The 71,755-nt window shown below is 48.0% G+C and overlaps 2 protein-coding genes across 4 annotated transcripts; both read left to right on the top strand.

Annotated features, from left to right (window-relative positions):
• Positions 1 to 10,678: 10,678 nt before the first annotated feature.
• Positions 10,679 to 15,593, top strand: SERPINE1 (serpin family E member 1). The gene is made up of 9 exons (XM_063930162.1): positions 10,679 to 10,851; positions 11,124 to 11,368; positions 12,515 to 12,742; positions 13,034 to 13,228; positions 13,357 to 13,555; positions 13,676 to 13,776; positions 14,044 to 14,130; positions 14,512 to 14,595; positions 15,221 to 15,593. The coding sequence occupies exons 1-9, from the start codon at positions 10,835 to 10,837 to the stop codon at positions 15,256 to 15,258; spliced, it is 1,194 nt and encodes a 397-aa protein (XP_063786232.1). The 5' UTR covers positions 10,679 to 10,834; the 3' UTR covers positions 15,259 to 15,593.
• A 20,878-nt stretch (positions 15,594 to 36,471) lies between these two features.
• AP1S1 (adaptor related protein complex 1 subunit sigma 1) lies at positions 36,472 to 66,876 on the top strand. 3 transcript variants are annotated; one of them, XR_010180441.1, is made up of 6 exons: positions 36,481 to 36,677; positions 55,446 to 55,624; positions 59,746 to 59,854; positions 61,356 to 61,493; positions 62,775 to 62,971; positions 64,630 to 66,876. XR_010180441.1 is itself a non-coding variant. In XM_063930940.1 (5 exons), the coding sequence occupies exons 1-5, from the start codon at positions 36,675 to 36,677 to the stop codon at positions 64,648 to 64,650; spliced, it is 450 nt and encodes a 149-aa protein (XP_063787010.1). In that variant the 5' UTR covers positions 36,472 to 36,674; the 3' UTR covers positions 64,651 to 66,876. The 3 variants fall into 3 exon arrangements, 2 of the variants coding, with proteins under 2 accessions (XP_063787010.1, XP_063787009.1); XM_063930940.1 differs by lacking the exon at positions 62,775 to 62,971 and having other exon boundaries at positions 36,472 to 36,677; XM_063930939.1 differs by lacking the exon at positions 64,630 to 66,876 and having other exon boundaries at positions 62,775 to 63,457.
• The last annotated feature ends 4,879 nt before the right edge of the window (positions 66,877 to 71,755 follow it).

The raw sequence follows: 71,755 nt of genomic DNA, 5'->3' as shown, positions 1-71,755 counted from the left end.
GCCTGTCCCTCCCCCTGCAGGGTGACACAGTGACACAAACAGAACGGAACTATGAGCCTGTCCCTCCCCCTGCAGGGTGACGCAGTGACACAGATAGAAGGGAGCTATGAGCCTGTCCCTCCCCCTGCAGGGTGACGCAGTGACACAGACAGAAGGGAGCTTTGAGCCTGTCCCTCCCCCTGCAGGGTGACATGGACAGATGGGAGCTATGAGCCTGTCCCTCCCCCTGCAGGGTGACACAGTAACACAGACAGAAGGGAGGTATTTGCCTGTCCCTCCCCCTGCAGGTTGACACAGTGACACAGACAGAAGGGAGGTATGAGCCTGTCCCTCCCCCTGCAGGGTGACACAGACAGATGGGAGCTATGAGCCCGTCCCTCCCCCTGCAGGGTGACACAGTAACACAGACAGAAGGGAGCTATGAGCCCGTCCCTCCCCCTGCAGGGTGACACAGACAGATGGGAGCTATGAGCCCGTCCCTCCCCCTGCAGGGTGACACAGTGACACAGACAGAAGAGAGCTATGAGCCTGTCCCTCCCCCTGCAGGGTGACACAGTGACACAGACAGAAGGGAGCTATGAGCCTGTCCCTCCCCCTGCAGGGTGACACAGTGACACAGACAGAAGGGAGCTATGAGCCTGTCCCTCCCCCTGCAGGGTGACACAGTGACACAGACAGAAGGGAGCTATGAGCCTGTCCCTCCCCCTGCAGGGTGACACAGTGACACAGACAGAAGGGAGCTATGAGCCTGTCCCTCCCCCTGCAGGGTGACACAGTGACACAGACAGAAGGGAGCTATGAGCCCGTCCCTCCCCCTGCAGGGTGACACAGACAGAAGGGAGCTATGAGCCTGTCCCTCCCCCTGCAGGGTGACACAGTGACACAGACAGAAGGGAGCTATGAGCCCGTCCCTCCCCCTGCAGGGTGACAGTGACACAGGCAGAAGGGAGCTGTGAGCCTGTCCCTCCCCCTGCAGGGTGACACAGTGACACAGGACAGAAGGGAGCTATGAGCCTGCCCCTCCCCCTGCAGGGTGACACAGACAGAAGGGAGCTATGAGCCTGCCCCTCCCCCTGCAGGGTGACACAGACAGAAGGGAGCTATGAGCCTGTCCCTCCCCCTGCAGGGTGACACAGTGATACAGACAGAAGGGAGCTATGAGCCCGTCCCTCCCCCTGCAGGGTGACAGTGACACAGACAGAAGGGAGCTATGATCCTGCCCCTCCCCCTGTAGGGTGACACTGTGACACAGACAGAAGGGAGCTATGAGACTGTCCCTCCCCCTGCAGGGTGACACAGACAGAAGGGAGCTATGAGCCTGCCCCTCCCCCTGCAGGGTGACACAGACAGTAGGGAGCTATGAGCCTGCCCCTCCCCCTGCAGGGTGACACAGTGACACAGACAGAAGAGAGCTATGAGCCTGTCCCTCCCCCTGCAGGGTGACACAGTGACACAGACAGAAGGGAGCTATGAGCCTGTCCCTCTCTCTGCAGGGTGACACAGTGACACAGACGGAAGGGAGCTATGAGCCTGTCCTTCCCCCTGCAGGGTGACACAGTGACACAAACAGTAGGGAGCTATGAGCCTGTCCCTCCCCCTGCAGGGTGACACAGTGACACAGACAGAAGGGAACTATGAGCCTGTCCCTCCCTCTGCAGGGTGACACAGACAGAAGGGAGCTATGAGCCTGTCCCTCTCTCTGCAGGGTGACACAGTGATACAGACAGAAGGGAGCTATGAGCCCGTCCCTCCCCCTGCAGGGTGACAGTGACACAGACAGAAGGGAGCTATGATCCTGCCCCTCCCCCTGTAGGGTGACACTGTGACACAGACAGAAGGGAGCTATGAGACTGTCCCTCCCCCTGCAGGGTGACACAGTGACACAGACAGATGGGAGCTATGAGCCTGTCCCTCCCCCTGCAGGGTGACACAGTAACACAGACAGAAGGGAGCTATGAGCCTGTCCCTCCCCCTGCAGGGTGACACAGTGACACAGGCAGAAGGGAGCTATGAGCCTGTCCCTCCCCCAGCAGGGTGACACTGTGACACAGACAGAAGGGAGCTATGAGTCTGTCCCTCCCCCTGCAGGGTGACACAGTGACACAGACAGAAGGGAGCTATGAGCCTGTCCCTCCCCCAGCAGGGTGACACAGGCAGAAGGGAGCTATGAGCCTGTCACCAGGTATAAGATGATGGCACTATTTCCTGCAGGTAAGTGAGATGAGTTATTATTACAATGTACAGGTAATAATTACAGTAAGTGACAATAAATACATTACATTGAGATCATTTACTAAGATTGTAACATGTATTTCCCCCCGGTCTCCCCTATTTTCTGCTTCCAGACATTCTTGTCCTGGCTGTCTCAAGGTGGACCAGGGTTGGACATAACTATTTATAGCCTGTGCTGTGGTGATGATACAAACAGAAACCCACAGGAAATATCCCATATGTGTGCAAGACGCTGGGGCGGAAGGGGGGACAGGGAGAGCGGAGCCAGTGGGAGACACTCACTGTCAGTGCATTCTATTGTAGGGGCGGCAGACAAGTAACTTACAGTGTATCACACTCGCCGATAAAGGATTTATTATCATGTAGCCGCATCTTAACCACTTAACCGATAGATTCCCCCCCCCCCCAAAAAAAAAAACCGCTTAGAAATTGTCAGGTGTTTTTTTTATAAGTGAATTAGGTGAAGAACATGTATTTAATGTTATCCAAAATGATTTTATTTTTAAAAATACATATATTTTTACTATATTTGGAAAAAAGTCCCGCCCAAACATCGGAACATCGATCAGCACCATCGGAACATTGCGGCCATTGGAAGAATCAGGACCATTGCAACTTTCCGTTTGACCCCCCGGGACAGTCACCAGGTACACAGAGTGGACTTGGGAGGGGGTGGGGGTTAATTTACACTTCCCGGCAGCTGCTGTTGTCACACCCATTACAATATACTGCCGAGGTGGGTGTGGCATGGTTATATGATTGCCTCACCACTAGAAGAGGCGAATCGCGTTGTCGATCATCACCCTCCAGTACAGTGTTTTTATCTTGAAAACAGGACACACAGGGAATAAGTAAATATGAAAACAGGCTCTCGGCTCTTAGTTAAACACACTATAAAAATAAAAGTTAAATCAAATACAATGTATTCACATCTCATTCTGCCCCCCCTTCCTCCCCTCATTGTACCATCACATGACATACTGGACCTATTTCAGAGGTGGAGGATTGGTGAATGGCCATCTGAGACTTTCTGCAAATGCCGTCTGCATTTCCAAAAAACAGGGGCGGGTCGCAATGTTGATCTGATCCTGCATCTTCAGGATGCAGCACCCAGATCTGAGATGCCGGCAGGAGGCATCTTTTTCCTTCAGACACCTCCTGAAGCATTAGCATATCTTCACACAGTAGCTGCGCCCAAAGATTCAGCTAGGATCTTGCACCCCTCCCACCTGTCCTTGGTTTTTTCATTAGTATGGTTACTAAGTAAGCTACATTTGTCAAGAGACATTACAATCCCTTTGCTAGCTACATCCTTTTTGGAATTATACTGAGATACAGTGACATTCTTACAACCCAGGATTACTTGTGTACATACAATATTTGCCCTTTCTCCCATTGCAATGCAATGGCACCACAGGATTCAAAAAGAGCTCCAACGTTATTTGCTTGTGAAGATTATTCCAACTTGGTTAGGGAAAGCTAGGAATTTAGCTACTGTTATTATGAAAGTGTGTTTTTCATTACTCTTCTCATCACCACATTATAGCTTGTGATTGTAATATGCCAATATTCGTGATTCAATTTATTGTCTTTTGCATTTTTGAATGATCCAATTTGAGGTGAACTGTAGTCAATTGTAATCTCTTTATCTTATTTTATTGCCATATTCTTCTTGTGATTATTTAATATTTTGTGCCAATTACCAATCATCATCCTCAGTCCAGAGTTCATTGCGGATCAATAAAAAGACATCCTGTTGGAACTGCTGACTCACTCCTGTTTTGTATCAATCTATCCTACCTCTCTAAGCAAGGTACTACAAAACAAGTTACGGGGAAGAATATTTCAGGGGAAAGGTCTGTCACATAGCCACCCAACACCTGTGATACCTCTCTCAACCACTTAGACATACCCACCAACCTCGGAGTGTTACATAAATCCTGAATACATTTATATAATATGTCAGTATTAGGAATGGGTTCGGGGGGTGTGGGGCCCCTTTGATGGTGTGACCAGGCTGCTTTGGGGCATCATTATTGTAATACCTTATGTGACACTTTAAAGCACTTAAATTGCTTTTTACTTATGTAACACTTGTTAACACCTTAATTACTACTTCTGACCTATGTAATGCTTCTAGCACTCAGCTGCTACTTATTAATGTAACACTTTCTAACACATAAATTGTCATGTCTTACTAGCGTGATGCCTTTGAGTGTTTGCTTGTGCTGGCTCAGGAAGTTCCGCACTCTGAACTTTAACCTTAAAAATGTTAGGGACCCACCTGATGAGGTCACCTGGTCTTGGTAAGTGGGTCCATATGTTTGTATTTTTGGCCAAAATTATGCTAAGAACCTCGATTTTACTCCATGTTGTTACATTGCAGAGTTTATTATAATTGTTCTGATTGCCAGTTTTCTTAGTACCTAGAGTGTGCACCTGCATTGTCTCTTTTTTTTCTGTGTGGCACTACCAGTCTCAGCATGGTAGCACCTCTTATTATGTTTAGAATCAGGGCGTGTAGTCCAGCCCCCCCCATATACTTATATGTGACTCCTCCTGCTGCTATCACTGCTGCTCCCTTGTAAGCAGCAGCGATAGTACATCCAACCACATCGGAATCAGGCACATTACGTCTATCTACATTCAGTGTGTATAGGTCGGCAGTGTCTAGGTCAACAGTAAGTACAGTAGGTTGGTCAACCTGCATTAGGTTAAAAGGTCAAAAGACTGACATGGTCAAAAGGTAGACAGTGCTTAAGTTCATCAAGTACAAAAGGTCAACATGTCAATGCTCGACACACAAAGTTGTGACTTTTTTGTGTCGACCATTGTCATAATGACCTTTTGACCCTGTTGACCTGACCCACTGTCTACCCTTTACCTGTCAACCCTTTGACCATGTTGACCTTACCCACTTTCTACCATTTACGTGTCGACCGTTTGACCCTATCAACCTTTTGACCTAATACCTGTCGACCTAATGCATGTCAACCACATGGGGTTGACCTAATGATCGTCTAAGATGTTTCAGGGTAATTTATGGCTGAATGAGCGCTTATAGGTTTTACATGACCCTACAAGTGATGTGGGCTCTGGGATGAAGGGTTTCTTCTGGAAAAAATGGTACTTTCAGTACTACCTCCAGATATTGCTAATTAGTGGTGGGACTGGGCCCCTTACAGTGCAGGTGGAAAGTAGTCTTTGCAAAAGTGAATGAATACACAGCAAATATTTACAGATCAATCTATTTCATTATCCCATGAAAGGAAAAGTTACAAGACCTAGAACAAGTAAGAAAGGCTACGGACAGACTGAGTACACTGGCCGTGGTGACACATAGAGAGATGGTCAGTACACCATAGGCTGTGCATGATGCAGATTCTTTATGCCTGATTCAGAATATGAATGCGGTGATTCGGAGAGATTCCCCATTAGGCACTGTCATTTGCTGGGGGTTCACAGTCCTGTCTGAGTGACAGTCGTTGACTCAAGTGCCCCCCCTTCCCCCCCCCCCCACTACCACTTTCCAAACTTTCCATTTAGTTATATCCAAGTCTCTGAGAATGTGGTCATGATCTTCTATGTTCTCTCTTAGTGTCTATTAGTCAGCTTCCTACCCACCACAAAACCCTGTTTTAGTCGCTCTCATCATAAATAGCCAGACGTGGATTACTATTAAAAGAATATCAGACCTATCTCCCAGGACACATTTAATGAGTAGACTTCCTAAAAAGCTGCATTTAGCTGTCAATAATTTTAAAATAATTTCTTTCAGACTCTTCAGCGCATCACAAACGGCAACGTGTAAACAGTGTAATATGTGATCCCGGCATTGGAATGCTGTTGGTCACATGACTGACCGTGGCAGCCGCATCCCAACTTTTATAATGCCAACAGGGGATGGGTGTAATAAATTTTTTATAAATATATATATATATATATATATATATATATATATATATATTTAGGCAGGTTTGGAAAAAATGCCGCAATGTAAGAATGCTTTCAAAATCAGAAGTATTAATAGTTTATTTTTATCAATTAACAAAATGCAAAGTGAATGAACAGAAGAAAAATCTAAATAAAATCAATATTTGGTGTGACCACCCTTAGCCTTCAAAACAGCATCAAATCTTCTAGGTACACTTGCACAAAGTCAGGGATTTTGTACGATTATAGTCAGGTGTATGATACCAAACAGGTGATAATGATCATCATTTTCATATGTAGTTTGAAACACAGTCAATAACTGAAACAGAAACAGCTGTGTAGGAGGTTTAAAACTGGGTGAGGAACAGCCAAACTCTGCTACAAAGGTGAGGTTGTGGACAGTTTCATGTCACAGGTCATACACCAAGCTCTGTCTCAGGTCATGCGACTTCCAACAGGATAATGACCCAAATCACACAGCTAAAAGCGCTCAAGAATGGATAAGAACAGAACAATATACTGTTCTGAAGTGGCCTTCAATAAGTTCTCATCTGAATCCTATGGAACATCTATGGAGAGTGCTGATGCATGCAGTCTGGAGAAGGCACCCATCACACCTGAGACAGCTGGGGCAGCTTGCCAAGGAGGAATGGTCCTACTACCTGGTGACAGGTGCAGAAGTGTCACGGAGAAGCTACAGAAATCATTGATTGCTGTGATGGCCTCTAAAGGTTCTGCAGCAAAATATTAAGTTAAGGGTCCCATCATTTCTGTCCACCCCATTTTCATTGTTTTATTATTTAACATATTCTGTTGAATACAAAATACAAAGTCTGATTTTTATTAAATATGGAATAAAAAATAGTGGATGCCAATTCCTTTTGTCACTTCGAAGTTATTTCAGTGAAAAACATGGGTTCTTCTTTTTTCATTGAAGAAGAATACCAACAAAGTTGTCCACATCTGTACATTTCCAGGAAAACTGCTGGGACTATCCCTGGAATTTAGAAACACTCGGTAGCTACGGCTGCAACTTTGCATACATCAGACAATTCCCCTTGTTGCTGTTTTCCTCAAATCCCCCCCCTCCTTCCCTCATCCAACCTCTTCCCATTTCTCCTGCATTGTCTCATCACCCACAAAGAATTTACTCTTGTTCCAGCTCTTCTTCCGGAACCCGTCATCCCTAATTTGTCAGCCGTTTCCAATTTCTCTTTTATTCTTTCTTCCATCCCCTCTTCCCACCTCTTGTAATTCCTAATGCAAACTTGCTGCTGATTCTGAATAATGCAAAAGCCATATGCCAGGTATCTGAGCGGCGTGCCAAACACGTAAATAATTATTTATAAGGAGAAGCGTATTCAGGGCATAGCAGATATAAGCACGGTGAGGATACTGCCCCAGGTGCCATTTTTCCCAGACACGACCTACAGTAGTTGCAAAGCTAATATACGATTAGGTAGAGGCAGACTTCAAAGAGAATCCAGTTTCTGTCTTCTTTTTACTGTTGGCAATCTGGCATCATGATGTCCCGTGCGCTGCAGGGAATAGGGAGACAGGACCCGGAAGCTGGGTGCAAGTTGAGGATGGCTGGCACATTTTTAGAGCACCTGCCGTGTCTTCAAGTACCCGCAGAATAGGCATGGCAGCAGCACCCCCTTGAACCCTGCTCCTTGGGTGGTGGCACTGGTCTCACCACTGTTGGCCTCAGTGATGTCAGTGGTTCCTAGTAACTTATTAAGAAGCATTTGAATATTAGTTGAGCCTCCAGGATGGTCAAGAAAAGGCCCCTTAAGAATTAATTGTAGTTCAGGTCCCACAATTACTCTTTGCAATTACAATATAGCCCACCAGGGGGTGCAAAAAAACACCTAGCAAAGAACATACATAACTGAAAGTGTTGTAAAAGCATAATGCAAACAAATATGTAAAATAAAAATACAGATATAATTTCTAAAAGGAAAAAAAAGTATACTAATATTTACTAATAGCTTTTAACAACTCTTTAGAAAATCAACATTAAAAAAAATCTGAAGTGGTGTCACTAGTTTCTAGCCAATCGTTAGTCTGCATTCTTATGATGACTCGTCATTATGTCAGACAACAAAATGGCTGCTTTCCTCGTGGGTGTAGGTGACAAGTTGTAACTATTCATAATCATTTAGTCACAGGGGGCACTATTTCACTATAACCTATTAATGATATTAAAGAATACTCCCACTTTGTAATAAATGAACATACGAGAAAAAATAGACTTAAGGGGTCAATTTATCAAGGGCTCAAAATCGCAGGTTTTAGGGCTTTTGCGCATTTACCAAAGCCACCCTGTTGGGGAAGACCATCACCTGCTATAGCAGGATGTAGCCTTTACGGGGCATTACGCAATGCTTATCCATGGAAACCTGTTTTTCCGCTGATTGCTAATGATATCTGAGGATGACATTAACCTTGGGATGGGGGTGGGGGACGAGGAGTGCCCCTAGGACAAAAAATGCTTTATTAATAAATACTGTAAGGCATATATTTTTCCTTTTAAAAAATGTTTTTTTTTTGCTATTTTCTCTCCTTTTTTTTTTTTTACATAGTAAAGTTTATTTGATTTTTGCTGTTGTTTTGTTAATGGAGAATGGAACTGGTAGTCGGAGTCCAGTGTGCATGGCGTGGGAGCATAAGCTCTTTGACAACTAACTGGCCTGGGAGATGGTGAAACGACTCCAACCAGTGCCACCCAGCGTCTCTGGGGAGCTCATTCAAAAATAAGATTCTATATTGCCTTGATGAGCGGTGATAGAAACTCTCCTGACCCGAGGATTCTTGATCAATAAACCCAAGTGAAATATGGACCGAACTTAAAAAAGTACATATTTACTCATTAAACTTACACAACTTCCTAGGAGACATGATAATCTAGGTGAATAGAGTAGCAGGGTTCTGACCTTGCTTCCCTGCTAGGGATACCACCTTTTCCATTTCAGATACCAGCACAGGGGGTGTGACCAGGAGGCGTGTTCAGGGGAGTGGCCAAAACCGCGGTAGGGCTACCATTTCATTGTCAGATTTCAAACAATTTTCTTACCACTGCAATAAAGAGCCCCCTCACGCATTTAATGAAACGTATCAAAAAGTAACCTTGTGAAATAAGGTTGAAGGACAAATTTCAGAATTTTCCAAATGTGTGCAGAGGCTGCCTGGACTCGGAGCTCCACCCCACACAGTCACTAGAGGCTGGGCCACCAAAAGGGGGGAAAGCAAGTACCAATTACCAGGGCCCGGGCTTGTTGGAGCGGTCCAGTGGACAACTGCTGAGGTTGCAGCCACCAATGTCCTCTACGCAGCCGCAGCTGCTGCTTGATGGCGCTGGCAACGCTAGGTTTTTATTTTGAGTGGGTGTGGCCATGCCTCACTAGATCTGGCCACACCCCCTCAGTACCCGGGCCCTCTGGCGGCACAGCACAAATAAAACTACACTGCTCAGCTCCTCAGACCTAATACTGGGCAAACTGCATCCTGTATTGAATCAAAACGGGACGTAGCATTTTAGTTTGGAATCTGCGACAGTGGCAAACGCAGGATTTGCATGGGGGTTTTTCCAGAACTGGGTGGAGCCAATCACGGGGGTGGGAACTGAGGTGACCCATTATATACTGGGTCCGTAAAACTAGTGTGTCTGTGTGTATATATATATATATATATATATATATATAAATAATAAATATATACATATCTACACATATATATCATATATACACACATATATATATATATACATATACACATATACGTAGCATATTAAACATGCATACATATATATATATACACATGTATATATATCATATGTGTGTGTGTTTATATGTACGTATATACATGTGTATATATGTATGCACATGGATATATATGTACTATAATTAAAATAAAGTAGACTTTTATTAAGCACTAACGTGCCACCAGGAAGACAGCAGGCTGCAGAGGATGCTAGACAGCCATTAATAATACTCATGTGGAGGGGGGATTTCTGGGTGCTCGGAACCCCCCCCCCTGGGTGCGCCACTGTGCGATGATGCCGACTTATGGGTGGCAACCCTATACCAGGGTAACCCCAGCGGCAGCACTGCCAATTTATAAACCAAGTTTACTTATTGCTGAGTAAGGTCAGAGGTTACGCAGAGTGTATTACATTAAAGAAGAAAGTTGGAATTCGAATAAGTTTATTTTTTTATTTTATTTTTAAATCTTTTTATACATAGCTTAGTCATTAAAGCCGTGTTTTATTCTCTACAATGCACAGTACTGGATTTAGTTTATTGATATCCTGCCCGGCGTCTCCCAGTAAACAAACAGTGGTATACTAGTGTATACGGTGATATAATAACTGTCTAGCTACACACTTATTCCAGTGATGTCACACTTACTGACAGATTCCTAAATAGGGGTGAGTGAGCAATCGTACACACACAGAGGAGACTGCAGTTATTATTCACATCTGGGAATGTAGACAGAACACCAGGCTTCCTCATGTTATTGGGAAACACCCCCCGGGGGTGGCAGGAGGGTGAGTATGTATAAATTCAGGGCTGGGGCAGACTCTTAACACACAGCAGCTGGAGACGCCTGAGATCACACTGTAGTTATACTGCCCAGGAGTCTACTACCTACATTCTATTACAGAAAAATGGTCTGCAATATGAGGTAAGTATCCGGATCAGGGCTGGGATGTAGGTTCCAGCTCTGCATAAAGTGGCATACTGTGCTTCCCTGCAGTATATCATACCCTGGAGAGAGATGCAGCATAGGGTGATAAACTACCAACCAATCAGCTCCTAATTGCTGTTTGCTTGATACTTTATCTCGCTCCACTTTCTCTCTCTCCAAGGTATGATGCGTCTCCCCCTCTATGTGCACGTTCTTATATACAGGGAGTCCATTCAGTAGGTGCCAACTTTTTGTTCTTCTGTCCACAGGCTGTTGGTACTCTCTCTGATCTCCTGCACTGCCGCAGCCATCGGTCCAATGTCCCTGGAACACGTGGCCCGCAGAGACGCTAGCTTTGGGGTGCGTTTGTTCCGGGAGGTCCTGCAGGAACACAAAGAAAAGAATTTGGGCTTCTCGCCCTATGGGGCGTCCTCTGCTCTGAACATACTGCAGTCTGGGGCGGCGGGGAGGTCGTTGGAACAACTGCGCCAAAGCCTGAATTACGGATATTCCGGTAAGAGGGATAAAATCGTGGGCGGTTACGCTGAGTATCGTAGGGTCAGCCATTGCCAAAAATGTGCCCTGGTAGCAGTATACAGATGGAGCCCTGCTCATCTATCCCTTAACTGAGCCAGGGCAGTCAGACTTAATCCCCTGCTGTAATGATTTAAGCCCCTGCTGTATTGTTCTCTCTGTATTATATTGCAGCTGAGAACAATAGATGAAAGGCTTATGCTAATAAGACTTGGTGCACCTAGGTGCAGCAGGGAAGGCTAGATGACCGAGGCTCCATCTGTATATGAGCTGTTGGTGGACAGTAGGAATTGTTGTATTATATCGGTGGAATTTACAGACAATAAATGATTGCACACATCTGACCCTTGGGAGGGCAAATTTGTAAACACTTTCATTTTGACCCCCCCATTTGCTTTACTTAACCAATCAGCACTCAAGGTGACCACCAAAGCTCCCAACTAGATGTAGCGCAATACAGAGAATGGTGACGGTGCTGTAGGGGGCTTGCACTGACGTACTAACATTGCAAAGCATTCTTGGATAATGAATTGACATTAGTGGGAAACTCCTTAAAAATTATTTTTAAAACAATGACAAAAGTGATGCCGAGTTGTTTGTGGTTTTGTTTATTTCGAAGATATTTTTCTGCTTTTTGCTGGTAACATTAATGAAACAAATTATTATTATTTTTTTAAGTTTGTTTTGTCGTGTCAGTAATTCTTACTCCTGCCATAATATGTGCATTATTATAGCGTCATATTGATGGTAATTTACTCGACTATAATTTGTTTCGGCTTGTCTTATGACAGAATTCATTAAGCCGGTTTATAAAAAGCAGAATTATCTTACAAGATAAGGAATTCGTTGATTCCCCGTACAGATTCAGATTGATTAAAATCGATCTTGGGTTTCCAGTGCTAAACCACATACTGTATTTATTAAAATTTAGAAAGTAATATAAAAAATCATGTTAGTAAATGTGTGTTTTAGCCCTCTGGAAGCCCAACATCGATTAAGCTCGATTTGAATCAATCTGAAATTTATATAAATTGACCTTTAGTAATTATACCCTGCTAATTCTAGATTGCGTTGGGGGGAATTGGGTGTAAATCTTCCACTAACGGTTGTACTCTTGTACCCTCAGAGCGGAGGGTGTCTTCAATGCTCCGGAGACTTAGAGAGGCCATCTTAGGTGACGCAACATCTATACACGTCGCAGATGGGATGTTTGTGCAAAGGGACCTTAGTATAACCCCCGGCTTCCTGCAAAGATTTCACTCTACTTTCCAGCGCCATGTGACCCAAGTCAACTTCACCGACCCATCACAGGCCAGGGACATCCTGAACCAATGGGTGGAAAACCAAACAGATGGTAAGCATGGGAGCAGTTGGAGCCAACCTAAGTTTAGGTGGGGTCAAAATAAGATTATACTGGGGGAGTTTATCAAAGCTGGGAGAGATAAAGTGGAGACAAAGAACCAACCAACCAGCTCCTAACTGCCATGTTACAGGCTGTTTTTGAAAAATGACAGAAACTGATTGGCTGGTATTTTTATCTTTCTCCACTTTATCTTCCCCCATTGGTGTTGGTTGTTTACTACTCTCTGCTTCCTTCTGCTCCATTACGTCATTGTGACTTTTGTCTTCTTTGCCTATCTTCTAGGGATGATCCAGGACTTGTTGGGAAGTAACTCCATTCCTCCACTCACCAGACTGGTTCTACTCAGTGCCGTGCATTTTAATGGAAAATGGGCCATCCCATTCCCAGAGAAAGCCACCCACAAGAGGCCATTCTACCGTTCAGATGGGTCTCAGGTGCAAGCACCGATGATGGCCAATACTGCCAAGTACAACTACAGTAAGTGTCTACTTATCTCATACAAGGAGGTGTGAACAATGCAACAGCGTGCTCATTAAATAAGGTTGCCAGTTAATTGGAATCAGCTAATTGCTGGGTAATCATGCTCATGGTCATTCTTTTCCCAGGCGAATGTGAAACACCAGAGGGAGAGTTCTATGATGTCATTGAGTTACCGTATGAAGGGGAGGAATTCAGCATGTTGATAGCGGCTCCATACGAGAAAGGGGTTCCCTTGTCCACCATCACTGATATCCTGACTCCTGAGCTCATCCAACAATGGAAAACCAGCATGAAGCGCTCAACTCGCCTCCTTGTATTGCCCAAGTAAGGACAACGCCTTCCCATGATGCCATAGCATGATTCCATTAAACTTCTGTCCACGTAACATTCTCCAGGAGGGTGGCAAGCGTATTCTGACATACTTATCTCTCTGGTGTCCCCCAGGTTCTCTCTGGTGAGTGAAGTGAATCTGAAGAGTCCACTTGAGCGTCTTGGCATCACGGACATTTTCTCAGAAGAGACAGCTGACTTTAGACGGCTATCCTGTGAGTAGTTCAAACGTAAAATTAAGCATACACTTAGTATGTAGTCAAGATCCTCGCAAGGGGCTTCGTTGCGCTCGCCCCCCCCCCCACCACCCCCCCCCCACCGGCATTCTGGCCACCGGGATCCAGGCGTTGATATTCTGGCTGCCGGGATCACGACCGCCAGCATCCTGTACCCGACCCAGTGGCCAAGAACACAGTAGGCATCTACTAGGAGGGTTGGATGGTGGCTTGGTCTCATTCTAACAATGTAACCGTTTGTTTTAGATGAAAGGCCGCTGTATGTGTCAGAAGCATTCCAGAAAATCAAGGTGGAGGTAACGGAGAGCGGAACAAGGGCATCAGCAGCAACAGGTGAGAGACCGACCCTTCCAGGAATTGAAGACTATCTCAGTTTGGGACAGCAGAAGTCAGGAATATAAGAGAGATGAGGGGCACTTGAATAATTGAGGGTATAGCTAAGAAATGATAAGGTTATATGAATTGCAGAACATAGCATGGGATAAGCAAACCGACTGATCCAAATTTATTTGGACAAATGGAGATTGTCCAAGACAGCAAACCCTAGAAGCCTTGCATAAATTGTATTCCTAGATGTTACTTAGATGGGGACCTATTAAGCCACAGTAAAGCGAAGTTGTGTGGGATAATTATAACTGTGCAATCTGTGTAGATTACAATAACATACAGATTAGGGTTAAAACATTTGTGCTCACTCCTATATTGTCCTTGCAGCTGCCATTTTCCTGGCCCGAATGTCCCCTCTTGAGGTCATCATGGATCGTCCATTTTTGTTCCTTATCAGGCACAATCCAACAGGTGAGATCTCTCTCGCGTACACACACACACCCTAACACGTCACACACCCTAAATATAACATAGTCACTGCATACTGAGGCACAAGCTTGCCATTAAAACACTCAGATGTACTAAGCCTGGATAAGTGATAAAGTGGAAGGTGATAACGCACCAGCTAATCAGCTCCTAACTGACATTTTTCAAATCCAGCCTCTAATTTAACAGTTAGGAGCTGATTGGCTGGTGCATTATCACCTTCCACGTTATCACTTCTCCAGGCTTAATACATCTGCCCCTTGGGGACCTGTCCCTCAGAGTTTTCCCCATCAACTGCAAACAATGTCAACAAGTCAATGCAGCCAATCAGTTTACCAGGAACTAGTGACATCAAGCCTTAAGATACCTCATGCCTCAGTGATGTCATTAGTTCCTAGTCTACAATACTTCTGCCACCACAAATTGTGCTTTGGTGACAGGTACCCTTTAGATAAGCATGTGCCTTCCAGCAATAACTCAATACATATTTAACGCCACAGATAGTATACATGAATAAAAAGTTGACTTCACAAATAAAGACACAACCGCAGTACTTCATTGTAGTGCACAAAGCTGTCACACACTCATGACTTCTAATTCTTTCTTTTAGGTACGTTGCTGTTTATGGGACAAGTCATGGAGCCCTGAAACTAGCGCCATCTAGTGCCAACAAGCAGTACCTCGCCTCTTCCACCTTTGACCACTGTCAGCGGGAGTCACCTGAGCCAAAGCCCTTATGTTCTGTGGGGTGGAGAGACTTGATAGACTACTGGGGGGAGGGGTGAACAAGGAAACTCACGGGTAGTATGAATGAGTACAGTGCAGCATCAGCACAACAAGCAATGCAAGAGAGTGTGGAGTGTGTGAGTGGAGTGTAAACTATTGTGATGTTTAGAGAATATACTATAGAGAGTTCTAGAGATAATATGTTGTTTTTTTTATCTTTATATCTGGTGTATTTAATAAATATATTTATTTATATTAAGCATTGCCTGCGTCTTACATATTGTACGGATAAGTCATTATTCTGTGCACTGCAGTCATGTTGTCACTTGCTAAGGGCCAGCCTGAGTCTCATGATTAAACCCCCACCTTGTTTGTTACTTATGGTACAGAGTAATGTGAAACAATTAGTGATTTGAATGTAATGTGATATAGCAAAAATGAAAAAAATTAAATAAAATAAAAATAAATGAATAGATCACATAGGTCAGCGGTTCCCAAACTGTATGCCTAGGCACCCTGGGGTGCATGAGTCTCTTGCAGGGGTGCCTCGGGTTGCTGGTCCAGGACCAAAATCAAAATTATTTATGGTCAAAGTGATAAACAAAACCAGTCAAATATCTGAAAGTAAATATAAGCAAATAACTCACCCCACAACCAAAATAATAAAATGAAAATTAAAGTTTAAGAGTAGAGTAAATCATAAAAGGAAAATACATACCCTTGGAAAGGAGGCTGGGCTCCCCTAACCTTGGCCACAGGCCCAGGAAGTATACCGACTGTAGGACTGTAGTGTTCTAGGACCACTTGGGGTCCTAGAACAGTTGCACATTGCCAGCTGTGGTTCTAGAACAGATGTACACTGAAACTTCTGGTCCTGGAACAGTGGTACAATGGCACTTGGGGTCCCAGGATAGTTCTACACTGACATTCGGGGTCCTAGAACAGTTGTACACTGACAGCTGGGGTCCTAGAACATTTGTACACTGGCACTTGGAGTCCTAGAACATTTGCACACTGTTAGCTGGGGTCCTAGAACAGTGGTACACTGACACTTTGGGTCCTAGAATAGTTGTACACTGCTGCTTGGGGCCCTAGAACAGTTGTCACTGACAGCTGGGGTCCTAGAACATTTGTACACTGGCACTTGGAGTCCTAGAACATTTGCACACTGATAGCTGGGGTCCTAGAACAGTTGTGCGCTGATAGCAGGGGTTCTAGAACAGTTGTACACTGAAACTTCTGGTACACAGACACTTGTGGTCCTAGAATAGTTCTACACTGACACCTGGGATTATAGAACAGTTGTACACTGGCACTTGGGGTCCTAGAACAGTTACACCCTGACACTTGGGATCCTAGAACATTTGCACACTGATAGCTGGGGTTCTAGAACATTTGCACACTGATAGCTGGGGTTCTAGAACAGTTGTGCACTGATAGCAGGGGTCCTAGAACATTTGTACACTGATAGCTGGGGTTCTAGAACAGTTGTGCACTGATAGCTGGGGTCCTAGAACAGTTGTACACTGAAACTTCTGGTTCTAGAACAGTGGTACACTGGCATTGGAGTCCTAGGACAGTTCTACACTGACAGCTGGGGTCCTAGAATAGTTCTACACTGATAGCAGGGGTCATAGAACAGTTGTGCACTGATAGCTGGGGTTCTAGAACAGTTGTGCACTGATAGCTGGGGTCCTAAAACATTTGTACACTGATAACTGGGATTCTAGAACAGTTGTGCACTGATAGCTGGGGTCCTAGAACATTTGTAAAACTGCTAACTGGGGTTCTAGAACAGTTGTGCACTGATAGCTGGGGTTCTAGAACAGTTGTGCACTGATAGCAGGGGTCCTAGAACATTTGTACACTGATAGCTGGGGTTTTAGAACAGTTGTGCACTGATAGCTGGGGTCCTAGAACAGTTGTACACTGAAACTTCTGGTTCTAGAACAGTGGTACACTGGCATTGGAGTCCTAGGACAGTTCTACACTGACAGCTGGGGTCCTAGAATAGTTGTACACTGATAGCAGGGGTCATAGAACAGTTGTGCACTGATAGCTGGGGTTCTAGAACAGTTGTGCACTGATAGCTGGGGTCCTAAAACATTTGTACACTGATAACTGGGGTTCTAGAACAGTTGTGCACTGATAGCTGGGGTCCTAGAACAGTTGTGCACTGATAGCTGGGGTCCTAGAACATTTGTACACTGATAGCAGGGGTTCTAGAACAGTTGTACACTGAAACTTCTGGTTCTAGAACAGTGGTACACTGGCACTTGGAGTCATAGAACAGTTCTACACTGACAGCTGGGGTCCTAGAATAGTTGTACACTGATAGCTGGGGTCCTATAGCCAGAGACATTGCCAGATGCTCAAAGGACCTGAGCAGCGTACAATGGGCCTAATTCAGACCTGTTCGTAGGTGTGATAAATTTGGCACATCTACGATCAGCCACCCTGACATGCGGGGGGATGCCCAGCACAGGGCTAGTCCACCCCACATGTCAGACCTTACCCTGCCGCACAAGTACAAAAGCATCGCACAGCGGCGATGCTTTTGTACTTGAAGAGTAACTCCCTACCAGCGCAGCTCCTGCGTTGCCCGGACCACGCCCCTAAAACGGCAGCCAAACGCTGACGGGCCGCCCCCTCCTGCCCAGCGAACGCCTCTGCCTGTCAATCGGGCAGAGGCGATCGAAGGGCTGAGACGGCCGTCGGCTGTCTGGCATGCGCTGGCGCACTGCGGCGCGGGGGCATGCGCAGTTAGGAGCTGATCGTCTGAATTAGGCCCAATACCCAACAAGAAGCAAAAGCAGAACTATAATAATATACTGACAGATAAAGTGTATTCCGCCTACAGAATGAGAAACGATTCTTCATACGTATCGTTCTATTTTATTACCAGTTATTTATATAGCGCACACATATTCCGCAGCGTTTTCCAGAGAATATTTGGCCATTCACATCAGTCCCTGCCCCAGTGGAGCTTACAATCTATATTCCCTACCACATGTACACACAGACACATTCACGCTAGGGTTAATTTTTTTTGTTGGGATCCAATTAACCTGCCAGTGTATTTTTGGATTGTGGTAGGAAACCGGAGTACCCGGAGGAAACCCACACAAGTACGGGGAGAATATACAAACACCACACAGTTGGGCCATGGTGGGAATCGAACCCATGACCTCAGTGCTGTGAGACAGTAATGCTAACCATTACACCATCCGTACAGATTTTAACTACATTAGTAATATGCTGTTTAATAGTGTCTCTTATATAATCACAACGGGTCTGTACCCACACAGCTATAATATTACAGGTGATTATAGTAAGACATATTTCTTTGTATTTTAAGCTATTTTGTTATTGGAATCATCCAGCAATGTAACATAAATACATTGCTACATATCAACTAAATAATTATGAATACACTCGAGACTTAAGAGCTGGATCCCGGAACACAGAGCCTAGCAACGTCCCTGGATACATCTAGAATATACAGATTTACATCTAATCTACAATTGCATTTTTTGATGATCGGGTATTAGGCGTTCATGTCGTATGTAGGGGAAATAAAAAGGTTAATGGGTAAAAAATAAATTTTCGTGTAAGGTAAGATTGCTGGGTGTGGTTCATTAGGTCGACATGGAAAAATTAGTTTTTTTCTTTTTTTTTGGGTGTCGTCACGAAAAGTGACGGGGAACCCCAATTAGTGCACCTTGACCCCTCGCATGGCTCGCCATGCTTCGGACACGGTGTCTCGCTCCGCTACCGCTGCACTCAGCACAGGTTACCGTTCCCACTTGTAGTCCACGTGGATCGTTAAATATGAGAAAAATTGTGAAAAACTCATGTCGATCTTCTTCCATGTCGACCTAGTACACTTCGACCTAATGACCATGTCGACCTAGTGATCACGTCGACCTAATGCATGTCGATCCAAACGTGGTGGAGCCAATGTATGTCGACCTAACTCATGTCGAACTAATGACCGCCATCCAAGATGGCTGGCCAGTTCATTTGTCAATCCGAATCAATGGAATTCACTTAACAAAAAGAGAAATGCCTCCCGGGGAGAAAAAGGGTGAGACTGGAGGAGTCACGGGTCGAGAGGGCTGGCCAGGCAATGTGAGCCCAGTGGTTGCCGGTAGATTATCTTCCAGCAGCCGCTAGTGGTTTTGTAGTTTTCTCTCCGGGAGGAGCCCAGAGAGAAGATGCAGGTGGGCGGTGATGGGGGCCGTGCCAGTCTAGTCGTGTCATTAGGCCCCACTTCTTATTTGTCAAATTATGCAAATTGCAAATATTAGAATAGGGGGAGGGGCCAAATGACGCAATTATCACACAATCACATCACTAGGACCTACGCCTTCCTCGTGGACCCGATATTATTTTCCCCATTCTGCCCACTTCACTAGGAAGTGGACGGGATGTGGAGGGGTGCCCACTCTTCTGGGGGCGTGGGGGACTGCTGAGCTTCATGCTGGTTAAGGGAGAGTAGACAAGAGCATCACTGTGTCAGGTATAGCCTTTCTTGACGTGGCGGCATGTGATGTGACCGTGCCAGGCAAGTGGGTAAACATGCCAGACAGCAGAGCCCCAATTCTTACTATTATATAAAAAATAAAACCTCTAACATGGATTTTTATTAAACAACTAGGTGATTCATCGCGCCCTACTGCACTCTTCACACCGTTGTGAGGGGCTACGCCCCCTTAACCCTTGAACGCCCTTCTGGCGTGCAATATTTGTATTATATGGAGTATTACCTCCAATCATAATTGTGTGAGTGGTTAAATATTGCACAGACAAAAGGCGTGCAATGGTTAAAGGGTCATAGCCCCTTGCAACGGCGCAAGGCCTGATGAATCACCTAGTAGGTGCTGTGGTTGGGGGAGTGGCGGGTGCAGGGGAGACATGGATGGGGTCCAGGGGTGCTGCTGGTGGGGGAAGGGGCGGTTGCGGGGGTGCCGTTGGTGGGGCTGGTGCGGTGGTACCGCAGGTGGGGTGGGTGCATGGGTGCCATGGGTGGGGGTCTGGAGCAACCGCGGGTGGGGGAGGAGTGGTTGCGGGGTTGCTGCGGGTGTGGGAGGGGCGGGTGCGGTGGTGCCGCGGGTGGGGTAGGGGGTCTTGAGCCACCGCGGGTGGTAAGGGAGGCACGTGGGGGTGCCGCAAATGGGGCCCGGAGATACTGCGAGTGGGAGAGGGGCGGGTAATACTTCTCCTGCTTCTCCTCCTGGAAGCAGCTAAGCTGCTGTCCTCCCTTTGGCAGTGGCTCTCCCGGAGACTCGCACAGCAGCCAAGCAGCCAGTCACTATTGTTAGCGCTGGTGTCCCAACGCGCCGCATTACAGGGAAGAAGATGCACTCAATAAACTACAGTTCCCAGCAGGCCTTAGCACTGGAATGCTTCGGCACTAAGGGCTGCTGGGAGCTGTAGTTTATTTAGTGCATCTACTTCCCTGTAATGCGGCGCGTTGGGACACCGGCACTAACAATAGTGACTGGCTGGCAGAACTGACTGACTCGCTGAATCAGTGTAAAAGGTGAGAGTGCTGTGCAGTGTCAGTGACACTGCACAACCACTGCACTGCACTGCACTGTCACCTTTTACATTGATTCAGTGTCCAGACATTACACTCCGCGATATCACCCACTCTATCCGTTACATTAGCCATCTCGGGGCTTCCAGGCCGGCAGCCCAGGTGCTGTGTTGCGGAGTCAGGGCCTCCGGGGATCTGGGCGCGGTTGTGGTGGGGAGGCACTTCTGTGACATCATGCGCAGAGGAGGCTCCGGGGTTCAGAGAGTATGCGTGCAGGGAGGGCTATGAAAGCCTTCCGCTGCGCCGCTTTCATACACAACTATGCCGGTGGCCGCAGCAGCTTTTGTTCCACCTGCGCCGCGGCTAGGAAGTGGGGATTGTTGATGCCGGAGGGGGCAGACGGACTGGCAGCAGGACATAGGACGCTGCAGTAAAAGGATTTTTTTTTCACCTATCTACAGCGCAGAGACTTGCTGCAGATGCAGTGGCATACCCTCCAGCTGTACCTTTTTGGCAGGTACAGTACCTTTTTTTATGGTCTGTACCGATTTTTGGATCTCCAAACTTCCATTGAAACTTTACCCGTGGCCACGCCCCCTTTCCGAATTTGTATCAATGTTTATGTGTAAATTGTTGGAGGGTATGTTGCTGCAGGTGCAGTGGGCCTATTTTGGGGTGTGGGCCTGGAGCTGCAGCTCCATCAGCCCCATTGTTAATCCTGCTCTGGGAACACACAGCAGCCAAAGGGCAGAGCCTCCCATTGGATGTAACCTGTGTGGGAGGGCGTTTCTCGCCCAATCAGCTGTGGACTGCGTGTGATAGACCTGAAGCTAACCCAATAAGAGCTCCTAGCCACGGCCAACGTTATACACGCAGTCACTCTGGGCTATTATATAGGAGATTTTACTTGTTTGTAGTCACAGTATCTCTTTAATCTTAAATATACAAGCATGCTGTGATCCTACACTACGTTATATACTGTACAACTGTACTGCCGTCCTTTCATACAAGCTTGAACTTATTTACGGGAACATATATTTTCACGTTACGTTTTTCCCCCCCAGTTCATTTGCCCGCACTGACAATGGCCTGTCTCAAGGTGGCGCTCTTGTTCCTCTAATAGTCAATAGTTTCATATATTTGAAAAAAGGCGTTTATTCTCAAAGCGCACTTCAAGGTGCCCACTTACTCTCTGCTCCTTGGGGTTTTAGGGAATGCAGAAAAATCTTGGCACGCTCTGTACAAAAGTGTAAATGGCACTTACCTACATTACACAACTCACCTCCGGGAGATGTGAAGTGGAGGAATGAAGAGAAGAGGCTTGAGGACACGCGTGTAAATGATTTGCTAAGCGTGACATCACATCGGTGACCCCAAAGTATTTAGCAAAGTGGGCTTGATGACCCAATTTGCAATACGAAGGCATGCGCTCAACTTGAAGATGTAATTGCTGCTCTCTTAGGTGTACGAGAGGTCTCCCAGGCATTTGCGAAGTGTAGATACTATTGTGTAACTGTAACGTCCAACCACCAACATTACACCGACCACCCCATCTCCCTGTCTTCTGCAACTGCACGTGTGCAAAAATAGGATTTTAATTACCTACCGGTAAATCCTTTTCTCATAGTCCATAGAGGATGCTGGGGTCCACATTAGTACCATGGGGTATAGACGGGTCCACTAAGAGCCATTGGCACTTTAAGAGTTTGAGAGTGTGGGCTGGCTCCTCCCTCTATGCCCCTCCGACCAGACTCAGTGTAGAAACTGTGCCCGAGAAGACGGACATCTTCGAGAGAAGGATTTAACACAGACAGTGGCGAGATTCATACCAGCTCACACACAGAAGGCAAACCAAGCTAACAAGCTTGGAAACTCAGCAACCGCTGAAACAGTACTTACCAAATAACAATGCGTGCAATAAAAACAAAGTTGTACTGAACCAGAAAATCACTGCAGGAAAACGAAGCGCTGGGCGGGCGCCCAGCATCCTCTACGGACTACGAGAAAAGGATTTACCGGTAGGTAATTAAAATCCTATTTTCTGTTGCGACCTAGAGGATGCTAAGGTCCACATTTACCATGGGGATGTACCAAACCTCCCAGAATGGGAGGGAGAGCGCGGAGGCTCCTGCAGAACTGATTGACCAAACTTAAGGTCCTCAGAGGCCAAAGTATCGAATTTGTAGAACTTTGCAAACGTGTTCGACCCCGAAAAAGTAGCCACTCGGCAGTTGTAAAGCCGAGACACCCCGGGCAGCCGCCCAGGAAGAACCCACCTTACGAGTAGAGTGGTCCTTAACAGATGTAGGACACAGCAAGCCTGCCGTAGAATACGCATGCTAGATAGTGAACATGATCCAGCGAGAGATTGTCTCCTTAGAAGCAGGACATCCAATTTTCTTGGGATCATACAGGACAAACAGAGAGTCCGATTTCCTGTGACGAACAGTCCTCCTCACATAGATTTTTAGAGCCCTTACAACATCTAAGGACTTTGAAGAAATTGAGGAGTCAGGGGCAACTGGCACCACAATAGGTTGGTTGATATGAAATGCAGACACAACCTTCGGAAGAAACTGTTGACGTGTCCGAAGCTCAGCTCTATCTTCATGGAAGATCAAGTATGGGCTTTTACATGACAAAGCCCCTAACTCCGACACACGTCTAGCAGAAGCTAAGGCCAACAAAGTGACAGCCTTCCACATGAGAAACTTGACCTCAACCTCCTGTAGAGGCTCAAACCAGTCTGACTGGAGGAACTGCAACACCACGTTAAGATCCCAGGGCGCAGTAGGCGGTACAAAGGGAGGTTGGATGTGCAGAACTCCCTTCAAAAAAGTCTGAACCTCAGGGAGGGCAGCCAACTGTTTCTGGATGAAAATGGATAGGGCCGAAATTTGGACCTTTACGGATCCTAACCTAAGGCCCATATCCACACCTGCTTGCAGGAAGAGGAGAAAACATCCCAGTTGAAACTCCACCGTAGGAAACCTCTTGGACTCACACCAAGATACATATTTTTTCCAAATACGATGGTAATGTTTAGATGTTAGACGTTTTCCTAGCCTGTATCAGGGTAGGAATAACCTTGTTCGGAATGCCCTTCTGAGCTAGTAACTGGCATTCAACCTCCATGCCGTCAAACGTAGATGTGGTAAGGTGAACGGTCCCTGCCGCAGCAGGTCCTCCCAAAGAGGAAGAGGCCTCGGCTCTTCTAGCAGTAGATCCAGAAGATCCGCGTGCCAAGACCTTCTTGGCCAGTCTGGAGCAATGAGCATCGCTTGAACCCTTGTTCTACTTATGAGCTTTAGCACTCTTGGAATGAGTGGGAGTGGTGGAAACACGTACATCGACTGGAATACCCACGGAGTCACTAGGGCGTCCACCGCCACTGCTTGCGGGTCCCTCGACCTGGAACAACATCGCAGAAGCTTCTTGTTGAGACGAGAGGCCATCATGTCTATTTGGGGTACACCCCAAAGATCTGTTACCTCCTTGAACACCGCCGGATGGAGACCCCACTCCCCTGGATGGAGATCGTGTCTGCTGAGGAAGTCCGCTTCCAAGTTGTCTACTCCCGGAATGAAGATTGCTGACAGCGCCAACGCGTGTTTTTCTGTCCAGAGGATGATTCTTGTTAGCTCTGACATTGCAGCCCTGCTCTTCGTTCCGCGCTGTCGGTTTATGTAAGCCACTGTCGTTACATTGTCCGACTGCACTTGAATGGCCCGATTTCTCAAAAGATGGGCCGCTTGGAGAAGACCGTTGTAGACGCCTCTTAGTTCCAGAATGTTTATCGGCAGGCCGGCTTCCAGAATTGACCACCTTCCTTGGAAGGTTTCCCCTTGAGTGACTGCGCCCCAACCCCGGAGACTTGCATCCGTGGTTAGAAGGATCCAGTCCTGAATCCCGAACCTGCGGCCCTCCAGTAGGTGAGGCAATTGTAGCCACCAGAGGAGTGAAATCCTGGCCTTTGGCAACAGACGTATTCTCTGGTGCATGTGTAGATGAGATCCCAACCACTGGTCCAGGAGATCCAGTTGGAAGGACCGAGCATGAAACCTCCCGTACTGTAGAGCCTCGTAAGAGGGCACCATCTTCCCCAGAAGGAGAATGCACTGATGAACCGACACCCGGGCTGACTTCAGGACATCCCGGACCATTGTTTGTATCACCAACGCTTTTTCCTCTGGGAGTAACACCCTCTGCATTTCCGTGTTGAGGATCATTCCCAGAAAGGACAACCTCCTGGTTGGTTCCAAATGTGATTTTGGAAGATTCAGGATCCAACCGTGTTCCCTGAGTAGATGGGTCGTGAGAACTATGGACTGTAACAGCTTCTCCTTGGACGAAGCCTTTATCAGCAGATCGTCCAGATATGGAATTATGTTCACCCCCTGTCTGTGGAGAACCATCATTCCCGCCATCACCTTGGTGCATACCCTCGGTGCTGTGGATAGGCCGAATGGCAAGGCCTGGAATTGAAAATTACAGTCCAACAGTGCGAATCGGAGATAAGCTTCATGCGGCGGCCAAATCGGAATGTGGAGGTAAGCATCCTTGTTATCCAGGGATACCAGGAATTCCCCCTCCTCCAGACCTGATATCACCGCCCTTAGAGACTCCATTTTGAACTTGAACTGCCTCAGGAAGGGGTTTAGCGATTTTAAGTTCAGAATGGGCCTGACCGAACCATCCGGTTTCGGTATCACGAAAAGGTTTGAATAGTAACCTTTGCTTTGCATATGGGGAGGAACTGGTACAATAACCTGTGCATCCACCAACTTCTGGATGACTTCCTGTAGGCTAGTCCTGTCTGCCAGCAAAGCTGTCAAGCCTGATTTGAAGAACCGGTGAGGAGGGAGATCTTGAAATTCCAGCCTGTACCCCTGGGACAAATATCTTGCACCCAGGGATCCAGACTGGATGACACCCAGACGTGATTGAAATGTCTGAGTCTCACCCCCACCGGTCCCACCTCCAGGCTGCATGGTCCACCGTCATGCAGAGGACTTTGGCGTACCCGGAGTAGGTTTCTTTTTTTTTTTTTATGTAAACTGTTTTTATTATTAATTAAAGCAGCATAACATCAATACATTTCCAAAAGAAGGGGACAAAATCAGTACATATCATATACATCAATACAATACGTATAAAGCGCCAATAGTGTGTGTGGGGGGGGGGGGGGGGGAATTGTCTGCTTATTTTACACCAAAACATATAGAGGAGAACATTCTAACAAAACAGCTTAGGAAAAATAGGAAGAAAGAGAAAAAGAGAGAAAAGGAGAAAGGGAAGAAGGGAAAAGTTAAGAAATACAGGGTTAGGAGAGAGTGTCTGCGTAGAAAGGATGAGTCTTTTGGAAAATAAGGAAGGGAACTTTATCAATTAGGGATCTGAAACACATTAGAAAAACACATTACTCGGAATGGGAGAGGAACTATGTAGACATATAGGACCGATACACAGGAGACTCTTTAAAGTCACACCAGGGAAACCAGACAGCTGTGAAGCTAACGGTTTTCCCAGATGAGAAGGAGATAAGGTCTTCCATGTCTAAAAAGTAATCGATCTTTGTAAACCATAGTTTAATCGAGGGAGGTGAGGTGGATCTCCAAAGAGTTGGAATAACCGCTTTTGCTGCATTGCTAAGATGTCTTAATAGGGAGCATTTATAGGATTGTGGGCTCGCGAAGGTGTGATTAAGGAGCCAAAACCCCGGGTCTTTCGGGACTACATCTCCCACTATCAGTTCGGAACATTTAAATACCTCTGCCCAAAATGGAGTTATAAGAGGGCAGTCCCACCATATGTGCACAAAGCTCCCTGGGGCGTTTTTACATCTCCAGCAAAGATTCGAGAGAGCGGGAAACATTTTATTAAGAACAAGAGGAGTCCTGTACCACCTATATATGAGTTTATAGAGGGTCTCTAGTGTTGATAAACATAAAGAGCTCGCCTGGGCGTTACTAAATACGGAATCCCAATTGATCTGTGTAGGTAACCCAGGCAGTTCCTTCTCCCAGGAAGACATGAAGGTAGGAGGTTGCGGAAACAAGTCCTCCATGATAAGCGCATAAATTTGTGATATAGTATGTGTGGGAGAACTGGGAGAAACGCATAGTTTTTCGAACTCGGTGAGGTCCCTAGTTATATCAGAAAAGTTCTTAGAAGAAGTTATAAAATGGTGCACCTGCAGGAACTTCCAAAAATCTCTGCCATGTATATTCCAATGAGACTGAATATCTGAAAAGGAGCGCACCCTACCCGAGCTCACCAGCTGACCGACCCTGAAAATCCCGGCCTCTGCCCACGGAGCAAAAGCTGTCCCATGGAGACCTGGAACAAATTCAGGATTATGGAGAAAGGAGGTTAAAGGGGACCATTTGGAGGATATATGGCTCCGAGATCTCAGCGTGGCCCATAGTTTAAGCGTGGGGGAGACTGTGGGGTGGGTAGTCCTCGGAAGGATAGAACCCATTGTTTGCGATCCTTAGCTCGTGACCATTCCAGAATCCTATTCAAGTGTACTGCATGATAGTAGCTAGAAATATGTGAGAGTTGTTGTCCACCTTGTTGCTTTCTCCTAAATAAAATGCTGTGCTTAAACCTAGGTGTTTTACATCCCCAAACGAATGCACGAATAAGAGTCTGGACATCTCGGAACCAAAGTAGGGGGATGTGTATAGGAAGGGTCTGGAGAAAGAATAATATCCTAGGGAGGGCATTCATTTTGACAACATTGATCCTGCCGAACCATGATAATCTTAATTTCTTCCATTTCTGGAAGTCTAGGCAAAGCTTCGCCAACAGGGGGCTAAAATTCAGGGAGAATAATTTGGATAGATCGTTGGACAGTAGTACCCCCAAATACTTTAGTTTATGGTCGTGCCAAGTAAAAGGGAAGGCGCGTTTCAGACCTTCTACTACGTCAGGGGAGGTAGTTAAATTCATGGCAATAGATTTGGAATAATTTATTTTGAAGTTAGAGAGGGCTCCGAACTTCTCGAATTCTGCCATCAGATTTGGTAAAGAGGTGACTGGTTTAGAAATTATAGCGAGTAAATCGTCAGCATATAAGGCCAATTTGTATTCAATCCCCTTCATTAGCAAACCCGAAATATTCGGATTGGCCCTAATGCTTCGAGCTAATGTTTCCATACAAAGGACAAAGAGCAATGGGGATAGTGGGCAGCCTTGACGTGTGCCATTGGTAATAGAAAAGGAATCAGAAAGGGAGCCATTAATCCTAATTTTGGCGGTCGGGGAAGTATAAAGAGATAGGATTCTTTGAAAACAGGTATTGCCTAGCCCTAGATGTTTCAGTATGCCAGACAGAAAGTCCCAATCCACCCTATCAAACGCTTTTTCAGCATCTGTCGACAACATGATTGAAGGGGACGTATGCTGGCCAGCATAGTGAATCATGTTAAGCACTTTAGAGGTGTTATCTCTGGCTTCTCGACCTAAAACAAATCCAGCCTGATCTCCATGTATCAAACTGGGCAATAATAGTTTAAGGCGATTTGCAATCAGTTTGGCAAAAAGTTTTATGTCTATATTCAATAGCGAAATTGGCCGGTAACTGGAGCAAAGACTGGGGTCTTTGCCTTTCTTGGGTAGGACTGCAATATGGGCTTCGAAAGATTGCGGGGAAAAAGTCGAGTGTTCTGATATAGTGTTAAAGGCTCTCGTGAGAAGAGGAACCAATTTCTCCTTGTAAGCTTTATAATAAGCAATGGTATACCCATCAGGGCCTGGACTTTTGCCGTTGGGAGAAGATTCAATAACTTTCATAACCTCCTCAGTGGAGAAAGGGGCGTCTAGATCTTCTGCTTCCTTTGTGGAAAGCGTGGGAAAGTCTAAGGTCTGTAAGTAGTCAGCAATGGCTGATTGGTGGGACAGCGTATCTGCTCTTCCGGTCGGACCGGAAAGGTTGTACAAGGTGGAATAATATGCCCGAAAGGCCCTAGCAATGTGAGGTGTCTCATGTTGGGATTGACCTTGACTATTTTTAACGGTATGAATAAAAGTAAGTGCCCGTTGTTCTCTAAGGGCTTTGGCTAGTAATTTCCCGGGTTTGTTACCCCATTGGTAGTATCTGCTACGGCACTTCCGGTAAGAAAATTTGACTCTGTCAGAGAGCAATTTATTCAGATCGGCCCTAGCAGCTTCAAGATCAGCATAATATTGTGGGGTTTGGGATTTCTTGTGTACAAGCTCGAGAGCTTGTATCCTAGACAATAAATCACCTCTGAGTTTCTCCCTCTGCTTTTTACGGATAGATCCTATCTGGACACAAACCCCCCTAATGACACACTTATGTGCTTCCCATACCGAGATCTTAGAAGTGTCATCTAGGTCATTGGTACAGATATAGGAATCTAAGGCATTGTCAATTCGAGACCGACAGTCGGCGTCCTGTAAAAAAGTGTAATTAAAACGCCAGGACCATTGGCGATGTGTAGTGGGCGGAAGGCGTAATGTGAGGTTAACAGGGGCATGGTCCGACCACACAATTTGTCCTATAGAAGTATCAGAAAGAAGGTGTAGGTGTCGGTGGCTTAGAAACAGGTAATCTATTCTAGAATATGTCTGATGTGGATGTGAGAAAAATGAATAATCTGTCTCGGCAGGATGTGTCAGTCTCCATGAGTTAATCAGCTGGTGGTCGAGCAGGGTGAGTCTCACTCCCCTATGCTCCCTCTCCGGCCTGCAAGAAATCTTTTTGGAATTATCATGAAGGGGATCAAGAGTCCAGTTTAAGTCGCCTCCCATCACCACCACCCCTTCTAAGAGAGATTCCGCAGTTTCTAAAACCGAGGACAAAAAGGAAGGTTGTTTAGCATTGGGAGCATATACGTTCAAAAAAGAAAAGCGTTGGCCGTATATATCACATTTTACCAGCAACCCCCTACCTTCAGCTAGTCTATGGGAGGTAACATTAAGGATAGGTAAGTGGCGAGCCGATAATACAGCCACGCCTAATGTCTTACTGGCAGAATTATTGGACAAGAAGACATGAGGATAGTAGTGACTTTTTAGAGACGGCACATGACCCATCTTAAAATGCGTTTCCTGAATAAAGGCAACGTCAACTCTCTCATCTCTAAGCCATTTGAGGAGTTTAGACCTTTTCTCAGGAACGTTCAATCCTTTAACATTAAGGGTAGTTACATGTAAATCGTTCACCCCCATTGTTACAGCAGACCTAAGAGCTTCACAATAGTCATCTCTACAACAGACACTTGAGGGGGGGTAGGAAGAACAGCAAGGAAAGGAAATAGAAAGAGAAGGAAAGTAGAGAAAGAAGGAAAGGAGAATGCAGAGTGGAAAACCACGCCACAAAATACCATAGTATTTAACATAGTTGATAGTATTAGAGGAAGGATAGCTGCAAAAAGGACAGGAGCGGAATCCTGCCGACTCCAAGTCCGAAGAAACAGAGGATGCAGCATGATGGGGTCCTACGGGGGGCCAAGGACCGTGACCATCCACAAAATAGAAGCTAAACACTTATAAAGTATTACCGAGGAGTGCATATAAGCACGGGTGAAACGTTAAGAGAAAAATAATAAGAATAAAAAAATGTAAGAAAAAATATGTGTGCATATCTCTATATATATATATATATATATAATCTATAAACTAACTTGAGGCCTTTACAACATTACAAAAACCGATCTCATGTGTGAGCAACCATAACAATATTTAAGAAGATAGAAATAAAAAAAAGTAATGGGAAGAAAAATTCAAATGTGTGACCATAGTAACAGGAGAATTCACTTCAGCATGGATCGACACCTCTCCTTCATGGAGGTTCCGAAGAACGAGGACCAGGAGTAGTCCCCCGCGTCCGCGGGGAACGCACTTGTTGCCACGCGTCGTCTGGAGGGAGCACGACAGGTAGGTCTGGTAGGTGGTGAAAAGCTTCCCAGTCAGGCAACGGTACCGGAGGTATTCCCAGGGTCGTGAAGAAGGCCTGTAAGTCTGAAGGACTGGAGAGACCCGCGACCTTGCCACCATGAGAAACCTGAAGGGAAAAAGGGAAGCCCCATCTATATTTCAGTTCAAGTTTCCTTAGGGCGTCAGTGAGAGGCTTCAAGGCTCGACGCTGCTGTAGGGTCGACCAGGCGAGATCAGGAAATAACTGAATCTTGTCTCCTTGAAATACAATACTGTCCAGCTGACGGGCCGACCTCAGAATTTCTTCTTTTTGGACATAATAGTGGAGCCTGCAAATCACATCACGTGGCCTGTCAGACGACAAACCGCGAGGACGGAGGGCTCTATGTGCTCTATCAAATACAATGTCCGTATTCGGGTCCAGGTCAATAAGTTCTCCAAAAATTGTAGTTAAAGCATTCGTCAGGTCAGCCTGTTGGACGCTCTCGGGCAGGCCCCGGACCCTGATATTATTTCGCCGGCCGCGATTATCCATATCCTCAATACGTGATTTTAGAAAAGAGATATCGTCCCTTTGATGAGATAGCACCTCCCTAAATTTAGTCAGAGAATCCAAGCTAGCCGACTCATGGCGGTCCAGAATATCTACACGGGCCGCAATTTGAGACATGTCTTGTCGAAGCGCTGTTACTTCCTGAGTGATAGTGGAAAGCAAGCGAGTCTCCAAGGCCGAAAAGTCTTGCTTCGTGGGAAGTGATTTAACACGAGACAGGATCTCGCTAATCTCTGCAGACAAAGAGGCGGCCTGCGGAGGCTGTGAATTCCCAGGGGATGACATGTCATCTACCAGACCGTGCAGAGTCGGGGAGGCCGGGACAGCAGAGAAAGCAGAGGTGTTTGAGGTCGGAGTAGTTAAGAACTGACGTAAATCCGACGAGTGTCGGGTCGCAGGGGCTGGGATCGCGTCCGGCTTGGTCTTGGCCTTTCTTTTCTTTATCCCCCTCACCATGAGATCGGTCTTCAAATAAAGCAGTGCAGTATTACACTTTCACATATCCTCGGCACTAGAAAAGCATGTGGATCGTCGTCGTGCAAAAGCCCCCCCCCGTGGCATTAGGGCAACATCAGGCAGGCAGACACATAGCTAGGGAGCTGTTCAGCTACTCCCAGCGACAGGACATCTGAACCCGTGTGGTGTATGTGTGACTGCGAGACACCATGCGCTAGGAAACATGCGGCCGTGACACTCCCCTCCAGGTTCCGCGGCCCTTACCGGTCCGAAGGGCTGTATTATATATGAGTGGCAGCAGCGGATGATGATCTGTGTCAGTCCCAATAGAAGCAGGGAGCCAGATGAAATAAATAAATAAATGAATGGAGAGCACACCAGCGCCGCGGGCCGCTTGCGGGCGTCAGTGAGACCACCACCCCTGATGTACTGTGCAGCCCTGTGGTCACCCCCCCCTCCCCCCGCCGGGGCACCACAGACTATGAGCCCGGGGATCGTACTCACGTCCAGGGCCCAGCAGGAGAGAGAGAGCCAAGGCAGACCCACAGCAGAGATCAAAGATGGCCGCCGGGCGCACGTCGGCTCCGTCCCGTGCGGCGGGTCGCAGGATCTCCGGGCGGCAGAGGTGAGTAGCGGGCAGCAGGGAGCGTCTCCTAGCCGCGGCTGGCGGCGGTGCGAAGGACGGAGCTCCGGAAGAGGTCCGCGGTCCGATCCGGAGGGCCCTGGAGCCACCGTCGGTTTAAGGGGGAAATTGAGGCCCCGGCTTGTTTGAGCCCCGTAGGCCGCAACCCGCAGGAGCAGTAAAACCTGCTCCCCGATTCCGCGGCACCAACGGGGACCCAGCAGGGGAAGCAGGAGGGACAGGGGGGGTGCTGAGAGCGCTTAGGGAGCTCGGAGAGGGGATTTATGAGGGTATAAAAGCCCCGGGTCACGGGAGCTCTTGCAGGACACTTCTGCCTCCTTCAGCAGCCAGGCCACGCCCCGAAGTAGGTTTCTGTTCCTGGGAATCCGCCTCAGCAGGTTTCTTGGGTTTTGGCCGACTTCCTCTAAAGAAGGTGTTAGACGGCTTGGCCTTTCTTGGTTTGGCAGTCCAAAAGGACTGAGAAGCAGCTGAAGAAAAGGGTTTCTTCGTAACAGGTGCAGCTGAGGGAAGAAAAAGAGACCCACCCGCTGTAGCCTGGAAATCCATGCATCCAACGCTTCCCCAAAGAGAGCCTGGCCTGAGTAGGGTAGGGTCTCCACACCTCTCCTGGATTCCGCGTCGGCAGACCACTGGCGCAGCCAAAGCCCCCTACGAGCTGAGACAGACATGGAAGATATACCTGCAGCCATGGAACCCAGGTCTTTCATGGATTCCACCATAAATCCTGCAGAATCCTGAATGTTACGTAAAAACAAATAAACATCACTTTTATCCATTGTATCCATATCCTCAAGTAACGTACCTGATCACTTTACTATAGCTTTGGAAATCCATGCACAGGCAATAGTAGGACGTAGTATCGCCCCTTAAGCTGTGTATATGGATTTGAGCGAAATGTCGACTTTGCGATCAGTCGGCTCTTTTAAGGCGGTAGATCCTGGAACAGGTAAAACCACCTTTTTTGAGAGTCTGGATACAGACGCGTCAACTATGGGTGGGTTTTCCCATTTTTTCCTATCCTCTTCTGGGAAGGGGAAAGCAACCAGAACCCTCCTGGAATTTTTTCTCCGGGTTTTCCCATGCTTTCTCAAATATAGCATTTAATTCTTTAGACGCAGGGAAGGTTAGTGAGGCATTCTTACTGTCAGTGAAGTAAGCCTCCTCAACCTGTTCAGGTGTTGTATCAGCAATATTCAACACTTACCTAATAGCCTCTATCATCATCTGCACCCCTTTTGCAAGAGATGCCGCCCCCGGCAGCACATCCCCATCACCATCTGCCGTGTCATAATCGGTATCCGTGTCATCTTGCATAATCTGGGCAAGAGCACTTTTGTGGGAACATACAATAGGGGGTCCTGAGATAACAGAACCAGGCCAAACTGCCATAGAGTTCTGTAAAACCTAAGTTGCAGATTCAATCTGTGCAACCCTATTAGAAATCTGAGAAATCATAGTTTTAATAGAGGATAACCATTCCGGCTCCCTTGCAGGTATCTGTGCTAAACCAGTGCAATCCTGATTACATGGAATGGGATCATCCTGAAAAAACATATCCTCTGCAGAATATGACACAGAGTCCCTGGACATAGCTTAATGGAGACCACAGACACTCCACACGCACACAGGGGAGGACATACAGAGTTTCACCCCCAAGAATGGCAAGAGAGACACAGAGATTGGAGCCAACCCACACACAGCGCTTTTAAGGTATAGGGAGACCCCCAACCAGTGCTGACTGTGCACCTTAATAAGTTACACAGTCTTTATACAGCCTCCCCCCCTTCTACAACCCCCAAGAGATAGCTGGAGTTGAATTGGAGGGACAGCTCTCACTGACAGCGCTTCTGCAGGCAGGAAAATAGCGCTGAACACTGCTGGGTCCGCTCTGAGGAGAAGCTCCGCCTCTTTATGGCGCTCTTCTGGAGATTATACTGGCCTGAGGAATTGAGCTGGCAGCGATCCTGGGACCCTGACAGGCTTGGAGGTCAGTGTAGAGTGTAGGCGCTGGCTCAGAGCGTCCCTCACAGCGCCGCACTATGTACCGCTGAGCCCCGGAGCGCAGTTAGTACTGCGCTCCATACCCTGTTGCCGCTATCTTCACACCGGCCCCCCGCTTGCTAGGGGAGCCGGTGACTAACTCGCCACAGATATTCTGGCTCTATAAGGGGGTGGCGGCATGCTGCTGGGGTGAGCGATCCCCTGAGGCGGGGAACGATCGATCCCCTCAGGAGCTCAGTGTCCTGTCGGCGGAGATAGTGGCTCAGACCCCGCAGGGCGGACACTACTCCCCCCCTTAGTCCCATGAAGCAGGGAGGCTGTTGCCAGCAACCTCCCTGTAAAATAATAAACTCTAAAGAAAACTTTTACCAGAGAAGCTCTGTAGAGCTCCCCTAACTGTGACCGGCTCCTCCGAGCACATTTTCTAAACTGAGTCTGGTAGGAGGGGCATAGAGGGAGGAGCCAGTCCACACTCTCAAACTCTTAAAGTGCCAATGGCTCCTAGTGAACCCGTCTATACCCCATGGTACTAATGTGGACCCCAGCATCCTCTAGGACGTAAGAGAAAATTTCAGAAAACCCCTACGGTGACTGCATTACAGAGAGTATAAAGGTGCTGCTGCCATCGGGTCAGACGGTATCACAAATGGGCCGGAAAAGTGATGGGCATTCCTGGGGTGGGTGACTAGCAGGTGGCTAGTAGAGCGGGTAAAACTGGCCGTTCAGTGGGAGTAGGAGTGTAGTGGACAGGTTATTGCAAGCGGCTGCATTCCTAGTGGCACAGCCACACGTATAGGCGACCATGATCAGACGGAGTAGCTGCACTAGGATTGGTGCCAGTTTTGATGGTGCGACCAATGGCAGCGTGTAATGATGCATCAGGCAGTATCATGGCATGCACGGACGCCAAAAGTGCACTTCTCAGTCCTTGGACATTTGGCAGCACAGATGTGCACAAAGGAAGGAGTTTGTAGCCGCATTTGCATAAAGTCACAGATGGCCGACCGCCAATACACGCTGCTACGTGTGACTCAGGCCCATAGTGTGTTAATGTATATATACTGAATTATTGAGGATGCTGTGGCAAATTCTAATGGGAATTATGCATGCAATTATTGTAAAGGGGGTTATATTAATGACATTGAATGGTGTTGGGTGTTGTTACGGTTATGTTGAAGTAGTTAATACTGTACTTTCTGAGGAAGGGTTAATTATTGATGAGGGAATTAAATTATAATGCAGTCACTGTGATGCTCTCTGCATTATATTGTGGTCACTGTGATGCTCTCTGCATTATATGGCAGTCACTGTGATGCTCTCTGCATTATATGGCGTTCACCGTGTTGCACTCTGCTTTAAATAGTGTCACCGTGATGCTCTATGCACATAGGCGTGCGCAGACACTTACAGGCGGGTGCCGCTCCGGACTTTCCCCCCTCCACGGCATTATAGTGTTCTCTCACCACCCCTGTCCTGGATATAGACTGCTCACCTGGGCGGCCCATAGACTGCTCACCTGGGCGGCCCAGGTAAGCAGTCTATATCCAGGACAGGGGAGGTGAGAGAACACTATAATGCCGTGGTGGAGGGGGGGGGGGGGGTGTCCGGAGCGGCACCCGCCTGTCAGTGTCTGCGCACGCCTATGTCTGTGCATTAGTGGCGGTCACCGTGATGCTCTCTGCATTAAATGCAGTCACTGTGATGTTCTCTACATGACCATGCATACAGTATGTAAATAAAGTTTGCGCAACGGGATATAATATTATTTCCCACAACTTTGTTCCTTGGTGGGGATTATGACCATCTGTCCAGTGTAACTGGGAATAACAACACTCAGGTGGGTGACCCCAGTATTTGGGATGTACCAGTAAATATTTAACACTGTCTGTCACCAAGGACAACCACATGCAGCTCTCTCAGTGAAGCCCGGGTTTGCTTCCAAGATCTCCCACCAACAAAATGGCGGCGCCCTGCCCTAGCCGCGTTCTCGTGTCGACGGCGGCGGCGCTTGGGCCGCCCGGGTCCCCGTACCTAACTCACCTTGTGGAGAAAGGGGCTGAGTCTGCGCAGGCGCACACGGGCACATCATCATCACCCCCCCTTCCTCCCTCCCCTCCGGGGTGAGGCCGGGGGAGGAGGCACCGGGTCCGGACACTGAGAACCACGAGAGGCCGGGGACCGAGGCCTGACAGCGGCTGGCAGCGCGGGGAGAGGCGGTCCTGAGAGCCGGCGGCAGGATGGTGAGAGCGTTGGGGGTAGGGGAGGGAGGTGAGCCGGGGCTAACCCGCCTGTGCCCTCTGTGTGCGGGGTGTACAGGTGGCATATGTTCGGCCAGGTGTGCTGGGAGGAGGGTCCAGTGCTACCTGTGGGGAAACTACCTATCCACACACTATGTATATATAGGTATATCATCTCTATCCAGATATATAGCTATGTATGTGTGTATGTATATGTGTATATATATATATATATATATATATATATATATATATATATATATACACACATTTTTATTTTATTTTTCTGCAAGCTGTGCTTCAAAGAAGTGGCTCCTCAACCCATGCCATATATATGTGAGTGTTCATGACCTGGTAAAGCTTGGTTTACAGCCGTATGCATCAGAGCAGGGTACCCGTTACTGGTTGCGGCAGGTTCAGTGGCGGGGCTGAAAGCAATGTTGATACAGGGCAGTAGGTCTCCACCCCTGCCCTCAGGTACCCCCAGCAGGTCATAATTTCTGAGGTTTCTTTAATCATTTACAGGTGTGTTTTTATCCCACCTGCTCAGACAGACAGAAATCCTGAAAACATGACCTGTTGTGGGGGTACTGGAGGATTGGAGTTGGGAACTACCGATACGGAGGAGGAAGTGCGCTGCTAAAATGGAACCCCCATTGTCAGAACCGTAGGACGTTGGGCCGGTTTGCCCTGCAGGAGGGGGTTTCTATAGTGGGTCTCAACTGATGCCTGGGTGATGGGGGTGACCAGCACGCTCTCCGGGGTCCCATAAATCCTGGTCAGATTTGGTGATGTAGAAGTCCAGGACATGGCGCCAGACCCATGGAATGATTGGACGCCCCTTCTACCCTGTAATGGAATCCTGGGACATAGGCTGCAGATGATCATGGACCTGGCCTTGTGAGGGAACGGCTGCAGGCAGGAACATGCACCCACCACTACCACATTGCTGCACCACCTTCCCAGTGGGAAACCTGCGCTCAGGGCTACAGGGGTACCTTATATTGGTGCCACACCTGCACTAGTCTGTCTGTGGAGGATTCATCTGACCATACCTCTGCAGTCCGTTGCCTGTGCCCTTTGCACCGTGCCACTCACCTATGTGCAGTGCTGGGGGGTGATGAGCAGCTGGGCCATGTAGTCCTTCTTTGCGGAACGCTCCTACTGTTTGATGAGTTAAGCGTCTTTCAACCACTGGGTATGAGTTGTACTATCTGTACCAGTTTTCCTCTCTTCATAGTAATGCACATGTACCACCGTCCTGGAGAATGCACCTGCGCCCGCTCTTGCCGCCTACTCTCCCTGTAGTTCCGTGCTGACGTCAACTGGGATACATTAAATGCCATATCAAGACACAAGCCACACCTGTTTGGAAGACTGTGCTTTCAATATACTTGCAGTCCCTCATTTACCTAGGTGTTCCCATTTTTTTATTAATTTACTGCATATTGATTTTCTTAGCTGCAGCAATAGATGCCTTGTGCGGAGTGATAAGGTAAATGTGCAAATTGCACCATCAGTGTCTTGTATTGGTGTTCATTGCTTGTTCCTCAGCAATTCACGTTTTCAGGACTACCTGTGGATCTTCTAAAATATCCCTATAATGCAGCTACAAGGTGGTTTGGAAAACCTGACCTGCTGGAGCACAGGGTTTGAGTCGTGCTGCTCTGTTGCACTGAACTCAAGTGACACTGGGAGGCCACTGGAGTAAACCAGCTTGAAATGACGTGTGCTTTAGCCGTTAGCGTGCCTTGGGAACCAATGTTCTAAAAGTCCAGGCTTTAAGGATATCCATGCTTAAGCAGTGATGACTTGCTTAGTTTGTACCTCAGTCAGTTTCATTATACCATCTGTTCACAAGCGTGGATATCCTTAAAGCTTGGAGTTTTGGGGTGCCTTGATGACGTTTGGGAAACCATGCATCAGAAGATATGTACACCCCCTTAAACTTTACTAAATGCCCTACGTGGATTTAAGAGTAGAGGTACAGTAAATGAATATAGTGGGTAAGAGTCCATAATTATACATTCCAATGTATATCGTGCTGACTATGAATTGGACAGTCATAGGACTCTTATATAGTATGATGTTCCACAAAGAAAGTACAGCAAAGGCCGGGTTCAAACTTTTAAGGAATCTTATTGGGGGAGGAAAAAGGGGAAAGTATATTTGTCAATCTTACGGGACATTTGCACTCGGGCTGAGTATCCTAACTCAAGGTGAAGTCCCTCCGATGTGACGAGCCGGTATATGATGACAACAGACCAGAACTGCTGATCCCAGTTGGATCATAAATTCATCTGGTTGAGATAGTAATCCTTAGGCTGGGCTTGCTTTGTAAAATATAGATGCCAGGTGTGTGCTCTAGTACAGGAGCTCTCTCTGTAATTCCTGTCGCGTGTGTGTGCACCAACAGTCACGTTTCTTCGCCCGTCGGGTGTTTGGTCTGAGCGACAACTGAGCCTCAAAGCTGGGTGCTTATAGTAATCCTTAGACTGGGCATGCTTTGTAAAATATAGATGCCAGGTGTGTGCACTAGCACAGGAGCTCTCTCTGTAATTCCTGTCGCGTGTGTGTGCACCAACAGTCCCGTTTCTTTACCTGGTCTGAGCGACAACTGAGCCTCAAAGCTGGGTGCTTATAGTAATCCTTAGACTGGGCATGCTTTGTAAAATATAGATGCCAGGTGTGTGCACTAGCACAGGAGCTCTCTCTGTAATTCCTGTCGCGCGTGTGTGCACCAACAGTCCTGTTTCTTCACCCGTCGGGTGTTTGTTCTGAGCGACAACTGAGCCTCATAGCTGGGTGCTTATAGTAATCCTTAGGCTGGGCATGCTTTGTAAAATATAGATGCCAGGTGTGTGCACTAGCACAGGAGCTCTCTCTGTAATTCATGTCGCGTGTGTGTGCACCAACAGTCCCGTTTCTTTACCTGGTCTGAGCGACAACTGAGCCTCATAGCTGGATGCTTTTATATATTGAGGCTCTGCCACATGATTGCCACATTACATAGTGCTCACTCTAGCACCCTGGACGTAATCAGTGAGGGGGGCTTATTTAAATTTTTAAGGGCAAAATTTTATACGCAGTGTATCGCTACAGTAGCTGTAAAATGTTCCCTCCTTTCTGATTAGGTGCAGGGTGCTAGATTGAGCACTAGATGCATTAACAAGCAAGTGTGTCCTCTAAGAGTCACAATGGGGTCAATTCTATTCGGCAACTAAAGAATAGCGCCGGGAATTAGCTCCCGACGCTATTCAATTCTGCTACTAGTTGCCCGCAATTGTCGGGAATTCTTCTCTCATCCCCGGGGGATGAAAGAAGAAACCCGACAAAAGTGCTGCCTCGCGGCCGGCGCGAGGCTGATTCTGTCGGGAATCAGCCTCGCGCCGGGTAGTTAAGTCGGAGAATGCCCGTTCTCCCGACAAAACTACCTGTTAAGTCGGCGAGAACGGGACATCGCCGACTTAACTTTAGCTGAATTGAATAGCGTCGGGAGCTAATTCCCGGCGCTATTCTTTAGTTGCCGAATAGAATTGACCCCATTGAATATGCGTATATATAGCAAAATGTTTGCAATATGTACATGTCCATATTGCAAACATTGGGTGCATGACTCAATTATCATAATCTGTCTCAAGGGCTGCTTAGAGGGAGATATACAAGAAGGTCAGTGTCTACACACACTTACACACAAAAACAGGCACTCGTCAAAAATAACTAGGGCAGTATCATTATTAGCCACAGTAAATTACCGTGGCTAATTACGTCCCTGGGGCTATTCAGTTATCCAGGCAAAACCAAATCCACAATAAGACGCCTGTTTTTCATCAATTGCTGCCGTGAAAACAAATAGGTCCGCCTCTTTCCGCAGATCCTGTATGTTTTCGCATGAAAACCAAAACCTTTTTGGACAGAAAAAACTGTGGCTAATTGGATTAGCCCTCCCAGAAAAAAAAAAAAAAAAAGTGAAAACCCTGTTTTTCATGTCCCAAAAATTTCCATGGCTAATTATTATTATTATTATTATTATTATTATTATTATTATTATTAACAACAGTTTCTTACATAGCACAGCAAATTCCGTTGCGCTTTACAACTAGACACAATTAGAAGACAAAACTGGGTAAAAACAAACAGTCATAGAGGTAGGAGGGCCCTGCTCGCAAGCTTACAATCTATGGGGAAATAGGCATTGATACACAAGGATAGGTGCTATCTATTGCATATTTGTCCACCAGATGTGGACTGTACTGTGGGGATATAATTGGATAGGAAAGCTATGAAGGTAATGTGAGCGGTTCTGGAATTTGATAAGCTTGCCTCAAGAGGTGAGTTTTCAGGGAACGCTTGCAGGTTTGGAGACTAGAGGAAAGTCTTATTGTGCATAGTAGGGCATTCCATAGAGTGGGTCTAGCCCGAAGAAAGTTCTTACTTTAATAATCTTCAGCTGCACCAAATCCAGCAGTCTTCTGCCACCTGAAACTTATTCCAGTGTCATCTGCTGATGTAACTATGTTTATTTACCCTGTACTTGTCCTATACTGTCATCAACTGTAAGTTGCTGTTTTCCTGTTTGATTATTTGTTTACGTACTCTGTAATTGGGCGCTGCGGAACCCTTGTGGCGCCATATAAATAAAGGATGATAATAATAATAATTGTGCATGGGAGCAAGTAATGAGTGTGGATGCGAGACACAGATCTTGTGAAGAGCGAAGGGGCTGGGTTGGGAATTGGATACCCCTCTAAGTCCTGGTGCCAAAATTGCAAGAAAAACTACCAACAGGTGGAATCGGGCGCAACCAAGGACTATGTTTCTGATATAGAAAAAGCTGCTGCCTAAAATAGGTTAGTCAAACCTAGGTACCATGTAAAAAAAAAGAAAGAAAATTGAGGCAGCGCTAAACTAAAAAGCAGATGGATTGTCAAAAATAAAACAATTTTATTCTAAAATATTAAACTACATAAATATAGAGTCAATATTGCTTATAGTCACCATGGATGATCATAAATCCTGCCTGTTCCTATGACTGTCCGGGACTCGTGACATGTCACACGTGAACCACTGGTACTTGGTAGGACTGACAGCACAGTATTGGGAGAGGTTTGTTCATACACTGGCACCGTTGGAGGAATAGTAGTCCCACAGGCAAAGGTGTTTTAGATGTAGGGTCCTCACCAGAGCTATGGTGTCTTTAAGGTGTAGTTCAATCCCTTGTAAGAAATCCAGTGAAAATTGAAGAAGTCCGGTTATGGTTCAGGCAAGGATTAGATCCATCCAATGTAGTATGGGTGACTAGGAAGCACACGAACGCGTTTCGCAACTTAGACCTGCTGCTTTTTCAAAGGTCCTTTGAAAAATCAGCAGGCCTAAGCTGCGAAATGCGTTATTGTGCTTCCTAGTCACCCATACTACATTGGATGGATCTAAGGACCTTTTCCCGCTGGCCAGTTCTCCTCTTCTAGTTCTGTAAAAAGGAAGACGCCACTCTGGGACAGTTGCAGTAAACCAAGTGTGTTCATTGTGCAAACTAGCAACGTTTCGGATCAATAGGATTCTCTGTCAGGCTAAGCTTGGGTTACGGCAGCTGATCCAGAGTGCTGTCTTTCTGCATACCCTATACTGTATATATAGTGACCACTGTAGTAACGTTTGTGTTACAGTGCTGACATTTCAAGTCCTATTACACGGACTTGGCGGGTGGCACGGACATTAGAGCTTGCACAACTCTGCTTACACCTGTACCTGTTGTGTTACCCCGTTTGGGCCGATAACTCTTTGTATATGAACTGTCTGACTGAATATTATTAAGTACTGTGACCGAGAGAGAGACTGGGCGCCCTGTCAGAGGTGCAGGGTGACAGCCTGTATTGATGGCCTGCAGAGGCAACAGGCTGTGTCTCTGTAACCTTACGACAGGAGAGTTCTTCTGCTAAGACGGGTGGCACTCGGTGGTGGTTTGTGTCACACATGTCCTGGGATACGGGCAAAGCACACTAAAACTGTATACAGTGACAGCCGCGTTCTTCAGATGTCTGATCTCTTGCTTCTTCGTTTTCGTTTCATTAATGTAATGGGGATTTTGGAGACAATTGTCCTTGGTTATCTTTTCATACAAGTGTCCTCTCCATTGGCTTCCCAGAATTCCTTGCATCTTCCTTTTTCTCTGCTGCGCTTAATTCAGTTTACATTGGATATATAAACACTCCGGACAAAGTAATATGGAATGTGGAGAGACAAGTGATCTTGTAGATTGTAAGCTCACAAGAGCAGGGACTTCTTTCCTCATGTGCCTATCCTTTTCTTACTTGCACTATCTTATACTCCATACTCCCTTTGATGGCACCTAACCCCTGGTTTTCTGTACCTGTCCTATATTGTCTTGAACTCAATTGATTATGTACTGTGTAATGGGCGCTGCGGATCCTTTGTGGCGCCATATAAAGGATAATAATAAGTTCAACGACGCGTTACGTGAACATGCGTGTAGATGGGGACACTAAAACTATTGGATGATCATTGTGAATGTCTTGAGGTACTGATACAATGCTAATTTGTTGAAAGATTGTTTCTTTTACAGGTGGAACCATGGGTCGTAGATGTGACGCGACTGAGTGGCAAAAGGGAGCCATTGTTTTTGGCCGAGGTCATAGCCTGGAGAAGGTGGCAACGTTTGTTGGTGTGCCATCAGAGACAGTGAGTAGTGTCCATCTATAGTGGAAGAAGCATGGACACCAAGAATCTCCACATCACTTGTACGACCCATGGTTCCACCTGAAAAAGAAACTATCTCAACAAATTCTTATCGTACTAATACCTCAGATTTCTCATACGTCCTAGGGGATGCTGGGGTCACATCAAGAACCATGGGGTATAGACGGGATCCACAGGAGACATGGGCACTTTAAGACTTTCAAAGGGGTGTGAACTGGCTCCTCCCTCTATGCCCCTCCTCCAGACTCCAGTTTAGAATCTGTGCCCAGGCAGACTGGATGCACACTGAGGAGCTCTACCGAGTTTCTCTGAAAAAACTTTAAGTTAGGTTTTTTATTTTCAGGTAGCACTGCTGGCAACAGTCTCCCTGCCTCGTGGGACTTAGGGGAGAGAAGTCAGACCTACTTCTGTGACTTTCAAGGCTCTGCTTCTTTGGCTCCAGGACACCATTAGCTCCTGGGATTTGGAACACTAGGTACACCTAGGGGTTCACTCCCAGAGCCTGCCGTCACCCCCCTTGCAGAGCCAGAAGTCAGTAGACGGGTGAGTAGAAGATCATCAGAAGACTTCAGTGACGGCTTTGAGGTACCGAACAGCGGCCGCGCTGCGCGCCATGCTCCCACACACAACAGCACTGCAGGGTGCAGGGGGGGGCGCCCTGGGCAGCATATAAACCTCATTTATCTATCTGGCAACAGCGGACAAGGTGCCTGGGCACTGTCCGGACCCCCGCCAGTGTCAAAAAGTTTAAAAATGAGCGGGTCTGAAGCGTGCCAGTAAGGGGGCGGGGCTTAGCCCTCACAGCACACCGCCCGGCACCATTTTTCTTTACATGGCTGCAGAGACGCTGCTCCTTCCTCACACTGCTGTAACAAGTAACGGGGTGGAAAACGGGGGGGGGGGGGGGGGGGGGGGAGGAATTGGGACAGCGATTTTGGTGCATTATACTAGTTTCTAAAAGCGCTGCAGGTCTGGGACATTATCTGTAGTGCTCAGACCGGGTTTTGGGCGCTGGGGTGTGAGCTGGCTATATCTCCCTCTGTCTTTCTGACAGGTTTTGCTGTAGGTCTGTCCCCTATAGACCCAGTGTATCTGCGTGTGGTGGGTGCACGTGTCGGCATGTCTGAGGCGGAGTGCTCCTCCCAGGAGGTGACTGTGTTGGGGACACATAAGGCTGTGGAAGTGACCCTGTCGTCACCGCCGACACCGGATTGGGTGAATGTTTTGAGTGCTTTGAATGCAAATGTGGCTCTGATTAATAAAAGATTGGATAAATCTGAGTCTCAGAACCAGGCTTGGAAGAAATCCGTAGAGGATGTGGTGTTTCAAGTCCAGACCCCTTCGGGGTCACAAAAACGTTCATTTGCCCAGCTGGCAGACACTGATACCGACACGGACACTGACTCAAGTGTCGACTATAGTGATGCCTGATTAGATCCAAAACTGGCAAAGAGCATTCAGTACATGATTGTGGCTATAAAAGATGTATTACATATCACTGAGGACCCTACTGTTCCTGATTCTAGGATCTGTATGTATAAAGGGAAGAAACCTAAGGTAACGTTTCCTCCCTCTCATGAACTGAACGCACTTTGTGAAAAGGCTTGGGAAAATCCTGACAAAAAGTTTCAGATTCCCAAAAGGATTGTAGTGGCATATCCGTTTCCCTCTGGGGATAGGGAAATATGGGAGTCACCCCCCATTGTGGACAAAGCTTTATCACGGCTGTCCAAAAAGGTGGCTCTTCCGTCCCCTGACATGGCAGCCCTAAAGGATCCTGCGGATCGTAGGCAGGAAAATACATTGAAATCCATTTATATTTCCACGGGTACGCTACTCAGACCAGCCATTGCATCTGCATGGGGGAGTAGTGCTATCGAAAAATGGGCAGATAACCTGTCATCTGAATTGGATATCCTGGATAGGGATAACATTCTTCTGATGCTAGGTCATATCAGGGACGCTGCGGTCTACAGCTGCGAGAGATTTTGGCCTCTTGGGTTCACGTGCCAATGCCATGGCAGTCACAGCTAGGAGAGCATTGTGTATTCATCAATGGAATGCTGATGCTGACTCCAAAAAAGCTATGGAGTCTCTACCGTATAAAGGTGGTGTATTGTTTGGTGACGGCCTCGCTGAGTTGGTATCTACGGCTACCGCGGGTAAGTCATCATTTTTACCTTATGTGCCTGCACCAAAAAAGAAAGCACACCAGTATCAGATCAGTCCTTTCGGCCCTATAAATACAAAAAAGGCCGAGGGTCTTCCTTTCTTGCTACTAGAGGAAAGGGAAAGGGTAAGCGATCACCGGTCGTGGCCGGTTCCCAGGAGCAGAAGTCCTCCCCGGCTTCTGCCAAGTCCACCGCATGGCGCTGGGGCTCCTCTGCAGGAGTCCGCACCAGTGGGGGCACGTCTCAGGCTCTTCAGTCAGTTCTGGGCTCGTTCGGGCCTAGACCCATGGGTACAAACTGGAGTTTCAAGACGTCCCCCCTCACCGATTTTTCAAATCAGTCTCCACAGCTTCTCTTCCAGACAGGGACGTGGAATGCGCCGCGATACAAAAATTGTCACAATCAAGTCATTGTCAGGGTTCCCCCGTCACAACAGGGAGAAGGCTTTTATTCGAGCCTGTTTGTGGTTCCGAAGCCAGATGGCTCAGTCAGACCAATCCTGAACCTCAGATCCCTCAATTTCTACCTAAAAAAATTCAAATTCAAGATGGAATCTCTCCAGGCTGTGATCTCCAGTCTGGAGGAGGGGGATTTTATGGTGTCGGTAGACATAAAGGATGCCTACTTACATATTCCCATTTATCCTCCACATCAGGCTTACCTGAGGTTTGCAGTTCAGGATTGTCATTACCAATTTCAGACGTTGCCGTTTGGTCTGTCCACGGCTCCGAGGGTTTTCACCAAAGTAATGGCCGAAATGATGGTTCTCCTGCGCAAACAAGGAGTCACAATTATCCCGTACTTGGACGATCTCCTGATAAAGGTGAGATCCAGGGACCAATTACTGCAGAACATTACGCTCTCCCTAACAATTCTGCAGCAACATGGTTGGCTCCTAAACTTGCCAAAATCGCAGTTGGTCCCGACGAGACAGCTGTCATTTTTGGGAATGATTCTGGACACAGAATTACAGAGAGTTTTTCTTCCAGTGGAAAAGGCTCTAGAAATTCAGAACCTGGTCAAGCAAATTCTGAAACCAGCAAGGGTATCGATCCATCAATGCACTCGGTTGCTGGGGAAGAATGTGGTGGCTTACGAGACCATTCAGTTTGGCAGATTCCATGCCAGAGTGTTTCAGTGGGACCTATTGGACAAGTGGTCCGGGTCCCATCTGCACATGCACCGAAGGATAACCCTGGCCTCCAAGACCAGAATCTCACTCCTGTGGTGGCTACACAGCTCTCACCTGGAGGGACGCAGGTTCGGGGTCCAGGACTGGATTGTAGTGACCACGGATGCGAGTCTCCGAGGCTGGGGAGCAGTCACGCAGGGGGAAAACTTCCAGGGAAAATGGTCAAGCCAGGAAATGTCTACACATAAACGTGCTGGAGTTAAGGGCCATTCACAATGGCCTTCTGCAAGCGGAACATTTTCTTCGCAATCTGCCCGTCTTAATTCAGTCGGACAACATAACCGCAGTAGCGTACATAAACCGTCAAGGCGGAACAAAAAGCAGAGTGGCAATGGCAGAGGCCACAAAGGTGCTCCGTTGGGCGGAAAGGCATGCAAGCGCTCTATCAGTGATCTTCATTCCAGGAGTAGACAACTGGGAAGCAGACTTCCTCAGCAGGCATGATCTCCATCCAGGAGAGTGGGGTCTTCATCAAGAGGTCTTTGCAGAAGTGACAAGTCTTTGGGGAATTCCTCAAATAGACATGATGGCATCTCGCCTCAACAAGAAACTTCAGAGATATTTCTCTAACGTCCTAGTGGATGCTGGGGACTCCGTCAGGACCATGGGGATAGCGGGCTCCGCAGGAGACAGGGCACATCTAAAAAGCCTTTTAGGTCACATGGTGTGTACTGGCTCCTCCCCCTATGACCCTCCTCCAAGCCTCAGTTAGGTTTTTGTGCCCGTCCGAGAGGGTGCAATCTAGGTGGCTCTCTTAAAGAGCTAGTTAGAAAAGTTTTTTTTTAGGTTTCTAATCAGTGTCTCCTGCTGGCGACAGGAGCACTGCAACGAGGGACTTAGGGGAGAGACTTGCAACTCACCTGCCTGCAGGAGGATTGAAGTCTTAGGCTACTGGACACTGAGCTCCAGAGGGAGTCGGAACACAGGTCAGCCTGGGGTTCGTCCCGGAGCCGCGCCGCCGATCCCCCTTACAGACGCTGAAGAACGGCAGAACGGAGGTCCGGAAACAGGCGGCAGAAGACTTCAGTCTTCATAGAGGTAGCGCACAGCACTGCAGCTGTGCGCCATTGTTGCTACACGGCTCACGGATCTCGGTCACGGAGGGTGCAGGGCGCTGCTGGGGGCGCCCTGGGCAGCAATATAGAGTACCTTAGAGGCAAATAAATACATCACATATAGCCATTAAGGCTATATGTATGTATTTAACCCAGGCCAGTTTATTAGAAAAACCGGGAGAAAAGCCCGCCAAAAAAGGGGCGGAGCTTATTCTCCTCAGCACTCGGCGCCATTTTCCTGCACGGCTCCGCTGGTGAGGAAGGCTCCCACGACTCTCCCCTGCACTGCACTACAGAAACAGGGTAACAAAGAGAGGGGGGGCATAAATTGGCGATATAATTATATATTGAGAGCGCATATATAGAAACAACACCTTCTAGGGTTGTTATATACAGTATAGCGCTTTTGGTGTGTGCTGGCAAACTCTCCCTCTGTCTCCCCAAAGGGCTAGGAGGGTCCTGTCTTCAATAGAGCATTCACTGTGTGGCTGCTGTGTGTGTCGGTACGTGTGTGTCGACATGTATGAGGACGAAGTTGGTGTGGAGGCAGAGCAATTGCCGATGATGGTAATGTCACCCCCTAGGGAGTCGACACCGGAATGGATGGCTTTGGTTATGGAACAAAAGTCAGTTGACGAAATGAGACGCCCGGCAAACCAGTTAGTACCGGTTCAGGCATCTCAGACACCGTCAGGGGCTGTAAAACGTCCCTTACCTCAGTCAGTCGACACGGGTACCGACACAGATGAATCTAGTGTCGACGGTGAGGAAGTAAACGTATTTTCCAATAGGGCCACACGTTATATGATCACGGCAATGAAGGAGGCTTTGCAGCTCTCTGATACTACTGGTACCTCAAAAAGGGGTATTATGTGGGGGGTTAAAAAACTGCCTGTATTTTTCCCAGAATCAGAGGAATTGAATGATGTGTGTGATGAAGCGTGGGTTACCCCCGATAGAAAATTGCCAATTTCAAAGAAGTTATTGGCATTATACCCTTTCCCACCAGAGGTTAGGGCGCGCTGGGAAACACCCCCTAGGGTGGATAAGGCGCTCACACGTTTATCAAAGCAAGTGGCGTTGCCGTCTCCTGATACGGCCGCCCTCAAGGATCCAGCAGATAGGAGGCTGGAAACTACACTGAAGAGTATATACACGCATACTGGTGTTATACTGCGACCGGCAATAGCCTCAGCCTGGATGTGCAGTGCTGGGGTAGTGTGGTTGGATTCTCTGACTGAAAATATTGATACCCTGGATAGGGACAGTATTTTATTGACTCTAGAGCAATTAAAGGATGCTTTTCTTTATATGCGAGATGCTCAGAGAGATGTTTGTACTCTAGCATCAAGAGTAAGCGCAATGTCCATATCTGCCAGAAGAAGTTTATGGACGCGACAGTGGTCTGGTGATGCGGATTCCAAGAGGCATATGGAAGTATTGCCATACAAGGGAGAGGAATTGTTTGGGGTCGGTCTTTCGGACTTGGTGGCCACGGCAACTGCCGGCAAATCCACTTTTTTACCTCAGACTCCTTCCCAACAGAAAAAGACACCGTCTTTTCAGCCGCAGTCCTTTCGCTCCTATAAAAAGCGACCAAAAGGACAGTCTTATCTGCCGCGAGGCAGAGGAAAGGGTAAGAAAGGGCAGCAAGCAGCCCCTACCCAGGAACAGAAGCCCGCCCCGGTTTCTACAAAGCCATCAGCATGACGCTGGGGCTGTACAAGTGGACTTAGGAACGGTGGGGGGTCGGCTCAAAAATTTCAGCAATCAATGGGATCACTCACAAGTAGACCCGTGGGTCCTGCAGATAATATCTCAGGGGTACATGCTGGAGTTCGAAAGGTCTCCTCCTCGCCGGTTCCTAAAGTCTGCTTTACCAACGTCTCCCTCAGAAAGGACGTTGGTTTTGGAAGCCATTCACAAGCTGTATTCTCAGCAGGTGATAGTCAAGGTACCCCTCCTACAACAGGGAAAGGGGTATTATTCCACACTATTTGTGGTACCGAAACCGGACGGTTCGGTAAGACCTATTCTAAATCTGAAATCCTTGAACCTGTATATACAGAAATTCAAGTTCAAGATGGAGTCACTCAGAGCAGTGATAGCAAACCTGGAAGAGGGGGACTTCATGGTGTCCTTGGACATAAAAGATGCTTATCTACATGTCCCAATTTACCCTTCACACCAAGGGTATCTCAGGTTCGTGATACAAGACTGTCATTATCAGTTTCAAACGCTGCCGTTTGGTTTGTCCACGGCTCCTCGGGTCTTTACCAAGGTAATGACCGAAATGATGGTTCTTCTACGAAGAAAAGGCGTATTAATTATCCCGTACTTGGACGATCTCCTAATAAGGGCAAAGTCCAGAGAACAGCTGGAAGCCAGTGTGGCACTATCACAAGTAGTGCTTCGGCAACATGGGTGGATTCTAAATCTTCCAAAATCTCAATTGACTCCGACAACACATCTGTTGTTTTTGGGCATGATTCTGGACACGGTTCAGAAAAAGGTATTTCTCCCAGAGGAGAAGGCAAAGGAGCTATCCGAACTTGTCAGGAACCTCCTAAAACCAGGAACTGTGTCAGTACATCAATGCACGAGAGTCCTGGGAAAAATGGTGGCTTCGTACGAAGCGATTCCTTTCGGCAGATTCCATGCACGGACATTCCAGTGGGATCTACTGGACAAATGGTCCGGATCGCATCTGCACATGCATCAGAGGATAACATTGTCACCAAGAACAAGATTGTCTCTCCTGTGGTGGTTACAGACGGCCCATCTGTTAGTGGGCCGCAGATTCGGCATACAGGACTGGGTCCTGGTGACTACGGATGCCAGCCTACGAGGTTGGGGAGCAGTCACAAAGGGAAGAAACTTCCAGGGTGTGTGGTCAAACCTGGAAAAGTCTCTTCACATAAATATACTGGAGCTAAGAGCGATATACAATGCCCTAAGCCAAGCAAGACCTCTGCTTCAGGATCAGCCGGTGCTGATCCAGTCCGACAACATCACGGCAGTCGCCCACGTCAACCGACAAGGCGGCACGAGAAGCAGAAGTGCAATGACGGAAACTGCACGGATTCTGCGCTGGGCGGAGAATCATGTCGTAGCACTGTCAGCAGTGTTCATCCCGGGAGTGGACAACTGGGAAGCAGACTTCCTCAGCAGACACGACCTTCACCCGGGAGAGTGGGGACTTCATCCAGAAGTTTTCAACATGATGGTGAACCGTTGGGAAAAACCAAAGGTGGACATGATGGCGTCTCGCCTCAACAAAAAGTTGGACAGGTATTGCGCCAGGTCAAGAGACCCACAGGCAATAGCTGTGGACGCTCTGGTAACACCATGGGTGTACCAGTCAGTATATGTGTTCCCTCCTCTGCCTCTCATACCAAAGGTACTGAGAATTATACGGAAAAGAGGAGTAAGAACAATACTGGTAGCTCCGGACTGGCCAAGAAGAACTTGGTACCCGGAACTTCAAGAGATGCTCACGGAGGATCCGTGGCCTTTACCTCTAAGAAAGGATCTGCTTCAGCAGGGACCTTGTATGTTCCAAGACTTACCGCGACTGCGTTTGACGGCATGGCGGTTGAACGCCGGATTCTAAAAGAAAAGGGCATTCCTGAGGAAGTTATTCCTACTTTAATTAAAGCCAGGAAAGATGTGACCGCACAACATTATCACCGCATTTGGAGAAAATATGTTGCGTGGTGTGAGGCCAAGAAGGCTCCAACGGAAGAATTTCAATTGGGTCGATTCTTACATTTCCTGCAATCAGGATTGTCTATGGGCCTAAAATTAGGGTCCATTAAAGTTCAAATTTCGGCCTTATCAATTTTCTTCCAGAAAGAATTGGCGTCAGTGCCTGAAGTACAAACTTTTGTAAAAGGTGTACTACATATACAACCCCCAATAGTGCCTCCAGTGGCACCGTGGGATTTGAACGTGGTTCTAAATTTTCTCAAATCTCATTGGTTTGAGCCTTTAAAATCAGTAGATTTAAAATACCTTACATGGAAGGTAACCATGTTATTGGCCCTGGCTTCAGCCAGGAGAGTGTCAGAATTGGCGGCTTTGTCGTACAAGAGCCCATATCTGATTTTCCATTCGGACAGGGCAGAATTGCGGACACGTCCTCAATTTCTCCCTAAGGTGGTTTCGGCTTTTCACTTGAACCAGCCTATTGTGGTGCCTGCGGCGACTAGCGACTTGGAGGACTCCAAGTTACTGGACGTTGTCAGAGCATTGAAAATATATATTTCAAGGACAGCTGGAGTCAGAAAATCTGACTCGTTGTTTATATTGTATGCACCCAACAAGATGGGTGCTCCTGCGTCTAAACAGACGATTGCACGTTGGATATGTAGCACAATCCAACTTGCACATTCTGTGGCAGGCCTGCCACAGCCTAAATCTGTAAAGGCCCACTCCACAAGGAAAGTGGGCTCATCCTGGGCGGCTGCCCGAGGGGTCTCGGCATTACAACTTTGCCGAGCAGCTACGTGGTCAGGGGAGAACACGTTTGTAAAATTTTACAAATTTGATACTCTGGCTAAGGAGGACCTGGAGTTCTCTCATTCGGTGCTGCAGAGTCATCCGCACTCTCCCGCCCGTTTGGGAGCTTTGGTATAATCCCCATGGTCCTGACGGAGTCCCCAGCATCCACTAGGACGTTAGAGAAAATAAGATTTTACTTACCGATAAATCTATTTCTCGTAGTCCGTAGTGGATGCTGGGCGCCCATCCCAAGTGCGGATTGTCTGCAATGTTTGTACATAGTTATTGTTACAAAAATCGGGTTATTACTATTGTTGTGAGCCATCTTTTTAGAGGCTACTTCGTTTTGTTATCATACTGTTAACTGGGTTCAGATCACAAGTTGTACGGTGTGATTGGTGTGGCTGGTATGAGTCTTACCCGGGATTCAAGATCCTTCCTTATTGTGTACGCTCGTCCGGGCACAGTACCTAACTGAGGCTTGGAGGAGGGTCATAGGGGGAGGAGCCAGTACACACCATGTGACCTAAAAGGCTTTTTAGATGTGCCCTGTCTCCTGCGGAGCCCGCTATCCCCATGGTCCTGACGGAGTCCCCAGCATCCACTACGGACTACGAGAAATAGATTTATCGGTAAGTAAAATCTTATTTTTTCCAGGTCGAGAGACCCTCAAGCAAATAGCAGTGGACGCCCTAGTGACACCGTGGGTGTTTCGGTCAGTGTACGTGTTTCCTCCGCTTCCACTCATTCCAAAAGTGATAAACATCATAAGAAGAACAAAGGTTCAAGCGATCCTCATTGTTCCAGACTGGCCAAGAAGGGCTTGGTATCCAGAGCTTCAGGAATTACTCATAGGAGATCCCTGGCCTCTTTCCCTGAGGGAGGATCTGTTACAGCAGGGGCCGTGCGTGTTCCAAGACTTACCGCGGCTTCGTTTGACGGCTTGGAGGTTGAACGCCGGATTCTAGCCCGAAAGGGTATTCCCAAGGAAGTCATCCCCACTCTTATTCAGGCCAGGAAAGGAGTAACGTCTACACATTACCACCGTATTTGGAGAAAGTACGTGTCTTGGTGTAAATCCAAGAAGGCTCCTACGGAAGCATTTCAGTTAGGACGGTTTCTCCATTTTCTACAAGCCGGTGTGGATGCGGGCCTAAAGTTGGGCTCAATTAAAGTTCAAGTTTCAGCTTTATCGGTTTTCTTCCAAAGACAATTGGCCTCCCTTCCAGAAGTTCAGACCTTCGTGAAAGGTGTATTGCACATCCAACCTCCTTTTGTGCCCCCTGTGGCACCATGGGATCTTAACGTGGTGTTGCAGTTCCTTCAATCTCATTGGTTTGAACCTTTACAGAAGGTAGAGTTGAAATTCCTTACTTGGAAAGTGGTCATGCTGTTGGCCTTGGCATCCGCAAGGCGGGTGTCTGAATTGGCGGCCTTGTCTGACAAGAGCCCTTATTTGATCTTCCATGAAGATAGAGCAGAATTGAGGACTCGTCAGCAGTTTCTGCCGAAAGTGGTATCATTGTTCCATTTGAACCAACCTATTGTGGTGCCAGTGGCTACTGACGCCTTGCTGGAATCGAAGCTTCTCGATGTATTAAGAGCTTTGAAAATTTATGTCGCCAGAACGGCTCAGTTTAGGAAAACAGAGGCTCTGTTTGTCTTTTATGCTCACAATGAAATTGGGCCTCCTGCTTCCAAGCAGACTATTGAGCGCTGGATCTGTCATACGGTTCAGCAGGCTCATTCTACGGCTGGGTTGCTGTTACCGAAATCGGTGAAGGCCCATTCTGCCAGAAAGGTGGGCAGCTACTTGGTTGGGTTCAAACACCCGCACTCTCCTGCCCATTCTAGAGCTTTGGTATAAACCCCATGGTTCTTGATGTGACCCCAGCATCCTCTAGGACGTATGAGAAAATAGGATTTTAATACCTACCGGTAAATCCTTTTCTCTTAGTCCATAGAGGATGCTGGGCGCCCGTCCCAGTGCGTACTGTATCTGCAGTTATTAGTTGTGGTTGCACACGTTGTGTTACGTTTATAGTCAGCCTGTTGCTGATGTGGTTCATGCCGTTGACTTGCGTTGTGTTAAATGCCACGTTGTACGGCGTGCTTGAGGTGTGAACTGGTATGTATCTCACCTTAGTTTAACAATAAATCCTTTTCCTCGAAATGTCCGTCTCACTGGGCACAGTTCCTATAACTGGAGTCTGGAGGAGGGGCATAGAGGGAGGAGCCAGTTCACACCCTTTTGAAAGTCTTAAAGTGCCCATGTCTCCTGTGGATCCCGTCTATACCCCATGGTTCTTGATGTGACCCCAGCATCCTCTAAGGACTAAGAGAAAAGGATTTACCGGTAGGTATTAAAATCCTATTTCCCAATGATCATCCAATAAAGTGGCACCATCCACACAAATGCTCATGTCCCGCGTCATCCCTACGTGACCTTACACAAGAGGCGCTATAGTCACACCAAGCTGTATGCACTAGCCACTTGTTGAACAGTCCTAGGGGGTCATTCCGACCTGATCGCACGCTAGGTTTTTTCGCTGCGATCAGGTCAGAACTGCGCATGCATATGCACCGCAATGCGCAGGTGCGTCGTACGGGTGCAAAGCGGATCGTTTGCTGAGCGATGGATTTTACGAAGAATCCATTCGCACAGCCGATCGCAAGGAGATTGACAGGAAGACGGCGTTTGTGGGTTGGCAACTGATCGTTTTCTGGGAGTGGTTGGAAAAACGCAGGCGTGTCCAAGCGTTTGCAGGGCGGGTCTCTGACGTCAATTCCGGGCAAGAACAGGCTGAAGTGATCGCAGCGGCTGAGTAAGTTCTGAGCTACTCAGAAACTGCACAAAACTTTTTTTAGTACCGCTCGGCTGCACATGTGATCGCACACTTGCAAAGCGGAAATGCACTCTCCTATAGGCGCCGACTATTTGTTCGCAGCGCTGCAAAAAATAGCTAGCGAGCGCTCAACTCGGAATGACCACCCTAATGCGCTTTTGCAATGGGAAATAAAATCGCAGAAAACAACTAAGCCGCAGTGCTTCAGGTTAGCCAGAAGGGGGAGCTCCTCTTGCATTGATGCATCATCTCTGTGTAACCCAACATGTTTTGCTCTCTCCCCGCAGATGCGGTTTATGCTGCTGTTCAGCCGGCAGGGGAAGCTGCGCTTGCAGAAATGGTACGTTGCCACTTCCGAGCGGGAAAAAAAGAAGCTGGTGCGAGATTTAATGCAGACGGTGCTCAGCCGCAAACCCAAGATGTGCAGCTTCCTGGAGTGGAAGGATCTTAAGGTGGTCTACAAAAGGTGAGATCCCCCCCCCCCCCCCCCCTTCAGCGAAAGGGCATTTAACAGGTATTTAACTACATATCGCCCTCTCTGCATCCAAAGATCCCGAGGTCCACAGTCGGGGTGGAGGCTCAATTCCGATCTTAGTCTGTAACACTGATCATAAATGGTCCACTTGTTGTGGGCAAAAGTGAATATAAGGTGTGTGTTGCAGAGGAGATGGCTGCAACTTTGTGTAAGGGTTGTGTCCGTACCGCGGGGTTTGTTCATATCTCCTCGTTCCTGAAATAGTGATTGTTTGAGGCTTGAGACATGAAACATGTAGACGTCTAAGCTGCAATCTCTGAGCACATGTGTAAAGGTGCATACACACTTCCTGAGAAAATGAACGACGTCGCTCATTTTCATCCTTCCTGGGCGATGCCGTTCACTTTCTCGGCAAGTGTGTAAGCCGGCAACGAAGAGCGATACGTAGCCCCGTGGGTCGTTAACGAACCTCGCTGTCGGCCGTGCATGCTGCTCAATTTGGACTGTCGTCCAAGAGCTTCCTGCCCAGCCATGACGTGACTCCACTGAGCGATATGGTCGTCCTATCGCTCAGCGTGTACGCACTGCCGCCGACCGCCCGGCCCGGGAGGGGAAACACTAGGAGACGTCGCTCAGAGCACGTCGCCTAGTGTGTACCCACCATAAGTTACTGGGAGAGGCTTAAGGGGGAAAGTTGGTTTTGGGGGCCACTTATCTTATTGTGTGTACCTCTATATCTGTGCATGCCCCTGTATCTGACCATATAAGCAGTAGTGCTACACAGTAGTATAGATACGGCGCTGGACAGCCCTCGCCATTGCAGGGCAGAGGAAGGGGAACCCTGCAGCCTGGCTGTCTGATCTCTGCTCATGGAATTGATCTGGCAAGTTGGTTCCTTCGGGGACAGAGCAATGTAAAATGGCCGCTCTGAGGTTCCACTGGGGAGTCTGTCACTTAGATGGAAAAAATCTCTGGGAGACAGGAGAGGAATAACATCCTGAGTGGGAGATGTAACGCCATGACCCAGCTGCACACATATGAGACATGTTTACATCTCCCCAGGCTCCATCCTCTATCCCCAGCCCTTCATGCCAGGCAATGCGGTATTGGGGACCATCATTCTGCTGGTTGGCATTTACTTGGTACAAAAGGGGTTAATGAAAGCATTGCCCTTTTCTATTTTGGGCTTGAACACATCGGGAAGCAGCGGCTTTTGCAAGTAAATGTGGGAAGCTCGATGGGTGTACACACAAGTTGCCATTTGCACAGGAGGAATACAGCTTTATAAGTATCCCTCTAGTATCCTCTTCCAGATTCCGTGGTTTGGACCTGTGTCTACTCTGGACAGAGACATCGACAGTTGTGTAATATAGGACCTAATTCAGGTTGGATCGCAATCCAACCGCAATAATTGCAATGACTATGCGGGAGCAACGCTCCGTTTCCAAGGCAGACACCAAGCATTGCGGGGTGTGTTGGCGGCGTTATCGGGGTGGCTGCGTGACGTTACACGCTGCTGCGCCGATCAAAAAGATGGTGGGGCCACCTGCCGTCATAGCCAGGCTGCGCCGGCAGGAGGTTTACCTAATTTCTGTGACTGCGCACTTTATTGCGGCGCAATCACAATTAGTGGTGGGGTGGGGTGTGGCGTTTAGCATGCTGGAAGGCCTTGCCCTGCGGTGGGCGACCCTCAGCATCCGAGTCAAAGGATTGCAAATTCTGCTACAAAGCAGAATTTGCAATCCTTACTGAAAAGGGTTCATATTCCGAGTTTTAGGGACCGGAGTGTTAGCTGCTAAATGTAAAGCAGACATTGGTCAGTAGGCTGGGTTTGCCTTACAGCTAATTGCCACTTTAAATTAGGTGGAGAACTGTCTGAAAGCACGTCGGTTCCTACCGCTCGGATCCTATCACATGAACCCCTGAGACGCATTTACGACAAACCCACAGCGCAAGGTACGTCCAATCGGAAGGAAATCCTGCGTGGATATGCCGGGCCTGAAGGGGGGTGCACGTGGGTGAGCATTACTCTGCCTAGTCAGGCGGGGGAGGGCGTGGCGCTCGTGCCCCTCGGTTTGTACTGCAGAGGAAAATCTAGGTCCTGCACAGCGTTACCCTCCTTGCATACAGACCTGATTTTCCACCTGCTCCAAGGGGCGTATGCCAGGCCTCATTTATGTTAGTGGGGCACCTGCTGGTGATGTGTAATAATGGCAGCCCTGATGTACCCTCTCAGGATTCATTTTATACATTAATCTAAGTAGCGCAGTAACGAGAGACTTGATATGAATAATGGGGGTCACCATAAGCTGAACGTAGGCCGAACTTACCCAGAAACCCCCACATGTAGGTGCATCCCCTTTCACAGCGCAGCTTCCTATGACCTAAAGTTTAAAGGGCAGCTCCACGTTTACTAGAATTGTCATTGTGATGTGGTCGGAGTTGCTATCCTTCCTCGTAAGCAGCAGTGATATCGCTGTACGGTGACGCCGCAGGAGGCGTCTATTACAAGCAGACGCCTCCTGCTGCAGCAGTGTTCCTAAGACGCAGCATCGGATCAGTCACTCATCAGGCGGCTCGCGGCACCCATGGTGACTCGCACGCCGCCCCGTCACAGAGACGAGGAAATCTTTGTGCAGCCACGGAGATCCCTGGCCTCTTCGCTCCCCCTAAACACCGCCACCCCCCTGGGCTGTTTCCTGCATTGCAGCCAAACGCATAACGGGTCCTTACATGCGCAAAGTACCGATAATTAATTAGTGCTTTGCGCTGCACAATGCAACTCCAACCACATCTCAATAATCCCCCCTATGTTCCCCATGTACAATCATTAGGCCGGGGTCTGTCTTCATATTATTTAGTAACGGATCCATTAAAGGTATTGGGGCTGATATGCCGGCGTTCGGGGGTGCAGGTGGCCAGAATACCGACCGCGGCATACCGATGGTTAGGATCCGGTAAGTATGTAACCCTACCTTCATGGACATTTCTTGGGGGTGGCTCTCTTCAGCCAGCATTTCAGGTGGTGTGACGGTGTCAGGGACTGCGTCGGAAGGCGCAGTTCCTCCGGTAGTGGCGGCCATGTTCCGTTGGATGTCTTGAGCAATCAGAGGCTTGCTGTGACGTCCAATGGTGCGATTATTTGGCACTGCAGCGGATTAGAGCCTCAGCCGGTGGGAGTCTCTGTAGACGGCTCTACGCCGGTTGCAGCATCAGCATAAAGTTGCAACAGCGGCTGCAACAAACGTTGCAGCCACTCCGGCATCAGTCCACGCCCACAGTGACTGGCTGCTGGACCGTTTTGCTGTTGCAGAAATACAGAGAGCATTGGTTAATTTACACACGTGGACAGTGACGTCACACAAGCTTTAATCTCCACTTTTTCCTTTACACTTTCTTAAAGATGTGAGTGAAGCCGTCTAATGTCATGGAGTGAGGAGGGTAACCGAGCTTCAGTTTGGACGTCAGGGTGACAATGGTCAATTTTACCTTTTATAGTCAATGTCGGGAGATTAGAGTTTGGTGGTACCACGGGAATGCAGCCACGCAAGATACCAGTGTGACAAAACCCTCAGACTAGTTACTGCTGTTTTTGTCCTGAGATAGAACTTGTTAAGATCACCCGGTGCCCATTGTGGTTTGTCACTTAAACCCCTTATGCCCTCCAAAACATTCTTGCCCATATTAGGGGCTTAGCTTTGCTGCCTCACAGTGCTTGGGGTCCTAACTTCAACGCCCAACCAGGGCTGTATCTGTGTGGAGTTTGTATGTTCCTCCCGTACACCAGAATCAGACTTGGGTAGCTTAATTAGTGCATGTTGGGGTGGCTGGGTCAGAGGACCTGCAAATGACTGCTAAGAAGGGTCCAGACACATCCCCATTTACTTACTCTGCCATCTAACAACATGTTTCTCCTGTGCTGAGCAGAATAATGCAATGAAAAGCATATGGCTCTAGCACATAGCACACAGGACACGTACGTCTATGATCTGCTCCCGAGCCCACCTCATGGATAAGACAGAAACTATATACAGTATATCCAGAGCCCCCTGCTCCTGCGCTCCCCTCTCCCGCTCCGTGTCTGCTCTGTAACTCGGATTTGTCTCTCCTAGATACGCCAGCCTGTATTTCTGTTGTGCTGTGGAAGATCATGATAATGAGTTGCTGACCCTGGAGCTAATCCACCGATACGTGGAGCTGCTGGACAAATATTTTGGCAGCGTAAGTATTATCTGTAGGACACTGTTTGCTAGAGGGCAGCGGTGGGGTATTGGGGGGGGGGGGGGGGGGATCAGGGACGGTGCATGGAGCACGCCGGCTTGTGATTTTTACCCTCCCCTGTTTACTTTACCAGCCCCGACTACAGGTATTAGCCCCTGATCTGCTAATTAGGTTTAATAGAGATCACAGGCTGCGACTAATCCTCCCAGTTAGGGGTGTTAAGTAGTTTTTCACGTGTAGCTTTCATTCTGTTTGCAGCCGTGTCTCCCCGCGCTTCTCTCCCATCATACTAATGATAATGTATCCAGTGTTCCTCTGTGAACTGCGTCTGTGCATTAATTGTGCTTGGACATTCACGTCAGAGTGGTAGCTCTGCAACCCGCCCGTCCGTTCATTAATATCCTTCTGTCGTCTACTTGCCCGGTCTCCTGTCAGTCACCCATTATGTCACATTTATACGTCACCCTTTTGCATAAGGCTTTCAACTCTTTGACAGGTTTTCGTGTGCCTACTTCTTGGTGCCCACCCCGATCCTAATTCAGGTGCGGTTCTGTAAAGCACAGCTGCTGCTTCCTGGGAAGCCGCAGCCATGCTTGCATATAGCAATGCAATATGTGGTGTCTGGTATAAATGGACGCCTTCTGCGTGCGTGTGTGACTCACTGCTGCGTCCGAAGATCACTCTGCGACACCATTGGCTGGCTGAGTAACCGTGAGGTTGCGCAGACCGGCCGGCGCTGAGGCCAGGAGACCCTGGCCCCCCTGCGCTCCCACAAAACGGAGACTATCACCGTCCCCTACCCCGCCCACAAACGGCGGCTGACTGTCATTCGCCTGACGTCTCCAGCCACCTTGCAAGCGGCGATGCAGGACCCATACTGTACATGCGCAGCGTTCCAAACATCGGTGCATTGCGACTTCTCAAGATTAGCAACCGGAGCTGAATCAGACCCACCTCGCCCCCCCACCGTCATCCGCTTGTACTGTCAGCATTCGCCTGCATTTTGCTCACTCACTCAGCACCATGCTGCCTGCCTGAAGTTTAGTTGAGGCGTAACTTGACGGCATGTCTGGCTAGCTCCGCTGCCTGCAACTTCTACTACTCCGCGCCGTCTCTGGGAGTATATTGCTCACTCATTCATTCCCCGTAGTCTGTACCTCTAGCCATCCAGCAGCTGCTTGCACTCCCTCTCTCTGCGTATTCTGCATAATCCTCTTGCCGTTAGAAGTATACGGCGGCTATGGTCGCCCACCCCGTCACTGCCTGTGCGTAGATTTCCCTAGGTGTGTGTGTGCGCAATTGCCCCCTGTCTGTGTCTCGTACGTCCGACAACCCATCCCTGTCTACAAGAACCCCACCGTCTTGCGCTTTCTCCGATTAACATGTCGCACACAGCCAACAGTGTCTGTATAGATATTTTTGGTCTCCCATGCTCCAAGTGGAATATTTAATTCGTTATGAATAAAGTATTTTACCCGCCCTCCTTCTCTTCTTTCTACAGGTGTGCGAGCTAGATATAATATTTAACTTTGAGAAGGCGTATTTCATCCTCGACGAGTTCCTGATGGGGGGTGAAATCCAGGACACCTCGAAGAAGAGCGTCCTGAAAGCGATAGAGCAATCGGACATGTTACAGGAGGTAGCGTAACACTCTCGTTTCTCCCTGCAGCTCTCTCTCTCTCTCTCTCTCTCTCTCTCTCTCTCTCTCTCTCTCTCTGCACGTTCCCCGTCTCCATTTGTTTCGCCCTCAGCTGTTTTAGTTTCTCCCTTTGTGTCTTCTTTGCTCACATTCCGCTCCCCCCCCCCTCCTTCCAATCTCCCCCCTTTCTCTGCAGTGGATGAATCACACATCTCTCCTGTCACAGCTCACTGACTCCCACCCACTCACTTTAATAGCAAGAAATTTCCACACTGGAGATAGTGGGAGGGAGGGAGATTGTGTGTGTGTGTGGCGGGGAGATTACGACCTGTGTAAGTAGAGGGGGGGAGTAATCGGAGGATGTGGGGGCAATGCATAAGCCCGGTGTACATGCGGCAGATTCGGGCGTGTGTGCTCCGTGATAGGGAGAAAGTGGGTGAACGAGATGATGAATGGGTGTTAGATGCGAAGGCAGCACAGCAGTAATGAGCCGACAAACGTGAAGGGGGGGGGGGGGGGGGGGGTGTTCGGAAGCGTGATGGAAAATTAGGGCAATAATGTAGATGTATAGGCAGTGATAAGTGGCAGTCAATGATGGATGGAGAAGTGAGAAGTTATTAATGATTAGGGGGCACAGAGGGAGCGGAAAGGAATTAGGCTTTAAAAGCTGATTATTAGGTGCAGCGGTACAGAATGTGCAGATGGACTGAAAAGAAGCAGATGCGAGTGACGAGATGGGGGGGGGGGGGGGGGTGTTTGGGCAAAGATTTGGGTAATAGGTGGCGCGGAGATTTTTTCATTTTTTTTTTTTTTCCTGTAGGGAAAATGAGAAGTTTTAGAGGGCGATTAGTAATGTAAAGGGAACTGTACGGCTGATAGAGAGGAAGCTGCACGTGGGGGGGGGGGGGGGTCGTTTCTGAGAGTTGGGAGTGATGGGGTGATTTAGTAAACGGCTTCAGAGGGAGCTGTTTTTGGCAGCCGGAGCTGAGCTACGACACAGAGCACATAATACAGCTAGCCCATGGGGTAAATTGGCCTATTAAGCTCAGTCACAGCGATGACGCGTTAATGCGTCTGCGTAGCGATTATGCTGAATTGAGGTGGGGACGGGCTGTAAGGTGACGCTCTCCGCTAGGAGTCTATTAGGAGTTGATGAAGAGTGAAGTACGCCGGAGTGTGCCAGGAATCAGTATAAGGGGGAATAATAAGTAACGGGGGGGGGGGGGCAGCGCTGCAGTGTGTGTGTCTCTCCTGTCTGACCCCCGCGCTCTCTCTCTGCAGGAAGATGAGTCACCGCGCAGCGTTCTAGAAGAGATGGGACTGGCTTGATGTACGGAGGACCCCCCACCACTACCAACACCACCTCTCCTTTTCTCTCCCACTCCAATCACCATTACATGAGTCACCGACCCCCCCCAACATTCCTCCTGTAGTCCCTGGTCTGCATGACCAGCGCACGCACTGACCACTGTCTGTAGGTATGTGTAGACGTGTGTCGCTGTGTCCGTAGCTGCTTGTCGCCAGCTCCCCGTACCTGACGGTTTCGAAAGCAAAGTGTAAGATAACAAAAAGGGACCAGTTGCACTTTTTGGGCTCGCGCACTTGTACGTGTGCCTTAGATGTAGATACTTTTTACTACATGATCATGTTTTGTACACATTCCGCGTCACAGGCTGTTGTGCCGCTGCACGCATCCTTTAACCCCCTGCTTGATTTGCACACACGGTGATGGGCACCTGTCTGTATGTTCCTGCGGTCTCCCTATCTGACAGCCCCTTCCCTACATACACATACACCCCCCCCAGACTCTTATCCCCACCCCATGCAGAGCTAGGGTGGCCTGAGAATCGCCTCCGTCACCGTGTAACGCGTCTCCCGTCGGCTGCCGTTGCAAGGGCCTCTCTCTCGCCCCCCCCCCCGTCCCTGCACAAAGTTCTGGAATAAACATGAGTGCTGCTACATGATCCCGGCGCTGGTTTCTGTCCTTGTACGTGACCGTATGGGAGTGCTGTGCGCTTGTCTGGGTTAAGGTTGTCTCGTTTGTGTACAGGGCTCGCTGAGGCCATACCCTGCAGTAAGGTGCGTGGGCATACAGTATGGATGTGAGTAGGGCGGGGGTTGCAGTAATTATAATATATATATTTAGGTGACCTTTTTGGGGCACCCTAAGCCAAATATGCGTGACATGGTAATCTAGCTGTTCGGTAGTAACTGTGGTCCCTTGCGCTATCCGGAAGATAGCCACAGCGTAGAGGTCGACATGACAGTCGACGCATGGTTTGATTTTTCTACATGTTTTCCCAACATTTGCTTAATTTACTATCCACGTGGACTACGACTGGCAATAGTAACCTGCCTGAAGCATGATGAGCCTGCGAGGGTATACGTTTCCACTGATTGTGGCTACATATTACCTAACATCCAAGATTTGACCTAAATCCTGAAAAATAGTGCGTCAACCTTTTTATTTGTCGCCCTTTTGTAACTGTTGACCATTTGGTGTAAACCAGTGTTCATGAGAATTTAGCCAATACATTTAGTAAAATGTGTGCCATCACTGAGGTAACGGTGGAGGCAGCCATTTTGCATGCTGAACAGAGTTCCCTGGTGATGTCACTTGGTGAGCGTTTTTGATTGGCTGCTGTGTATTGGTTAAGCCTACAAAATGGCTAACTTCAATGTAGAAGACTGATACACTCTAACAACATACAGTAACTCGCTTTTACTCCTGATTACACTACAGTGTTGGCGCAGGGATGTCCCTGCTGTTCACAGGACAAGTGTGTAACATGCAAGGAAGCTGAGTTACCCTTCGTATAAGTACGAACCTGCCTGTCGCTACCACAGGTCAGCAGCCCTCAGCGATAGTACTAGCTCCCACTGCATTGATGACTACATGTTAAAGGAGAAATTGTCATAAAAATTGTATGTCATATTATAGACGAGTTGGGTTTGGGTGACCAGCGGTACCATACCGATCACATAACCGCTTCCTTTATAGACTGAGTGATAAATGATTACAGAATAAATGTCGCTTTGAGCTGTAGGTGTCCGCATGTCCCTTGGCTTTGTCACTGTCTTATGCTACGGATAACATGTAATGTTGCTGTCACTCCTCCTCACGCTTTCTTCACAGAGTGACGGGCAGATAATGTGAGCAGACTCCCTTGTGTGACCAGATCACAAGAACCCCCTCTTCCCCCGGGGGGAGGAAGGGAGACCTAACTGATGTGCAAGGTTCCTGCAGAGACACTGTGGAGCTGCAGAGACAGCGTTTACAGACAAAATAACTAATCTGTTTTAATTGTTCTACGGGTCACCGGATGCAGCAAATGAGGTAGAAAAACACCCGTGTTTCTTCTTTATAGACCGTGTCTCTTTAAGCGAGGAAAAATGGTCTGCAACACAAATCACGACGGTGAGGATGTGGTTTGTTTATTGGTGACTCATTTGGATAATTTCAGAGGTAGGAAGGAATCGAGTGAATAAAATATGCTCTATGAAGATAACAAGCAATTTGCTTGCAGGCACATCAGACTATGGGGGGGGTCATTCCGAGTTGATCGCTCGCTACGGATTTTCGCAGCGCAGCGATCATGGCAGATCGGGGCTAATCTGCGAATGCGCAGGCGCGTCGTACGAGTACACAGTGGTTCGTTACCCAGCGATGGCTTCTACGACGATTCTGTTCGCACAGCCGGTCGCAAGGAGATTGACAGAAAGAGGGCGTTTGTGGGTGTCAACTGACTGTTTTCTGGGAGTGCTTGGAATAACGCAGGCGTTTGCTGAGTGAGTCTCTGACGTCGATTCCGGGAACAAAAACATTGAAGTGATCGCAAGGACTGAGTAAGTTCAGACCTACTCAGAAACTGCACAAAATGTTTTTGTACCGCTCGGCTGCACAGGCGTTCGCACACTTGCAAAGCGACAATACACTCCCCCCGTGGGCGGTGACTATGCATTTGCACGGCTGCTAAAAGTAGCTAGCGAGCGATCAACTCGGAATGAGGGCCTATGTACTACAGTTATTAGGATGGAGGACTGTAAGCCCACGGTTCCTTACGTCCAGTGCTAAAGCAGGGTCCATAGCCAGCGCGTATGTGGAAGTGCGAAAGTTTATTGTTCTTATTTTTTATTTTCCATGAAGCGTAAGCTTTTCTTCCAAAAGGGAAACAATGTAAACTGATGCTGAAATACGACAAAAGCAATGTTTGGCACAGAGGTGGCCATAAGTAAATGTGTGCGTGATTCCAAAAAGGGGGTTGTACCTTGCACCGAAGATAATAGTAGGTGAAATGTGCCGTGTTCTATTAGAATGATGCACAACACAAAAAAGTACAGATGTGTCATCTTACGTCTTTGTTGCAGTCGTACCAAACAGCCCCTGTTGGCACGCCAGTTCCCGTGAGACTGGTAGAGTTGGGTGTGTTTAATGATGACATTCTGCATGGTCGGGCAGCAGAGGGGAAGGCTTCAGCTAGCTCCACAATTATTGGCTCGATTTGCCAATAATCTGGAGATCGACGTGTTGTTTGGTGTAGGCGTGAGTGTTTAGGACAAACAACGATAGAACACCCAGAAACACTTGTCTTCGTTTATCTGATTGGTCAGACTTGCCACAAGATATCGGCCAAGAGGTCCCGATTTCATGCAGTGTGTGGGAATTCACGATAATCGGACATATTTTATACAGGTTTCTTGATTGCATCTTGCTCCTCGTGGGTGGACGTATGCACAATATCAATGCATGAGCCTGAAAAAAGGCAGATCTTTTAATACATATGTATTGTGTAGGCTGCTAATATCAGGCATTTCCACCACCAAAAATAATCATTCTGATTTGTCTGTTCGCTCATAAATCGCATAGTGTGTAGCTAGGGTTTGGCTCAGAATATTTATAGCAGCACAGAATATTTCAGGATTATTGGTTTTTGGTTTGTTTTTTGCAGATGATGTGGGAGTTTATGACCCATCCACCTGTGTAACTGTTAGGGATAATGGGTTAGTGTCATGGGGGTAAATTTACTAAGATGGGAGTTCTATTTAAGATTGGATGTTGCCCATAGCAACCAATCAGATTTCAGGTATTATCTTCTAGAAGGTGCTAGATAAATGAGAAGTAGAATCTGATTGGTTGCTATGGGCAACATCACATCTTAAAATAGAACTTCCATTTTAGTAAATTTACCCCATGGTGTGAGGAGGGGAACGGGAGCAAGTGGTCCGCCTCAGACTAGTTAGTATAAGCAACAGGACTGGTGTCAAGCCCTTATGGAATTCGCTCAAGAAACCTCTATATGATCATCCAATTTATCCTGCCTATAACTGAATCAAAGCATTGCAGCCGAGTCGTCAGGAAAATAAACTTTTACTTTGGTCTGTCTGCCTCCTCTCCTGCGTGATAAATGTCATTGCTTAAGACGTCGGCTGTGTTTCCTCATGCTGACAGTGGTCATGACGTCCCCCCCCCCCCCCCCCCTCCCTGCCCCAGGCGAGCGCAGTGTTCAGAGTTTAATGCAAAAGCATTTACTGTAGCTGTTTCCGCATCTTTTAAAGGGCAATCTTGTTATGCCACGGGGGACTCACTCTGGCAAGGCAGGTCCAGGTTGATTCATAGGAGATTTTAAATTAGCAGTTCTCGGTTACACAGGAGTCCTAAACGCCATTGCCGTTTTTAATTGAATTGTCTAACTAAAAGTTAAATTCAACATGTGAGTAGACGTCCTTTCACGTTACAGAAGTCCTGAGAGATTAATGGCTGTTTAAAGGGAACCCTGCAACTCTGAGAAGATCTTCTTTCCTTATGTGCAAGCTTTAAATAGCCTGGAACTGAATGAAATGTCCCGCACGTTGGGGATGATTCACATGTGGTTGGAGGAGGCATCGCTGCTGTTTACTTGGAAGCTGCAGCGATGCACAGATTATATTCTTATGCTATAAGTAGACACCTCCTGCAAGCATGTGTTATCCAGTGATCACCTGTGACTCCCATCGGCTGACTGAGTGACACAAGCCGGTCGCAGCAACTCCTACAAAGAGGCCAGGAAATCTCCACCGGAAGACAGAGACCCTGTCCTCAGCACTACCAGAAAACGGAGGCGATCCCTGCCCCCAAGCGGCAGTAGTCTTTCAATTCCCGACAGTCTGCAGCCGCAGTGCGTCCAACAGCACAGGAGCGGTACTATATAGCGAGGACGGTGCAAAAATCAGCTGTCATTTAACTAACACAGTCTCTGAAATCCCAGAACCTGTTTGGTGTCTTTGGGACGACTTCTCCAAGGCTTGATACATTTCCCCTATACTGAGAGGATTTTCATACCTCATTCCGAATAAGAGAAGACCTCTCTGACAACATAAAGGGAATTTTGGGAAAGATAACACAAGATAAAATGATTGCTGCCGTACTGAAACGTGCTGGCACCATCGCTGAAACTAGATCAAGTTCTGCTGCATGGCTGTCTATCCGCATCCTTAATATTCAGATTTGACACCTACAAAGGGAATAAAAAATGGTTAGAGAACATTAAAGCAGAAGGCATTGCGTCTGCAAGTTTGAAGCCTAGCTACTGTTAGAAGTGAATTGGTGAGGTGTGGGAGCCTGACCGAAGTTACTGAGAGTGGCTGGTCGCATAGCCAGAGTAATATGCTAGATGTCAGTCAGGGATTCATGAGGACAGCACTTGTCAGAGAAGATAAATAGTTTGCAAACGATCTAATGGATGGAAATATTGGTTCAGATTAAAATAATACAGATGCTTGACAGGATAAACTGCAGGAACATACTAGCACAGTACATGCAAGCAATTGCCCCAAGCTAGGAACTAGCACGGTGCCATTAATCACCAACTGCCCACATCCAGGAACTAGAACAGTGTCTATAATCACCTATCACACAGAATTCAGAGGCAAGCACAGTACCTGTAATCACCAACCACTCGGAGCCTGGGACCTAGCACACTGCCTGTAACCACCGACTTCCCAGAGTCGGGGACTAACACAGTGCCTGTAACCACCTACTGCCCGGAGTCAGGAACTAGCACAGTGCCTGTAACCGACTGCCCTGAGCCAGCAACTAACACAGTGCCTGTAACCACTGACTTCCCTGAGCCAGCAACTAGCACAGTGCCTGTAATCACTGACTCCCCATAACAAGGAACTAACACAGTGCCTGTTATCACCAACTGACCAGAGTCAGGAACTAGCACAGTGCCTATTATCACCAACTATACAGATCTAAGAAACTAGCACAGTGCCTGTAACCACTGACTGCCCTGAGCCAGCAACTAGCACGTGCCTGTAATCACCTACTGCCCAGAGCCAGGAGCTAGCATAGTGCCTGTAACCACCAACGGGCCAGAGCCAGGAACAAGCACAGTGCCTGTGACCACCGACTGCCCAGAGCCAGTAACTAGCACAGTGCCTGTAACCACCGACTGCCCTGAGCCAGCAACTAGCACAGTGCCTGTAGTCACTATCTGCTCAGAGCCAGGAACTAGCAAAGTGCCAATAATCACTGACTACCCAGAGCCAGGAACTAGCACATTGCCTGTAAAATCACCCACTGCCCAGACCCAGGAACTAGCACTGTGCCTGTAACCAATGACTGCCCTGAGCCAGCAACTAGCAAAGTGCCCGTAATCACTGACTGCCCAGTGCCAGGAACTAGCACAGTGCCGGTAATCACAGACTGCCCAGAGACAGGAACTAGTGCACTACCTGTAACCACTGACTGCCCAGAGCCAGGAACTAGCAATGTGCCTGAAATCACTGCCCAGAGGCAGAAACTAGCACAGTGCCTGTAACCGACTGCCCTGAGCCAGCAACTAGCACAGTGCCTGTAACCACCGACTGCCCTGAGCCAGCAACTAGCACAGTGCCTGTAACCACCGACTGCCCTGAGCCAGCAACTAGCACAGTGCCTGTAACCACCGACTGCCCTGAGCCAGCAACTAGCACAGTGCCTGTAGTCACTGACTGCCCAGTGCCAGGAACTAGCACAGTGCCTGTAATCACCTACTGCCCTGAGCCAGCAACTAGCACAGTTCCTGTAACCACTGACTGCCCTGAGCCAGCAACTAGCACAGTTCCTGTAACCACTGACTGCCCTGATCCAGCCACTAGCACAGTGCCTGTAACCACCGACTGCCCTGAGCCAGCAACTAGCACTGTGCCTGTAACCACTGACTTCCCTGAGCCAGAAACTGGCACAGTGCCCGTAATCACTGACTGCCCAGTGCCAGGAACTAGCACAGTGCCTGTAATCACAGACTCCCCATAACAAGGAACTAGCACAGTGCCTGTTATCACCAACTGACCAGAGTCAGGAACTAGCACAGTGCCTGTAATCACCTACTGCCCAGAGCCAGGACTTAGCACAGTGCCTGTAATCAAGTAATGCCCAGAGACAGGAACTAGCACAGTGCCTGTAATCAAGTAATGCCCAGAGACAGGAACTAGCACAGTGCCTGTAATCACCAACTGCCCAGAGTCAGGAACTAGCACAGTGCATGTAATCACCCACTGTGAGAGCCAGGAACTAGCACAGTGCCTGTGACCACCAACTGCCCAGAGTCAGATACTAGCACAGTGCCTGTAATCACCATCTGCTCAGAGCCAGGAACTAGCACAGTGCCTGTAATCGCCAACTGCCCAGAGCCAGAAACTAGTACAGTGCCTGTAACCAACTGCCCAGAGCCAGAAACTAGCAAAGTGCCCGTAATCACTGACTGCCCAGTGCCAGGAACAAGCACAGTGCCTGTAATCACTGACTCCCCATAACAAGGAACTAGCACAGTGCCTGTTATCACCAACTTACCAGAGTCAGGAACTAGCACAGTGCCTGTAATCACCTACTGCCCAGAGACAGGAACTAGCACAGTGCCTGTAATCACCAATTGTCTAAAGCCAGGAACTAGCACAGTGCATGTAATCACCCACTGCCCAGAGCCAGGAACTAGCACAGTGCCTGTAATCACCGACTTCCCAGAGCCAGGAAATAGCACAGTGCCTGTAATCACCAACGGCCCAGAGCCAGGAACTAGCACAGTACCAGTAATCACTCACTGCCCAGAGCCAGGAACTAGCACAGTGCCTGTTATCACCAACTATACAGATCTAAGAAACTAGCACAGTGCCTGTAACCACCTACTGCTCCGAGCCAGAAACTAGCACAGTGCTTATAACCACTGACTGCCCTGAGCCAGCAATTAGCACGTGCCTGTAATCACCAATTGTCTAAACCCCAGGAACTAGCACAGTGCATGTAATCACCCACTGCCCAGAGCCAGGAACTAGCACAGTGCATGTAATCACCCACTGCCCAGAGCCAGGAACTAGCACAGTGCTTGTAATCACCAACGGCCCTGAGCCAGGAACAAGCACAGTGCCTGTGACCACCGACTGCCCAGAGCCAGAAACTAGCACAGTGCCTGTAGTCACTATCTGCTCAGAGCCAGGAACTAGCAAAGTGCCAATAATCACTGACTACCCAGAGCCAGGAACTAGCACAGTGCCTGTAAAATCACCCACTGCCCAGACCCAGGAACTAGCACTGTGCCTGTAACCACCGACTGCCCTGAGCCAGCATCTAGCACAGTGCCGGTAATCACCGACTGCCCAGAGACAGGAACTAGTGCACTACTTGTAATCACTGATTGCCCAGAGCCAGGAACTAGCAATGTGCCTGAAATCACAGCCCAGAGCCAGGAACTAGCACAGTGCCTGTAATCACCTACTGCCCAGAGCCAGAAACAAGCACAGTGCCTGTAACCGACTGCCCTGAGCCAGCAACTAGCACAGTGCCTGTAATCCTTGACTACCTTGAGCCAGAAACGAGCACAGTGCCTGTAACCACTGACTGCCCTGAGCCAGCAACTAGCAAAGTGCCCGTAATCACTAACTGCCCAGTGCCAGGAACTAGCACAGTACCGGTAATCACCGACTGCCCAGAGACAGGAACTAGAGCACTACCTGTAATCACTGACTGTCCAGAGCCAGGAACTAGCAATGTGCCTGAAATCACTGCCCAGAGCCAGGAACTAGCACAGTGCCTGTAACCAACTGCCCTGAGCCAGCAACTAGCACAGTGCCTGTAATCATTGACTGCCTTGAGCCAGAAACTAGCACAGTGCTTGTAACCACTGACTGCCCTGAGCCAGCAACTAGCACAGTGCCTGTAACCACCAACTGCCCTGAGCCAGCAACTAGCACAGTGCCTGTAGTCACTGACTGCCCAGTGCCAGGAACTAGCACAGTGCCTATAA

Source organism: Pseudophryne corroboree, chromosome 6 (genome assembly GCF_028390025.1).
Source record: "Pseudophryne corroboree isolate aPseCor3 chromosome 6, aPseCor3.hap2, whole genome shotgun sequence".
Lineage (NCBI taxonomy): Eukaryota > Metazoa > Chordata > Amphibia > Anura > Myobatrachidae > Pseudophryne > Pseudophryne corroboree.
The sequence above is the reverse complement of the archived record's forward strand: the minus strand, read 5'-3'. Positions and strand labels throughout refer to the sequence as shown.

Excerpts from the sequence above, each read along its gene's own strand:
- AP1S1 (XM_063930939.1), top strand. Across the intron at positions 55,625-59,745 it reads CTTAAGGTGGTCTACAAAAG|ATACGCCAGCCTGTATTTCT; the intron begins GTGAGATCCCCC and ends TGTCTCTCCTAG. Across the intron at positions 59,855-61,355 it reads TGGACAAATATTTTGGCAGC|GTGTGCGAGCTAGATATAAT; the intron begins GTAAGTATTATC and ends TTCTTTCTACAG.
- SERPINE1 (XM_063930162.1), top strand. Across the intron at positions 14,131-14,511 it reads AAGGGCATCAGCAGCAACAG|CTGCCATTTTCCTGGCCCGA; the intron begins GTGAGAGACCGA and ends TTGTCCTTGCAG. Across the intron at positions 14,596-15,220 it reads TATCAGGCACAATCCAACAG|GTACGTTGCTGTTTATGGGA; the intron begins GTGAGATCTCTC and ends TCTTTCTTTTAG.